Source organism: Globicephala melas, chromosome 5, assembly GCF_963455315.2.
Source record: "Globicephala melas chromosome 5, mGloMel1.2, whole genome shotgun sequence".
In the NCBI taxonomy this organism is placed as follows: domain Eukaryota; kingdom Metazoa; phylum Chordata; class Mammalia; order Artiodactyla; family Delphinidae; genus Globicephala; species Globicephala melas.
Genome location: NC_083318.1, coordinates 9,973,581 through 10,044,568, shown reverse-complemented (window position 1 = coordinate 10,044,568; position 70,988 = coordinate 9,973,581). Strand labels below are relative to the sequence as shown.

At 35.3% G+C, this 70,988-nt stretch overlaps 1 pseudogene; it reads right to left on the bottom strand.

Annotated features, from left to right (window-relative positions):
• Positions 1-14,916: 14,916 nt before the first annotated feature.
• LOC115863753 (large ribosomal subunit protein bL9m-like) lies at positions 14,917-51,292 on the bottom strand (annotated as a pseudogene).
• Between the last annotated feature and the right edge of the window lie 19,696 nt (positions 51,293-70,988).

Sequence of the window (70,988 nt, the reverse complement as noted above, 5' to 3'; positions counted from 1 at the left end):
GATAGATCATATCTTGGGTCACAAATCAAGCCTTGGTAAATTTAAGAAAATTGAAATTGTATCAAGTATCTTTTCTGACCACAACGCTATGAGACTAGATATCAATTACAGGAAAAAAAACTATAAAATATACAAATACATGGCAGCTAAACAATACGCTACTAAATACCAAGAGATCACTGAAGAAATCAAAAAATACCTAGAAAAAATTGACAATGAAAACGCGACAACCCAAAACCTATGGGATGCAGCAAAAGCAGTTGTAAGAGGGAAGTTTATAGCAATACAATCCTACCTCAAGAAACAAGAAAAATCTAAAATAAACAACCTAACGTTACACCTAAAGCAATTAGAGAAAGTAGAACAAAACAACCCCCAAAGTTAGCAGAAGGAAAGAAATCATAAAGATCAGATCAGAAATAAATGAAAAAAAATGAAGGGGGCTTCCCTGGTGGCACAGTGGTTGAGAGTCCGCCTGCCGATGCGGGGGACATGGGTTCGTGCCCCGGTCTGGGAGGATCCCGCATGCTGCGGAGCGACTGGGCCCGTGAGCCATGACCGCTGAGCCTGTGTATCCGGAGACTGTGCTCCACAACGGGAGAGGCCACAGCAGTGAGAAGCCCGCGTACCGCAAAAAAAAAAAAAAAATGAAGGAAATGATAGCAAAGATCAATAAAACTAAAAGCTATTTCTTTGAGAAGATAAACAAAATTGATAAACCATTAACCAGACTCATCAAGAAAAAAAGGGAGAAGACTCAAATCAACAGAAATAGAAATGAAAAAGGAGAAGTAACAACTCATACTGCGGAAACACAAAGGATCATGAGAGATTACTACAAGCAACTATATGCCAATAAAATGGACAACCTGGAAGAAGTGGACAAATTATTAGAAAAGCAGAACCTTCCAAGACTGAACCAGGAAGAAATAGAAAATATAAACAGACCAATCACAGGCACTGAAATTGAAACTGTGATTAAAAATCTTCCAACGAAATAATGTTGAGGACCAGATGGCTTCATACGCGAAATCTATCACACATTTAGAGAAGCACTAACACTTATCCTTCTCAAACTCTTCTAAAATATAGCAGAGGGAGGAACACTCCCAAACTCATTCTATGAGGCCACCATCACCCTGATACCAAAACCAGGCAAAAAAAGAAAACTACAGGCCAATATCACTGATGAACATAGATGCAAAAGTCGTCAACAAAATACTAGCAAACAGAATCCAATAGCACATTAATGGGATCGTACACTATAAGTGGGGTTTATCCCAGGAATGCAAGGATTCTTCAATATATGCAAATCAATCAATGTGATACACCATATTAACAAATTGAAGGATAAAAACCATATAATCAACTCCATAGATTCAGATAAAGCTTTCAACAAAATTCAACACCAATTTATGATAAAAACTCTCCAGAAAGTAGGCATAGAGGGAACTTACCTTAACATAATAAAGGCCATATGTGACAAACCCACAGCCAACATCGTTCTCCATGGTGAAAAACTGAAACCATTTCCTCTAAGATAAGGTACAAGACAAGGTTGCCCACTGCCACCATTATTATTCAACATAGCTTTGGAAGTTTTAGCCACAACAATCAGAGAAGAAAAAGAAATAAAAGGAATCCAAATCGGAAAAGAAGAAGTAAAACTGTCACTGTTTGCAGATGACATGATACTATATATAGAGAATCCTAAAGATGTTACCAGAAAACTACTAGATCTAATCAATGAATTTGGTAGGATTGCAGATACAAAATTAATGCACAGAAATCTCTTGCATTCCTACACACTAATGTTGAAAATTCTGAAAGTGAAATTAAGGAAACACTCCCATTTACCACTGCAAGAAAAGGAATAAAATACCTAGGAATAAACCTACCTAAGGAGACAAAAGCCCTGTATGCAAGAAACTATAAGACACTGATGAAAGAAATTAAAGATGATACAAACAGATGGAGAGATATACCATGTTCTTGAATTGGAAGAATCAACATTGTGAAAATGACTATACCACCCAATGCAGTCTACAGATTCAATGCAATCCGTATCAAACTACCAATGGCATTTTTCACAGAACTAGAACAAAAAATTTCACAATTTGTATGGAAACACAAAAGACCTCAAACAGCCAAAGCAATCTTGAGAAAGAAAAATGGAGCTGGAGGAATCAGGCTCCTTGACTTCAGACTATACTACAAAGCTATAGTAATCAAGACATCATCATTTTCAACCACATTGCAGGTACTTAGTAGCTTGATCTTTAAACTGAAGACTTTCAGTTTTGGGGAATTTTTCTGAATTATTCCTTTCATTTCCTATTTTCTGCATCTCTTTCAATTCCTTATTTGTAAGTTGAAACTCCTCCACTGACCTACAAATTTTCGTCACTTTTTCTTCCATATTTTCTGTATTTTTAAAATCTACTTTCTGGGAGATTTTCTCAGGTTTCTCTTCCAACATTCTATTAAGCTTGTTATTTAATTATTTTATTATTATTTTAAATCTAAGAGTTCCTTTTGTTTTCTGAATATTTCTCTTTTAAGCTATTTTGAACTTTTTCAGGTATGAAATATTTTCTCTTATTCATCTCAGGGTGTTGATGATGGTTCATATTACATTTTATTTTCCCTGAATAGTGTTTCCAGGAATATGGTAGAGATTTTTTGCAGATGTCCTGTGATACTTGTCTGTCTTCTCAGAATTGAGAACAGTATTCAGAAAATGCTGACAGCTCTGTGCTTCTTTGGAGGGCTTGTGGCATATCTTTTTTTGTAGGGTGATCTGGCTGGACCATATAATTAAGGAATCGCCAATATCAATATGTTAGGTATATTTTTTCTTGGTTTAAGCACCAAGATAAATGTCTTGGTGGCTTCTGCATGGAGGTATAAGCTTGGGCATTTGCATTCTGAAAGCTAATTGAGAAAAGATGCAAGATCCAAAGTTTTCTTGGTATGATGATCTCACATTAAACAGTGCCTGCTGCCTTCCAATCTAGGAATCTCTCTTTTAACCTCCTTAAAGAATAAATCTCCTGTCTTCTAACCAGAGGGGATAATTGATCACCTATATGTGCACTGTCCATGAGGGCAACTTGGAGGTCTAATTGTTTCTTAATGACATTTTTTATCGTTCTTTTTATTTTTATATTCACTCTCACTTCATAAATAATTTGTTCTCTCAATTCCTGAGCCTTTGGAATTTTCTGTGGGATAAATCAGATTTCTTCTTCATACTCTAAACTTCCAGCTAAAGATTAAATATTTTCAAAACCACAGAGTCAATTATAATTTATTGATCTACTTCTGAACTTCCAAAATATTGTCACAGTTGTTTTCTTCACTTTTTTATTTGTCTTTTATTTGTTTTTGTAGGTTTTACCTTTAAATTTTTCTTTTGATTTAGTGAAGTTTTGGGAAGAGTGAAGGTTAGTGCATGGATTCACTTTCTTTCTATCTTTAACTGGAAGCTTGAAAATGAGCTTTGGGCTCATGAGCAAAGTATGACAGAGAATGTCACGAAGATTCATTAGATCCGTGGGAGTTTGTATAGTATATATAATATACTATACTATAATATATAATATTGCTAGCATATTTTTGTTGTTGTTAAGGCTATATCACTTATATGTTTCATGTTGGATCATATTTGGAAATTGATAATCTAAATACAAATATAAATAATTCATTTCTCTCATTACAAATCAATAAATGAGATCACAAAATATCATATGTAATTCCATTTTCCCCAAATGCAACTATTATAGTAATTTATTTTTCACTTTGATGGGTAACAAATTTATCGTTATCTTGAGATTGAGTGGCGTTTTAGTTCAATAAGGTTAATATCAAATATGTGATATGCATTGTTATATTTGACATAGATTAGAATGGTGATTATTTATACAATTGTCTAAAAGATTAATTACATATGAAAATACACTTTAAACCCCAATAGAGCTTTTCTTTCATTACATTGGTTTATTCACCATATTATTCTACTTTGAATAGTGCCTGAAATTAGTGTCCAAATAGTATCAGGCAACTTGCAAGCTTCAGTACTTGAGGTCAATTTAATTACACTGTGCATGACAGAAACTAGGCCATTTGGGTATTGCCTTTGCCACCAGCAATTGACACCTGAGTGTTAAGGAGCTGGTAATTAAGAGCTGGCACATACAGACACATTTTACTGTTTGGGACTAGGATAACCATATGCTACATAACTTCGGTGCTAAGTATCTTGTTAGCTCCAGAATTTACACAATTATGTTTGTGAGGTTTTTTTTATTTTTGCAGTTTTTAAATTAATTTTATTTTTTAGTTTTGGCTGTGTTGGGTCTTCGTTTCTGTGCAAGGGTTTTCTCTAGTTGTGGCAAGCGGCGGCCACTCTTCATCGCAGTGCGCAGGCCTCTCACTATCGTGGCCTCTCTTGTTGCGGAGCACAGGCTCCAGACGCGCAGGCTCAGTAGTTGTGGCTCACGGGCCTAGTTGCTCCGCGGCATGTGGGATCTTCCCAGACCAGGGCCCGAACCCGTGTTCCCTGCATTAGCAGGCAGATTCTCAACCACTGCGCCACCAGGGAAGCCCTGTGAGGTTTTTTTAATCTCAATTTTTTCATGGTAAAAAAAGATAAAAACAATTATTTTAAAGATTTAAGTAACTGTACTCATCATTTTCAAGTTATGAAACTTTCTATAACTAGCAAGATTATAATTGGAGAGCAAATAATTGGAACAAAATAAAACTGCAAAAGTTGTGTAACAGCAATTACTTTCAGTTTTATTTACAGGGCTTGAATTTTGAAAAGTCTTTTGTAGTGTCAAAAAGTACCCGAAGCAACTTAACATGAGTATACCTACGTGGGGTAGGCAGCCTCTGGGATGGTCCATAATGATTTTTACCTCCTGGTATTCACATGCTTGAGTAGCCCTCTTCCCTTGAAGGTGGGTGGGATAGAGTAACCCACTTCTAAGAAATAGAATGTGGTGGAGTGAGGAGATGTCACTTCTGACATTAGTTATAAAAAGGCGATGGTTTCCATCTTGGGGACCTTCTTGTTTCCTTTCTCATTCTCTTTTGGATTGCTTGTGGAGATGTCATAGAGGCAGCTCTGAGGTAAGACACAGGTGGCAAGAGAATGAGGTCTATCAACCATCATGTGAATGAGCTTGGAAGCAGACCCTCTGCCTAAGTTGCATCTTCAAAGGCAACCGACCATGTCTCCTGCCAAGAGTTTGACTGTGAATCTCAAGAGAGACCACAGCCAGAGCCATCCAGGTAAGCTGCAGCAAGGATTTTGAACCACACCAATTATGATATCATATGTTTTGGGGTATATTGTTATGCAGCAATAGATAACTAATACAATATATAAGTGAGAATCCTATTGTCTGCTACAAGATTGTAAGTACTGATTTTTCTTGTGCGATGTGACCATTTTCACAAATGATTTGTATAATGTACTTGTACCATTCCTTTGCTTTCCTCCTCAATTTTCAGGTCTCCATTCCTCTTCTCCTCCCTACCGCACAAAAAAGTCCCCATCATTTTCTGGATTAATCTTCTATTGGCTTAAAAAAAAAAAAAAAAAAAACTTCTTATCAGATAAAAAATGTATTAACTGTAGTGAATTTTAGTTGTGGGAAATACTTCTAATTTTCTTCTTTGAAAGAGTTTACTGTTCCATCCAACCCTCTGTAGGACATATAGCCTTTTATATGCAGATTGGTATAATTATGCTTTGAAATAGCTTTGAATTCCCTGTAGCTGAAACTGAGAACATGAAAGGCCAAATGTTATATCGAACCAAAGGATATAAAACTGCACGTACATCAATCCAAAATGAGATATAGAAATGAACAGCTCTTTACACAGTGATGTCAGTTTTTGACAGATTATTGAAGGATCTTTATAACTGCTGCGACTGCCTTGAGTAGGATGAAAACTCTGCCTGGGGATAGCCTTATCAGTTTGTATTTTTTATTCTTTCAATACCAAAAGGTGAGTCGATGTTAAGTGAAACAAGAGAAATACTCTCTGACAAAAGCTTAACTCTCTTCTCCAAAGATGACACCTGGCTGCAAATGGTAAAACACAGTGTGATCCGATGATGGAATCATCTACCCAATCTGTCACGCTAGAGATGGCAGCCTAGATGAGGAGGTTACATTTTAGGAAGTCGATAGAAAACCCACATGGCAATCTTCACCTCCAGAGGGATCCCAGCGACAGACAAGGGCCTCTTCAGCACAGGAGCAGAGTTTATTGTGTTAGTGACAGACGCGTCAAAAGGATTTAAAGCACCCACATTCTTACTTATCACCAGCAAGAAGATAAAAGAAACACAGTGGATGTTTGAATGTTTAAAATCTTGAAACCAACACTGCCTTTATTTAAAAACAGATTCTAAGAAAAACCTAACTTTATGCTGAAAGAGTATGTCCTGTGAACATTTAATATCCTGACTGCTATGAGTTAAGTAAAAGTAACTCTTAGAATTGTCCCTTTGTATCCACCATGAATAAAGATTTTTTTTTCCTACTTAAAGTGTATATCCTCTCCTAAAATTATAATGCAAACAAAAGAATGGAATATCCACCTCATCTGGGTTTGTCAAGTAGAAAGGAATATGTCTTAAAATTGAAGATAAAAATGCCCTAAAATTCTGGTGTTTTTGAATGTGCAGATATTAAGTATAATTGAAATCAGAACAAGAGGGGGATAAAACTTTTTTTAACAAAATATACACTCTGAAACTAATACTGATTCAAGTCGAACTGAGTAGGTGATGCATGTAATACTTACATATTCAGCCTAGTCTAGGAAATTTTGCCATGTTTGGCACTTTGCAAAGCGAACCACTTATTAATTTGCAAAGTATATATGAAAGGAAACGATGATAAAACAAGTAGTAGTTGAGAAAAACATAATTGTTAATTAGCTCTGACACTGCAATTTAAAAAATCTAAAATGTTTCTTTTCTGAAATAATCAGCATGGATTTGAAAAAAATCAAAGGCTTTAAACAAATAACTCAATGTATTCATTAGGTGAGTACTGCTCTCCGTTAACTTTGATGCTGTAGGAAATATATAGACAACGCATAAAGGACAGCATGACGTCTCTGAAATTATTCCAAAATGGATTTTATTCTAGTTCTACTACTTAAAATGATGTGACCTTGGTAAAGTTTTGCAGTTAATTTGGAGACTCAAATCAGTTCTCATAGCTAAAGAGGGTCACGAATCGAAGTATAGTTGGAAATGATGTCAGACAAAACAGCCTCCATTTTATAAGGAGAATCTTTTATGATCTGGGGACGGAGACATACTCATCCCGTACATTCACATGAATTTTCCTGTTCAGTGGAAGTTCTGGGTAGAAATAAAAAACAAACAACACCCTGCCAGCAACATTCTGAACAGTCTACTAAAATGTTTCTAGCTACTAGGGATGGGGAATAGTAGCTTCTAAGTTAAACTGGCAGGTGTTGCAAGAAAACTTTTCTTGACAAAGATGATAAAAAATGTCTCTCCCATGAATTTTTATACAATTCCCAACTGTAGCACAAACCAATATAAACATAGAGGACTCTCCTTAAAATCAAAACTAAGGTAGTTCTGAGGTTACAGTCAAAGCTAATGCTTACTGAGTGTTCCATCCGTGACAAGTACTGTGCTTGTTATCACAACACTTACATGAAAAAGATGACATTTTTAACCCATTTACAGATGATGAAACTATGAAAAGCTTATGTACTTGACTATTTCTTAATTATAAGGCTACGGAGTGTTGGACCTGGGAGATAACGGCTGCCTGAAGGACCCCTGCTGTTAACTACCTTAAATAGTATGGGGAAAAGATAAAATAAAATGAAGCAATTAAGCAAATAATGTTTCATTAGAAATGTACAAAATAGATCTATTACATACTGAATTTTAAAGAGAAACTATAAATTCCTCTCACATTTAAACCACAAAGCCTTGTGGTTTAAACAAAGCTTATGGTCCGAGCATCAGAAATGATAAAAAGACTTTAAGATTTAACTTGTAGGTTGTATGCTTTTTCTTACATCTTCAAGCTGTAATAGTATATCTCACACTACATTAAATATGTGTGGGTGTATATGTGTGCGTGTGTAAAATGAGATAGGGACTGGATGGTCACAATATTGAAAATAAATAAAATAATATAGAATAGCGTACAGTAGAGTACATTGGAGTAAAATAGGATTTGAGATCCCCTTATCTAAAATTACTAAATTACGTTCCATGAACCCTCACTTAGATTGAGGGTGGGGGAAAAGGGAGAAGTATAGGAATCTTCATTTTCAGATGGACATTCAGCCTAGTATTCCTAACCATTGACTATGAATATCTTTTTTTTCCACAAAATTAGTATTTCAAAAGGAGAGTTTAGAGGCACGTACTTTGGGAAATGTTGATTTACCATGTTACATATTTTGCAGATGAGGAAAATTAAGCCCTGAGGAGTGTGAATTAAAGTCGTATAGCAAACTAGTAGCAGAAATCCACAGGCAGTGCCTTTTATACACATGTCAAATCAGGTTATGAAATTAGATGGTCTGGGGTAAAATCCATTTTATAATACTTTAAATCTGTGTGATTTTTTGAAAAATCACTTAACTAATCTGTACTATGACTTTCTTCTTTGCAATATGCAGCTAATGATTTAACTTTCCACACTGGATTGTTGGCACATTCCATGCTTCAATTCATATGAAATTTATATTATTAAACATAACATACAATAAGTATAAGATCCATATTACTTTTTATTGTAGTATGTTATATATGTTTAGATGGATTATAGAAGAAGTGAGAAGAACCATTACAAGGCAACTTGTGCTACTTCTTGTTCCGGATTCTATATACTTCTTGTTCTGGAAGTTTGCCAACAGAGCTCTAAGATCTCATTTGTATACTGCTAGGAATAAAGAGACTGTCCTATTGAATCTTCACCTTAAGAAAAGCAAACCCTTGGGCAATACCTTAAAAGAATTGCATGCCTGACAGATGAGTAATAATTAAAATGGTGACATGGGCTTTGAAATCCATGTACGTGGGTTCTAATTTTGGCCAAATCACTCACTAGGTCATTGGTGATGGGGCAAACACTGACTGTTGGAGCATTAAATAAGTCCCTCTAAATAGTAACTTTCAATAACATTTGAAAAACATATTTCTTGGTTCTCATTGCCATACTTGTAGCAATGATTTAACTTCTAGAAGTTAAAGTTAATCAGACCACTTATCATGGACTTAATGATGTCAGTGATTTTTTCTATTGGAAGACTTTTTAGAGAAGACTATTGAAAGAAGGAGATGGATTGTTAAGTCTACACGAAGAAAATACAAATGGTTTATCAGTTTAAGAGTATTTAACGGTAGAAGAGAATCCAAAATGACGATAATTATGACAATGGTGAAGCACATTTAAAAACCCATTTTTCACACATGTTTTACTTTTTCAGAAAAATACTGCTTACCGTCACTGGTGTACCCATCTCCTCCTCACATCAAATGATAGTGCAGATTTGTATTAGTTATGTCAATGGATGAATGCCATATTTGAAGTTTGTCCAACTATGCCTTGAATATTCACATGGAGAAGCTTTAGCTGAGTGTTCTATTTGTAACAATACTGACTTTCATAAAATTATTTTCTATTATCAACATACACCATTTCAACCACTTGTAGAATAAACTGTCTTTATGTGGTATACAGGGAAACTGGGAATGCATTTATGACATTATATCTATAAAAAAAGTGCCATGTTTTAAAAGTTCATCTTAAGTAAAGGAATTATTTGTAAGTTGGTGGCTGTTGAACAGTAAGTTTCTTCAGCCATATCTTTTGAATAGCACCAATGAAAATAAAACTAAGTGCTTTTTATTTCTCTTTCTTCATATATGGATAAAACACTTTTAATTGATATGACTGTTGATATGACTGTTCTAGAAAATTGTTTAGGGGTATACTTTCTTTTACACAGAAGTACAATGAATACAGGTATAGAATTTATTTTTGTTTCACACATTAACATGTTTGAACTTTCCTGATTTATGAGATCAGAAAGTAAAATTTAAAAAAAAACATGTTTTTACAAAGTTGTGTTTAGAATATAGACATCCACATACCATATTTACACAGAAAATATGTTGAGTGGATGTGTGTGCATATACATACACAGATATATAAATATGGATACACCTATATTTATGTATCTTTACATGGTATATATATATATATATATACACACACACATATATATATATACACACACACACATACACATATAATCTATAGACATTTCACCAAATGATCTAAAAGTATATCTATTATCCTTCAGAAATGATGTGAAAAACAATGCTCTTTGTTTAAAAACAGATTATTAGTAATTGATTTGCATTCAATCAAGGCCAATAGGGTCTCTTTAAGATACAGATAAATTATATTCATTATTTATTCTTAATTAAAAAGGGACTGAAAACACACCTTGAGGGAGAGAGGGGAATTAATGTAAGCATTAGAGGGAATGATTTTTTTTCCCTTTCTAATACGAAGCGTTTCTAACATGATTTACATGATTAATATTTGATGTATACAACTATCAGTAATAACAGATCATGTAACTATTTTTTCAAGTTCGAATAGTTCATGCAGATTAAGTATGCATACATTCCCAATTCAAGAGACAAGGGATAAAAAAGTGAACATAAAACTAGATTTAAGAAAAGATGTTTTTTCTGAGAAATGTTTTTCAGTAAATTCAAAAAATCTGACTGACATTGTCTTCCATAGTTCGTTAAATTTCATCAAATCATTTATCACATAGACTAAATATTGCTCTGCAATCTTATTACATTCTATTTTCCATTCCTTTCCTTTTCAAATGTTAAATTATAACTACTGTCCTCAAGCCTGAGATCCAGGCCTGCCCCACTCACACCTTTTAGTGTATGATCTTGCTTCCAAGTTCAGAGAAATAGTTTAGGCATCAGAAAAGACCTTATAACTTCTCTAAGAGCCTCATAATCTCAACGTTATTGGCACCCATCCTTTCATCTTAAAAGGAAAATTTACGTCACCGTTTGTATTAATCAGGACCGTTGTGATTACAAGCCATAGCATGTCAACCCATGCTGCTTTAAGAGAAAAGGACCACGATGGCGGTAACAGAGAGGTCTATGCATTGGTCTGGTCAAAGATCCAAATGAGAAAACAAATTCTTTAATTCCAAGACTGATCTAGTCACCAATGTTTTTAATCCTGTTTCTTTCTGTCTGCTTCCTTGGACATCTTGCTCCATCAATCATCTCTTTGCCTTCCTCTCCAGTGTTTTTTCCCTCAGTATATATACATGTTCAAACTTTCCTAACTTAAAACTATATCCTTCCACATCTAGATTCATTTACATGTATAGTCTCTCACTTTGTCTCAGTATACCTCAACTCAACCACCAAGGTGTACCTTTACCTCAAATCCTCACGGTTCTAAGGACAAACCCTAAAACTCAATATATCTGAAAATTAAAGTCTCACCTCGGACCCTACAGAACTTGTCCTGGGTGCTACAGGTGCTTTCTGCCACAGGTATTTTCTAAAGCTAGCACCATGCATAATTCAATCTCTGAGTATCCTTGGCTTCTAGCTCTTCTGCTCGCTCTTTAAGAGGCTTTCAGGCTTCACTTCCAACTCATTATGAGCCAAGGCCTCCTCTTACTGAAGGCCTTATTTCCATGAACATAAAGCCACTATCTCAACACCATTTCCTTAAACTTAGAGGATAGAGCCACGTGCACTGGGCGAGGGGGTTGTGATAGAAGGATAGACAACAAGCTTTTTGGATATTTGGCTCACCATTGCAACCACTGGTGTTCCACGTGTATCTGTTTTATAGCTAAGATGCCAAATGATATTTTAAAATACTTTCACAGCTGAAGAATATTTAAACACCACTGTTTTACTGGATAAAATACAAACAACTTCCGTTCATACTCTGACCAATGAATGTAACCTTCCTTCTTCCCAAGTCTGCCTCATATTTTTCAGTCTAGGAACCCTGAATTGTATTTCCCCTTGAACAACCCTCTCTCAACCCCTTTGCACCTTGTACTTGGTATTCATTTTGTGTGGAACCTCCTCAGTCACTTTTTTGTTTGGAGAACACCTGTTCATCCTTTACTCCTCAATGACACAAACTGCTGATTTTTCTCTGACATCTTTGACTTCTATACATGGATGTCTACACTTCTTTCTTTCTTTCTTTTTTTTGGCAGTGCCACGTGTGCCACGCGGGATCTTACTTGACCCTCCATTTCTTCTAGAAGCGATTTGAAAATGAATCACAGAATGACTTTTGCCTCCCTGGCGTTTATAACCCAGAGATATCTGAGAATCGTATACAAAATGCTTAGCAATGAGGACAGGATTGCAAGCATTGTCTAAGATATGCGTACGAGGTAAGAGCTTATGCAGTGAAGTCTGTGTAGTTTATTCGAGAAGACTTATTCATAGAGATGAGTTTAAGTAGAGATTAGAGAAGACAAATGAAACTAAGTTATGTATAAGTAGATTATCTCTATTATAATTTGTCAGTAATAATCTGTAGGCTCTTTATAAATGTTTTGGTGGAGACCACTTCACTTTATTTTGTTGATGTAATAATGCCTACATATTAAACCAATAGGTTGACAAATGAACAATTTAATATAACAACCATAGAGGAATTTTAAATTGCTATAGGATAGTTTCTTTTTTTTTTTTTTTTTTTTGCTGAATATACCAGTTCCCATCTTATCTATATATTGTCATCAAATTAAAGCCTAAACTTTTCAGAATATTGAAATAGAAGGCATTTTGAGTTCTTCGTCCAAGTTCAGCTAAATTACTTGGGAAGGATTTTTCTATTTTCAGGGTTTAGTTTGACAGCAGTGTTATCAATATCAGAAACTATAAATAACTCACTTTTTTCATCCCAGGAGTTTAGCAACATGCCCAGCATTTAGTATACTTAGTTTAATAAATTAGTGTACTTAGTATAAATATAAATCGAAAGGTTTTATGAATGAAGCTACTCAATTTAGATTGATGTTCTGTATTAATCAGAGAAGTAATGTAGTATTTCTCCTGGAATTCTATAGAAGCAGAGACAAATTGATTTGAGAACAGAAGGGATATCTGGATAACTTTTCAAGTTAAGTCTTCATAGTGTGACTTAATTGCCCTTAATGAAATGTTGTGAATTCTTTGAATAATTCACATATCCTATAGAGAAAATTGTACATACATGTAATAGCTATCAAAAAAGTTCACTATTTTTGTTATATATTAAAATAAAAATGTATTAAATATTTGTGTGGGTTTTTTTCCTGGCATTCCTCCACTTCTTACTACAGTGTCTTTTTTTTTTCTAAATACAATTATTTAATTATTTAATTTAAATCACAGAGAGAAAATTGGCTTCAAGTAGGAAACTCCTACGGGATGTCTTCTTTCCGTAAAACAGAGGAGAAACTTGAACAGACACAATAGCTTTAGTTGTAGAAGCATAAGGATCAGTAAATCCCCATTGTGTTGTTGATTAAAATGATAGTTGGGAAAGGCAAATAGTAGCAACATCTCTAGAATGCCATAGTAAAAACAATATTTCACACTAAAGGGGCTTCCTGTTATTCATAACTTGAGATTTCTTAAACAAACCTGTGTTTAATGTTTGGCTTTGTCACTTTCTAACTTTGTAACCTTGGATAATCTCTCAGCCTCAGAGCCCCCATGGGTAAATTTGGGTTTTTTATACCTTCCTCCAAGCCTTGTTAAATACACAAACTATAAAGTGACAATAACTGGTAGAGTTTTTATTGTTTCTAGGATGTTGATGACAGGATGGTGATTTTTAAGCAAGTCACCATACCAGGCCCTAAGCTAAGATCATTGGACGCAATGGTGAGTAAGTTCTGACGGCTCAGAACCTCATATTCTATGTTTCTATTGCACACAAGTTTTCCATAATTTTGAAAAATACTATGATGTAAACCGACAAAGACTGAATTGTCTTCATCTGGTCTGAAGATTTTACTCTCTCTTTATACCAGATGGAGCAGAATAACATCCTTTGCCTTGAAATCAATACTTAGATAAGTAAGCTTGGAGTACATCCAAAGAGAAGTTTTATCCTTTATTCAATTATCAAGTATATCATATGTTCAATACTCTGTTTAAAAGCCAGTGATCATAAATAAACTTTTTTTTTTTTTTAAAGAACACACCTCTTCATTTTTTTTTTTTTTTTTTTGCGGTACGCGGGCCTCTCACTGTTGTGGCCTCTCCCGCTGCAGAGCACAGGCTCCGGACGCGCAGGCTCAGCGGCCATGGCTCACGGGCCTAGCCTCTCCACGGCATGTGGGATCTTCCCGGACCAGGGCACGAACCCGTGTCCCCTGCATCGGCAGGCGGACTCTCAACCACTGTGCCATTAGGGAAGCCCCGCACCTCTTCCTTTTTTCTTGAGGTACAAACATTCAGTTTGGATGATGAGAATGAGCTAGCTCTACCATTTACTCCAATGAATTCTAATGGAGGAAGAGGCTAAATAGGATGTAGACTCTTTTGGTCTATTAATACTCAATTTATCAAAATTACAGCCGGGTATTTCTGGAGCAGGACTGCCCCAACAAGGCCAGATGTGATAACTGTTGAAGATGAAGATGGCAAATAGGGACAATTCAATATGTATATACAGTCTACTCTGCTGTCTTCCAATGGTCTCTAAAATTCCATACTGGGTCAGAGCTGGGAGTGATACTATGGTGCTGGACCACCTTTGCTCCACTGCTCCTCGAATTCTGCTTTGCTATTTTTAAGGGAGAATAGGTTCAGATAGTCTGCGAGTTGGTGGGGGCCATTCCCTTGGCTAACCAGTACTTATATATTTTGGTCTTAGGCCTCTCAAAGTTCACCACAGACACAGGTACCCTCACAGTGCCAAGCCCATTTACAGTGTGAAATAAAATTCATATTTTATGGTGACAAGAAAGTTATAAATATAAAATTTCTTCTCTGCCCTTTGACCTCCCTTCACCCTCCACTGTGCATCGTGTATCTGTATTATGAATTGACCAAACCTCCCCCATGGTCAGGAATACCTGCTCAACCAAAGACAGCAACATTCTTCTAGCACCAACAAGACAACTCCTTAAAAGATAACATTCCTTCTTGATCTTATAAAGGGTCACATGACCCACCAAGATGCCACTTAGATCTGGATTATGTAAATTGTCAATACATCATTTGATGTTCAGCCCTCTGTCTCAAAAAACTTATGTAACTGTGCCTTGATTTCTAACTGGCAGAATAGTTAGTTCTCATAACTTTCTGAGATGCTCTTCCCAGGTTATAATCCTCAAATTTGGCTTGAATGAAATTTTCCAATTCTTTCTTTGATTAACTTTTTGTCCACAACCGTCACCTCACACCAGTATTCGCCCCTCTGTGCGATGGGCTTTCCTGGTAACTTTAACGCATGTGGGGTGACCACAACACCAAGATTTCTGAGGAAGTGGCCAGCAACCATTTCAGGGTTTAGCTCCCTTTTTTTTTTTTTTTTTTTTTGCGATACGCGGGCCTCTCACTGCCGTGGCCTCTCCCGTCGCGGAGCACAGGCTCCGGATGCGCAGACTCAGCGGCCATGGCTCACGGGCCCAGCCGCTCCGCGGCATGTGGGATCCTCCCAGACCGGGGCACGAACCCGTGTCCCCCGCATCGGCAGGCGGACTCCCAACCACTGCGCCACCTGGGAATCCCTAGCTCCCATTTTGACACTGTTCTTCATTCCCTCGTCCAGGTGACATCGTTTCAGAAATCTCACTGTCGCCTCACCTGCCTTGGTCTGGATCTTCTCTGGTCTTCCTTCTTGTCTCAGCAAGTTCTCCTCTTGAAACGGCTTCTCGTTTTCAGGAGATGCATATACAGCCAGTCCTTGAGGAAGTAGTCAATTACCGCCCACAGATTCTTTTCACTGAGACCAGGTCACCTCCTCCACTGGCTGCGTGAGGATGAGCTGCAAGTTATCTCTGGGCTGGTGTTTCGTGTCCTCTACCAGCTTGTGGACGTGGTGTTGCCGGTGCAGGCACGGGCTTCCGGCCCTCTTGAGCTAGCAGTGCTTTCCCCCAGAGCAACCCGATGACCGAGCTCCGATTGTGAGAGAGGCTGAGGTCAAGCTCCAAGCCGGGTTCGCCCCTTTCAAGTTGCGCCTGCAGGCTCTCGGGACTTCCTGGTCGCAGCAGCTTCTAAGCGCCCGCCCGCAGCAGAGCTCCGCCCCCCCAGGCCGCGCATGCGCAGCCACCATGTTGTTCTACACGGGAAGCGATACCGCACAGAGGAGTTTGATACAGTCCCTGAACTGTAACTGAGGCAGAAGGGCGTCAGAATCTTCAGCTAGGAAGGTAAGGATGAGGTCCCCATCCCCAGATTAAAGTAAATTGCAATATATCATAAGGAGAAATTGTGAAAGATAGGCAGAGGTAATCTAATAAAATTCCTAGGAATTTACTTGCCGTTTAACTTTGCTCAGAAGTGTTTCATCTATAGTTGCCTTTCTTTTTTTTTAACATCTTTATTGGAGTATAATTGCTTTACAAGGTGTGTTAGTTTCTGCTTTACAACAAAGTGAATCAGCTATACATATACATATATCCCCATATCTCTTCCCTCTTGCGTCTCCCTCCCACCCCTCTAGGTGGTCACAAAGTACTGAGCTGATCTCCCTGTGCTATGTGGCTGTTTCCCAGTAGCTATCCGTTTTACATTTGGTAGTGTATGTACGTCCATGCCACTCTCTCACTTCGTCCCAGCTTATCCTTCCTTCCCTCTCCCCGTGTCCTCAAGTCCGTTCTCTAGGTCTGCATCTTTATTCCTGTCCTGCCCCTAGGTTCTTCATATAATTGCTTAGTTTATACCTGTTGACTGAAAAAAAAAAAAAAAAAAAAGCACAGCCTAAAAGTTGAGAGTTGTGTTTTAGTCGACAGACATTCTTAGGACTTCAAGCCTTGGAGACAGTATCTTAACTCTGAGAGACTGCTACAAACAGGAAAGGAGGAGGCCAGGATATAGAGGAGTATTTGCAACAGAATCAGGTAGTCAGAACATTAAAAGATTACTATTAATAAAAGAAAACCAGATACCTCAAGTTAAGGAAGTTAGCACTTTTCTAGGTATGGGAAGATGCAAGAGTCTGGGCTCACTGAAATCATTCTTTTGATGTGTACCTCAGCTCTCTGGGGCCAGTATCCTGTGTTTTCTCATCCTGAGTTTCCTCAGGCTGCACCACCAGGGGTGACTGTAGTCTGATGACTGGTAGACGGTGGGCATTCCTTGTTTCCTTCCTGAGTTCCCTCAGGGCTCACTGTCAGGGCATCTGCAATGTGATGGCTGATGGCTCTGACATCCTTTGTTTACTGATATGACAGGCAGTAATTTAGTTCTCATACCTCATACATGTTTGAGGAATTCTCAATAACTGTGATACTCACTAACATTTGTTGAACACTGATTATCTCCCAATTACTGTATTAAACAATTTCCATTATATTTCTTTCTTACAACACATACTATTGGTCAAATTACAAAGAAAAAAATTCCCTCCAGCTATGTTAAGCAGAAAGGAATTTATTACAGATTATTAAATCTCTCACACAATCCTGGACAGGGTTAAGAAAAGAGAGATCTCTCGGAACCCTTTTCAAAGCTATGCGGCAGGACCAACTTTCTAAGGGAACTATTGTCTTGTCTATGTTCAGTAGGTGTATCAACACAACACTGCCGTAGTCAGGAAATGGCCATGATGAGGAAGCCACTGTTATTTTGGATAGGAAAAACTTTAGTAAGCAGAAACCTCTGTAAACTATTGACTTCTGTATCAACAAGCAAACACATCTTTTTGTGTTTACAAGATACCTGTTAGCATAAGGCCACTAAAAAAGAACCTCTCCTCTGTATAGAGAGGGATAGTGTGCTTATTACCTATTATTTCCTAAAAGCTGGGAATATATGTTTCTTGAGCATATTCTCTGGTTTGAGTTTTGCTGTGAGCTCCATAGTAGACAAACCATCCTTTGAGTTTGAAATCAAGTCTAAAATGGATCAAAATATGAGTAGCATAATGAAGTTTATTATTAAATTATATAGGTAACGAATGCTGACCTCATTTTCCCATCAAAGCAAGTTAAGCATCAGTGGTAATTGATCTACATACTTAAAATCTAAAAGAAACCTCTAATAATGATAAATTTGTTGATTCCTTTAATAGTTAACTGTGGTTGTTCAGAGACTTTTTTTTTTTTTGAGAATGTAGTTCTCTTTCATGTGTTTGTGTATTACAAATAATTTAAACCATCAACATTATTTCACTCATACACATGAAACAGTACAACTTGATATCTTTTATTATTTACTATAAAAATATCCTGGGGCATCTAATGAGTTGTAGTCCAAATTATGTGTTCAACAAGAGAGCCTGCTAAAATTCTCTTATGCAAATCTGCTCCTCATATTATATTTGTCATTTCATATTCACCAAATTTCTTTAAGTTTTCAGACATTGTATCAGACTACACATCCTTGGCAAACAACCTGATGAGATATATATTACAAGGCCACCTTAAGTGACATCACTTCTAATATGTACAAGGATTTGAAAGAGAAACAGAGCTGCCACATTGATTAATAACTTGATGTATTTTCAAATTAATATTCTTTATTTAGTGGACATTGTTAGAAATTTACTAAAGATTTTTAGGTGGGGAAACAGAGCAGAATGTTTAATATTACATAGTGTGACTGATTTCTTTTGAAAACCTCCACTAAATACATCTCTTTTATAAATCTTTCTACTCTGCCTTCCAGCCTGTGTGTCTCTGTTCACTCCTTTCCTTCAGAGCTCAGTGTTTTCTGTGTAAGTATCCCTTTCCTAGATCTTTACAATGAGGGTGCAGATTTAATTTGTGATCTTCTGTGTTCTATTGTAATTAACTCTCTGTAGTAGGTTTCAGTATGGCAGGGATCTTCTTTTATAGCAACATTATTTTGCTTGTTAAAATTGTAAGAAAGTTCCAAGGATTTAAGATTGGTACTTTAAAGTAATGAGTTGTATAATACACAGCTTTAAAAATCTATCCATTTATGTTGCATAAGGAAAAACTGAAACAAGTAGAGTCAACTGGATACACTCCTGCCTCACATCACACACAAAACTCAATTGTAGATTGCATAATTTAGAAGAAAATATCATGCAGTATCTTTGTGACTTTGGAGTAGATAGGATTTCTTAGACATAGCTAATGATAAGTGAAAATAATAATTTGTGCTGCATTAAAAATAATAACTTCTGGGCTTCCCTCGTGGCGCAGTGGTTGAGAGTCCGCCTGCCGATGCAGGGGACGCGGTTTCGTGCCCCGGTCCGGGAAGATCCCACATGCCGCGGAGCGGCTGGGCCCGTGAGCCATGGCCGCTGAGCCTGCGCGTCCGGAGCCTGTGCTCCGCAACGGGAGAGGCCACAACAGTGAGAGGCCCACGTACCGCAAAAAAAAAAAAAAATAATAATAATAATAATAACTTCTGCCTTCACAAGACACTAGGCATGGGGTGAAAAAGCAACCTACAGAAGGAAGATGATTTCACAGTACATGGATCCAAATAAAGGATTTTTATCCAAAATAAATAAAGAACTCTTACAAACTAATAGTAAAAAGACATAAATCCACTGGAAATATGGGCAAGAGGTTTCAGCAGACACTTAATAGAAGAAGAAATCCAAATAACCAATCAGTAAACATATGAAAAAGTGCCAAGTACATTGGTCATCAATTTATAGAGTAACGAAAGAGGCCAAGTAATATATTGTGTTAGAGTTCAGGTTCATGGTTATCTTTTGTTCTGTAATACCTGAAAGGGGACCAGGAGGGATTCTGGAGTGCTAGGGGTAATTCCATTTCTTGATCTGGGTGCTGGTTATTCAGGTGTGCTTTATTTGTCAGCAACTCTATGATTATGACAGGTGCAATTTTCTATATGCAGTTTAAATTATAGCCAAAAGTTAAAGAAACTGGAAAGAACACAATTATTCAATAGATACACACAATAAGAAGGCTCTTCTCAGAATGTTGGAGAATTTTGTTGTGGAGATGAACTGCATCTGATGCCCAAATAGGTAGTAGTCAAGAGAAGTCAGAAATGCCCATGACAGAGTCAAATCATTTGTGCACAAAAGAGCGTAGAATATGGAGATACAAAAACAGCTGTTATCATGTTACTCTAAATTAGAAATACCCCTCATTAAATAGAGGGATGTTTTCTCTCATATTAAAATAATGATGCATGCCACTGCTCCCAGCTCAGTAACATTCACCATTAGTTGTCATTTTTGATTTTTTAAATGACTGAAAATGTAAAGAATAGGGGGATTGTTCCTGATGGAGCTATATGACTGACAAGTTGTCTTCTATTTATTTTGCACTAGGTAGTCCTATTCAGTTCTGCTGTTGATTTAAGTTTGTGTTGTAGGCGTTGATATAATATACTCCGGAAGCTGTGTGTGTGCCGGAAACAGTACATTTTCTGATCTCCTAAATTAAATTGCATTTGGCTCTACTCTCACATTTACCAGAGTGGATAGATGTCCAACTAATGTGTGGACCCTTCCTCTTTTCCTGCTGTTCTTCTAAAAAGCAGTCAATTGTTTATGGGTACTCAGATCAGTAGAAAAAAATTTATACTTAACAGAAATTTTTCTGTTGCTCTAAGAATACGTACATCTTAATTACTAATTCCAGCATGCACTTTGATTTTGTTTTCTAACTCAATATTTTGGTGGCATTTAAAATATTTTCTCACCAGATGCTTACACGTTCTTTTAATTGTATTCTGAAGAATTTTTCTTTTCTGATTTTCTTAGGTCTTTATAACTTCTACATCTCATGTTTTTTTAATCCTGTTTTATTCAGTATTGGGTTTTCCCTAAGTTCCCTCCTAGATCTTCTTTTTATCTTCCTCTGCATTCTCTGTCTGAAAGGTATCTATCCACCTTCATATAACTATGAAGTTATATGACGGTGGATAGATTTTTTTAACTAATAACTAATAAATTTTTAACTAATAACTATATTTTTGTATCTTCAATTTTTGTATCTTCTTCTGACACTTTATCTTAGTTCCTAATCCAGGATTAACTATTGCCTCGTAATCATTATTACCTGTGATACCTTACTCTTTTGTAGGTCCTTTAATCAAGATGAATAAAATCAATTTTACTGTTATACCAAAAGTTTTCCTTGTTCTGAAATACCTGTATAAAATTAACTTTTTCTTATAACTTATGACTAAAACAGATTCTAGACCCAAATCTCTTTAATATGTCTATCCTCTTCCATCCCAATCAATTTAACCTGATGGAAGTTTCCTTCACTTTTTTGCATAACTCACTGCAATAATTTTTTTTTTTTTTACTGGTTACCAAACTCATCTCTTTGCCTTCTAATATACCAGGCCTGAAACTTATCTTTCAGAAGTACATAACCATCACATTATTTGCTTTATTAGTTTAATCAGAGGTTCCGCATGGTATAGAAGGTGAAGTATAAACTCCTTCCAATGTGAAAACACTCCTTTCAGCCTCATCTTATACTACTTCCCACCGGATACTGTGCTCTACTCAGGGAGGATTTTTTGCCATGTCTTCATGTCTCCTTGTCTTATTCCATATTCATTTTTCTTGCCTGGAATACTTTTCCTCCATACACACTTTGAAAATTTCTCCTCTGTCGCCTGTATTGAGGCAGTTATCACTTGCTCTGTGTTCTCCCTGATAGGTTTAAGTGTACAAAAGGTGCAAGGTATACAAAAGGACAAACTCTCTGTCCTCGTGGAGATGGCATTCCACCCAGAATTGGAGCCAGACAATAAACAAGTGAACAAATAAATAAATAAGAAAATCACATGTTAATATACATGCTTGGAAATAAACAAAAAAGGTTTAGGCACTCTAACATAACTGGTTGCAGAAGGAATTTTAAAGAATAAGTCTTATGTTTGAGCATAGAACTTTAGCTGGGGCTTTGCACCAGTCAGTAATGGCGTTTAAATATAGTTTTTTTTTCTTATTCAAGAATTCTAGAAGTAGGCTGTTGCTACCATGACTTAGTTATCCTTAGCTTCTTAGCTTTCTCCTTTAAGCTTGTTGCCTCATGGTCACCCGATGCCTCTCCATTCATCCTACCTCTGTACAAAGCAGAAAGAGGTAAGGAGTAGTTACATCTGTTGTTTATTTTGGGGGAAGCAGTGTGTTTCCCAGAAAAGTGTACAACAAATTTTTGCTTATATTGTATTGCCAACAACTGGGAAATATGTATGCACTAATAGTAAAGGAGTTTAAGAAACTGTAGACTGTTACTGTTATACTTAGCTTGAAATAAACATGATCTCTTCCTCTATACAAAATATTGAGCAAAAAGATAGGAAACGGGCATGCTGAGTAGGCAACTATTAGTGAATGCCGCAGACCTTAAGGTTGAGAAATAGTTGGTCATGTCAGGCATCCCAGGCACAGGGAAACTCCAGTGGGAAAGCCTTTTGTGTATTTGTATCTGAGGAATAAAAGTAGGTTACTGAAGCCTGATAGGAGTGAGAAAGATGGAGTATGGTAGATGATGGATTCAGACATACAAAGTCTAAGATTATAACATCTATCTCCTGCATGGGATCCTCAATTACTCAAGTTGAGGACCTACTTTTTATGCATTTCTTTATTCTAAGCACCTTGAAGAGTTCTAGGCTAATAGTAAGTTTTTTTTTTCATGAGTGAATTTAGGGTAAAGCTTTATATAAATATACTGAGGAGCTCAGTGATTTCCTTTTTTATAAATAGCATAAACTGTATTCACAGGAACATATGGTAATAGGTCAAAATCTTATGACTGGTAGTCTTCATTTTTAGCGTAGATTTCTCTAAGGTTAATCATCTTATTTGAAAACACAAAGGCCTATTTTAATTGTCAACTGCCTCAATTTCATAATTCCTCCTTACATATGTTGTTTTGTTTTTGCAAAAGAAGTCATAAGAAAAATATATTGGTATGTTGGTCTCAATTATCAAAATAATTTCATAAATTCTGTTTATTTTTAACTGTGGAGCTGCGATCATATTTGATATTTCACAGCTGTGAAAAATTCACAAATAACTTTGTTTAGTAGTATTTGATTAAGAAATTATAGATTCTGATTTTTTAAATTGGGTGCTGAGATTTGAGTAAATGGTCTATTTAACCAAATGTTACATTGAGTATATGATATATTAGCCCTATTTTAGGTGGTGTGCAGTTTTTATCATATGACCCGAAAAGAAATGATTGACTCTATTATTTTCTAAAGCGATATGCTAAATTGCAACTAGTGTTACACTTCACATCAAGTAAGGCAAAGTTTTTCTTTGTAATTGTTCTTTTGAATTCTTTTTAAATACAAAGCACAAGGCCCAGTGAGGAAAATACTAGCAGTAATTTTTCTTATAGTCATAATAAAAAGCTATTTGTGGAAAAGTTGATAATATGCTACAGTTGATTTATATTCAGTTACATACTATGTGTTATAACATTCAGAAAGTTTTTTGTGATTTATTTATCTTTACAAGATCTACAAAACCACTCAATGGTTTCTATTTTCTGTTTTACTTCTTTAAGACCAAAATATTTTTTTTAAAAAGTATATATATATATATATATATATGGTTTTAGGTTTAATTTTTTTCCATCTAACACTAATGAAAAATGGTAAATTTTTGTGTAATTAATAAATGTTTATAAAGCACAGAGTTATTTCCGAGGTTCCCATGTACCTTATACTGAATTATTTTGAAAGTTTAATTTTTCCTTGTTGTGTTTCCCATCTGGTCTTACATTATCATTCTATGATCTATTTCCAAAATAATGCTGGGAAATGGAGTGTTGATTTCTTCTTTACTAAAATATATTTTTATTATTTTTGAAGTAATGAAAACATTTCTATTTTTGTTTCATTAGCTGGCAACACCTTTTTCCATTATTTTATTTTAGCTGGCTAAGTTTAAATTTGACTCTGTGCCTTTTAAAATTCAAAGTGAAATAATCAGAACATTTGACTTCCATTTGCCATCAGCTGAAAGATTAGTTACTTCGACTAGAGGACAATATAATCAATAATGGCTAAATTTATGCCTAAGATGACCATCCTTGAAGATATCCTTTTCCTCCTTGGAAGCATAGTAAAGTCCATCATAAATCTGGCCAGGAAAAAGACCCTCAATTCCTTTTAACTATCTGTCACTCTCCTAAATTCCATTTTTATGGAAGGGAGGTAAAATAATAAATCACAAACCATTAGTCATGGAAGATCAATCATATTCCTAAAATATTCTATTCTACCACTTAAGGTCTAGATAGTTTTTATACACAGCCAAGCAGACTGTTTTTTGCCATTTTCATACTAATGGGCTCCCCCAAAAAATTGCATAATAAAGCTTGGAATTATCAGGATAATTTAGATTTATGTTATTTTCCTGGATTAAAAAAGTAATTCAGCAGGCTTATACTTCCTTTTGTTACTCAGCTATAGTTTCAATCTTCATATGTTCCCAGAGTATATAAGTCAAAGTACCTAATAAATATTAAATAATTATTCTAATGCTTACTTCCAGGTTCAGAAGCAATGGAAGATGAAAAGCAAGGTTTTACTGTGCTTACCATCTCATTCTAGAAGCACAAAACTGCATCAACAATTGAAATTTAGAGGAAATATAACAGTAACATAGTATTACTCTCTTTTAACTAGAAGCAAGACCTGTTTAGTCTCCATAAAAAGATATAGTCAGGTAGTCTGCAAACAAAATCATGCATATTTATTTTTCTGACTATGAAACCTCCAGAGTACTTCAGTAAGGCATTATTTTCCTCAATTAGACATTGCCATTCCCTTCAGTACCATAATGTGTATCTTTATAACTTCTCCCTACCCCTTCCCATTTCAAATAAATTCAAATATGTGTTTCTGTTCATTAGTCACAGACTTGTTCTATTCTTCCAAATTAGAATACAGCATTTCCCAGTGAAATATTATTCTGGTCTTACCTCCCAGTGGTGTGTTCCAGAGGAGACATTCCATGTAAGCGTCCTTCATATAAGTAAGGATGGCTTGGAGAACTATATTAAATCATCTTTCCTATAGACTGAAGATCTCTAATTTCTCTAATCTTCTGTAGCTGTGTCAATTATTTTGACTATCGTTAAAACCTTCCCCAAAGAGCTTTCTCTTGAATTACATTGTTCAAAAGTCTGCACACTCTCCTGGCAAAATCCTGACCAATGTTCATGATGGCAGAAGAATTGCTGGATTCTTTTCCTTCATCTTGCATCACTATATCAAAATGTATTTAAATGTTATGCTTTTTAACTTACAGTTGTGTCATCTGGCATTATTGAGCTGCCTCTCCTCAAAATACTCTCCTCTCTTGGCTTTCATGACACTGCATCCCGTTACTTCCATATGTGTATCTCTGTCTATGACCACTCAGTTTCTTATATATACTCTTCCTCTTCTATCTGTATACTTTCTTTTCTTGGGTTCTGCCTCTGCTGTTAGTCTCTCTTTACTCTTGCTGGCTTTTCATAGCTACATTCATATCTTAAACTATCATTGATATAGCTATGCTCTATGGGTTAAATTTCAACCTTTCTCCAGATCTGCCCATCCTACTAGACATCCCGTGTGGATGTCCCAATCTCTCTTCCATTTTTCCCTCAGCACATCCAGGTGAATGGTGTTATCTGTCCCCAAATGTCAAAGTCTGAAATTTGGAAGCCCCTCTTTATTCAAAGTGTCACTGCCTTAGATCAGGGAGTTCACTCAGATTATTCAAATGGCTTCTTTATCCTTTTCTCTGTCTTTAATTTCTTACCCTCTTCTCTTATCCTTGCTGCTGACCTCTTCAGTATATCTTTAAGTATTGCCACAGTTTTTTTCTATAATATGCCAATTAGATAGTACACTGTTTCTTTTGCCTGGACTATCCTTTTTCAGTCTCTGTTACTACTTTCCTGTAAAATATAACAAACCAGGAAGTCTCTAGAACATCCTACCTCATGTTTCCATTAAACTTTGTATGATTGCGACTTTATTGAATGTAAAGCGCTGGTTGTGACTTCTATAGTATGGCTAGACCCCAGCACAGGCAGAGGCATTATCCTCCCATGGAATCCCTTGAATGCCTAGTAAGTGCATGCAACAGGGTAAAGATGCAATAAATATTTTTCAAAAATCAATGAATGAATGAACACAAAAAGAATACATATGTTCTTCATAGGCAGAGCCTATCATGATAAATAGCTCTCAAAGACGTATCAGGTGTAGTATTAGGAACTTAAATTTTCTTAGTCATTCTAGAGATTTTCATATTGTAGGTAAGAATTAGTGCTATTTCAATTTATATGAAATATTTCAATTTAAGAATCTATTTAAGGAGTTTTCTTTTCAGTATGCGAAATGTTCAGATTTCCTGTTTACGTCATCATTCCTCCTCATGTGGAATAAGCTTGGGAGATACTGAAAAAATGATGAACTAATTAGAAGACTACATGAAGAGTAAAAAGTAAGAGTAAGGGCAGTAGATTCTTCATTCATTTATTTACTCAGCAAATATTCATTGAGTATATACAACAGGTCGGGCACTGTTAGGTTGTAGATACACAGCAGAGATAATACACCCCTCCAAGTTTCCCTACAGATTTGTCTATCAAGCTTCCTACTCAGAATTTTCGCTCAGTTGTTTAATATGCAGGTCAAATTTATATGTCCAAAACCAAGGTCTTGAAAATTTTTCCCAACTCCTATTGCTATCTTAGTCTTTCTCATCTCAGTTAATGAAACGATTGTCCACACAGTTTCCCAGGTTAAATACCTGCAAGTCATTCCTTATTAATTTTTCTTCATATCTCAAATCCAGTACAACAGTCAATCTATCAGCTCTATATTCAAAGTATATTCTTTTGGTTCACTTCTTTGCCACCCTAACTCACTCCTAGACTTCTACAGTAGTCTACTAACTTTTCTCTTACTTCCATTGTTGTTCACTAAATATAACCCTCATACAGCCACTAGACTAGCCTTCTAGAAATTTAATTAGAACCATATCACTACCTTCCAAACCTCCTTTTTTCTAGCCCCACTTAAAACTTCCATTGGTTTCCCCTTGCATCCAAATTAAAATCAGTTTGTTAAATAGTATAAAGGGTCTATATAATATAGCCTTTGTTTACCTCCTATCTGACTGCATTTTCTAACACTCTCCTCTCATTCACAGAGCACCAACTACAGTGGCTTTTAAAACCTCAAGCTTTCCCTTGCTGCCCCCTCTGCTCTTTCCACGAGTCCTTCCACGACTGACTTCTTTTTGTCAGTCAAGTCTTAGTTAAAAATTCACCTCTGGGAGGCCTTTCTTTACTTCACTAAAATTCTAACATACTATTCACAAGTTCCTTTCTAGATCATTTCTTTAAAAATTTTTGTTCATAATGCATCACAGTCAAAACCCATCTTATTTATTTTGTTTACCTGCTTGGTCTCTGTATCCAACCAACAGTATAGATAAGCACTATGTGAGCAGAAATTCTCAGTCTCATTCATGCTGTTTTTAGTGTGCAGAACACTCTCTTGTGAAATTTAAATTTTGGAAAAGGTTTCCTTAATTCCTAGAGAAGACACTTTGATGTTCATACTCTAAAATATATGGTATCCTTTTGATATTCTTGATTTCCGGATCTGGAGTGCCTCTCCTATTGAAAGTGCTCAGCTCATGCTGACAACAATTTTGCTTCAAAACCACTGCTATATGCAAACAAATACACAAATATAAATGATGTATCTAACCAAATGCAACTCTACATAGAAAACTGAACTAATTTTACGGAGTGGCAAAATTGTTGTTTCTTTTGAAGGGTGAATATAAACTGTCATTTGATTCAATATTTGATTTATAGCACTCTTCAAATGTATTTTATGTAAATTTAAAAAATTTCAGAATAATTAATGGCAGTAGTGAGGAACGAATTTCTATTTGAGCGTTTATAAAAGGTCACTTCTGAGTACATAAAAGTATTTAATAGTTTGTCTCTGTTAAGATTTGGTCCCAAGGCTGACATTTCTTTTAAAAGAATTGATTGTGCTGATAATGAGCAGTTAACTTTGTTATTTATTTGTTTGTTTGTTTTTTCTGCTTAGCATGTTTTTCCATACCTTTTCTTCTAAAAAACACTACCGCATCTCCTTTAGAGAACTTCTCTCCCACTACCTGTGGTTCTGGTCAGATTATCATTCATTGAACCTAAACCTGGGATACAGGCTTTTGGTCCAAAAGTAGGAAAAGTGTCCCATTGCTCAGAATTTTCTGAACTGTTAGTAGGTAATATTTTTCTCTTCTTTTTGGATTTCATATCATAAGGGTGTTAAGACTGGAGCTGCTGAAAGTCTTCCAGAAAATCGAAGCAGCCTATTTGCAGAAGAAAAAAATTAAACCAAGAGTTGAAGAAAACCAAAGACGAGCAAAGGTAAACAAATGAGAGAGAAAGAAATTTGATTTTATTTATTTGAATTTTAGAGTCCAGGTGAGGTAAATAATCTTTTCATAATGATTAATTTGTGATGATGTTCTATTATTTTCAACCAAATAAATCCTGATTAATAAAGAGATACTTAATAACTTTCCTTCAAATGAATATTGAATATACTAAATAAATCCATTTTTTAAATTACCTCTGGGAAATTGTTACTTCTACTGTATTGAAGTTGAGTATTCAAGAAATATTATATGATGGAGATAATGGAAGATGATTCCATGTTCCAATTCAATCCTTGACTTGGAAAAAAAAAAAGACTATCTAATGTCCTTCATAATAGGTCATTACCTGTGCCTTTTCTTTTGAAAAGTGAATATAAATGCTGTCATTTAATTCAATATTTGATTTATAGCACTCTTCAAATGTATTTTATGTAATTTTTTTAAATTTTGGAGTAATTAATGGCAGTAGTGAGGAATGAATTCTATTTGAGGGTCTATAGGTTACTGCTGAGCATGTAAAAATATTTAATAGTTTGTTAAGATTTGGTCCCAAAGCTGACAATTAGTTCATTTCTTTTAAAATATTGATTGTGCTGATAATGAGGACTTATCTTAAGTTGGGCAACTTTAGGTCAGTACTGAAAATGAAATTTTCTGTGTCCTATTCCTGAGTGCTAAAAGAGATTAGAAGCTCTTCTAAAATAAGCTTCTACATAATGAGACATTCATGGGTGCCATTTAGCATATTACCGTTACAGTTGAGCTTCATTACATGTGGTAGTAACTTGCATAAGTAAACGTGCCTTCTGAAGTAACTAATTTTACTAGGCAGTGATCTAAGTTTCCGAATGAACAGACTACTTTATGAAACTAATTTACTAGCATATCTTAGGTTTTCTAATATAACATGGTGTTAAGATAATTTCATTTTGATAATCTTCTATTTACTTAGAAAGTACTTCAGTGGGAAAATAAATTTTCAGGTACTGCTTCACTCATACTGCAGGAAAAATGTGCTTCCTTTCTTGTATAACATTTTATGTAATCAACATTTTTATGTATTATACAACGGGGAAAATCTTATCTCTTAATATTAATACTTTGATTATTATTACTATCAATCCAAATTATACCGATTGACACAAATTGTTCATAATTGCTATATACCAACAAAATGCTTTATGCTTTGTTTTACCTTACACGAAGTTAGAGATTTTTAAAGATCTTTCATTTGCAAACTGATTTTAATTTTCTTTAAGTCTGTACCTCCTTTTTGGATGTGACTGATATTTTCTTACTTATTTATAGGAAATGTTCTCCATTTCTATAGTTTTGTCATTTCAAGAGTGTTATGCAAACAGATTCAAATAGTATGTAGCCTTTGGGGCCTGGCTTTTTTTCACCCAGAATCATTCTCTGGAGATGTATCAATAGTTGTATGTATCAATAGTTCCTTTTTTGATTATTTCTGAGTGCTGTTCTATGGTATGGAAGTACCACAGTTTGTTTAGCTATTCACCCATTGGAGAGCATCTGGGTTGTCTGTTTTCTGACAATGTGAATACAGTTGCTATAAACATTCATGTACAGGTTTTTATGTGAGCACAAATTTTTATATTTTTCTAGGCTAAAATTCCCAAGAGTATAATTTCTGGGCTGTATGGTAGTTGTATTTTAAGGTTTTTTTAAGAAACCGGCAAACTCTTTTTCAGAATGTCTATGTCATTTTATATTCCAAGCAGCAAAGTATGATTGACACAGTTTCATTGTATCCATGCTGGCAGTCGTTATTATCATATATTAAAAATTTTAGCCATTCTAATAGATGTGTAGTGATACATCCTTGTGGTTGTAATTTCCATTTTCTTAACACCTAATGAAAGCGAGTATTTTTTTCATGCACTTTTTGGCATCCGTATATCCTCTTCAGTGAAATTTCTCCTCATGTCTTCTGCCCATTTTCTAATTGACTTTTTTTTGTTTGCTTTTACTGTTGAGTTTTAAGAGTCCTTTCTACGGTCTAGATACAAGTCTTTTGTCAAATATGTGGTTTGCAAATATTTTCTCCCAATCTTTAACTCACTTTTTTTCCTAGTTTTCTTGAGGTCAAATTTTGCAATTTTTGCTGTTATGGCTAGTGCTTTTTGTGTTAAGTTAAAGAACTCTTTGTTTATAGCCCTAAATCCTGAACATATATATAACATACTATATTAATATATATGTGTATATGTATATATACACATGTATATATGTATATATAAATACTATTTATATATAGAGAGAGATATACATATATATGTTCTTGGTTATTAGCTAATTCTATTTTTGGCCAAGAGAACCAAAGCATATCTGGATTGCTTTATTTTCACAAGAAATTGCAAATTTCTTACGTGTGTGTATCAGAAGTTGGTGAAACAGGTCTAGCTGAAAGGGTTACCACTGGCACTGAAAGTAGGGGCAGAAGAACAGCACAATAAACAGAGACGAGTTTGTGATTGGCCTTAGGGCCATAATGATGCTGAAGCAGTACAAGTACTATGAGGATGGCTACAATAAACCCACACCAACCTGTGTGAGTCAGTTGACTGTAGGAAAAAGGAGAGAGATAGATCCTTCCATTCCCAAAGAAATGTGGAATATTTAGATTTGTTTAATTAAATATAATACCTGCCCCTTCCTGAGCAGCACACATAATTTATCCTAGTAGAAGAGATAGGTGTACAAAATATAAGTAACATTTTAGAAAGATAAACAATGATGAAACTGGCAAGGTGGTACTGTAAAAATATTGACTCAAAGGTGATGGTGACGTGGATTGCAGGAAAGAACTTCAAGCATGCCTGAAGCTTATTTCTTCTCCTCCAGTTAAATTGCCTTCATTTCCAAGTGAGTGAAGGTAAACACTCATAGAACGTGCTGGAGTTTAAGGGCTTAGGAAGGTTATCTAGATGGAATGTACTGATCTGTTCTCTGCTCTGTCTGAATAGCTTCTTTTGTACAAAAAGTTTTTAAAAAGTCTTTATATTAAGGTAACTTCTTTCATTGTTTTTTTGGTTTTCTACAATCAAGTGCTGTCATTCCTATGACAAAATTGCTATCATGAAAATAATACAGAATGACATTCTGAATAGTGACTGGATGGCAAAAGGGGATAGTACTTTAGATTGGAGTGTAAAAGAAAAGCTTCTTATAGGGGGTGTCATTGGAGCTAAAACCCAGTTTAATTCATTCAGTACACAAAAAATGGAGTGGAAAATTCCAAAGAGATTAAAGCATAAGGAGAACGAGTCTAGAGTGGACAGAGAAGAAAGGTGGTCAGTATGGGTGAAGTGTAATGTAGAAAAGGGGGGAAGTAGGAGAGGAGGGAAGAATGGGACCAGATCATGAAGCAAATTTTAAACCACAATAAGAATTTTGGGTTTTAATTTGCAAGCAATGGTAAGGCTTTGGGTATTATTTGGTGGAATGATATCACTCAGGTGGCTGGGTAGAAAGAGTATTGTAGGGGCATTATAGTAGGAATTGGAAAGGACTCTCTCAAAACTGTGCTATATCTGCTGTCTATGTGCCAGGGTTGGAAAGCTAAGTTTATTTTTTACAGACTCTTTTTTAAGTAAGGTTCTGGATATAAAGAAGGTTCTGTCAATTAAACACTTTATGTGGAAGGAGGAAGTGTTGTGGACACCAACTCCTATGGTTACTGGATTTGGTAGATCCAACAAAGTTGTGGGATTTTTGAAAAGAGCTCTAATCCTGAGGTCCTCTGGGTTTAAAGAAAAATAGCAGGAGAGAAAACTTCTTGATCTGACACCAAATCCCTGAATCCAAGCTTCAATTCCTGTTCCCCAGTTTGCTGGTGTCAGAGATTTCCACAAGGCAGTAATAATTTAAGACCTTGAAAAGCATAGCTACACTCATGACCTCAACGATAGTAGCTCCAGTCACGGGAAGGTTTTGTACCATTTTGTGAGTGTATATGAGAGGCATAACCTGCCCCTTCTGCCCTTCCAATAATAATATGTAACCAAACAGTTCATCATATTCAATTCTTTCCTCCTTAAAATGATTACAGTAGTTTTGTTTTCTGAACTTACTCTTACCGGATTTGGGGGACGAGTAGAATCAGTGACACCAGCATTAGGATTCTGTTATAGGAATCTAGGCTTGTGAACATGGCTGGATCACGATATTATTAGTGGAAATATTGACAGATGATCATATATGGGATGTATTTAGAAGGCAGGGGTTTATCACTGTGGCCAGGGTGGGAGATGCTCTGTTTATGGACCTCCAATTGGTCATTTCCACTACAATAGCTCTTACTCTACAGGTCAAGGAACCAATGAGAATGTTTGGTCAACTGCTAAGCATACACATTCTCATTATATATTAAGGAACTAAAAAATGACCAATGCATGTGTATAATCATCAAGAACTGTGAAGAGTCTGATTTTGCCCTATTTTCAAGCTAAGATGTTAGCCTGCCACAGTTTCAGGGTTGCTGACAGAGTCTTGGGTCAGAGACAGAAGACAGTTGATTACTAAGAGCAATAGCTGTTTGTATGAGTTCCTCAGGCCCTAATTCCTACAGGCTAATGTGAAGAGGGCCATCCAAAAACTGAGTTGCATTATAGCAGAAGGAATCCTGAACTTAGGGTACATGAATCATTTACAATAGGCAGTAAGCATGCCTTCCCTTTGCTCCAGAGGGATCCAGTTTTTATTATATTGGGCAGCAAACATGCCTGTCATTTGCTCCAGAGGGAGACATCATCTTTATCTTCTAGGGTTTCACTCAAAAAATACGAACTCTATCTTCCAAAGTTGTTCACTATATAATATCTTTGAAAAGATGATTAAGGACACTGGGCAGACAGTGCCAGCACCTCATTCACAGGAGGGACAGAAGTGTGAGAAATCCATGGTCTGATTTATCTTCTACCCAGAGGACTTCTATTAACATTTCTTGAAGAAGTTATGGTGGTCTTTGCCGATATATTCTTTCAGCCTTTGAATGTTTGATAAATACTTTTTGCCCTTTTGTCTTTTAAACTTACAACTCCCTATCTTCTAGCATGCCTTATTTCTGACAAAAAATATACTATCATTCTTATAGTTTTCTTTGAGAGAAATGTAGCTTTTTTTCCCTTTGGTTGATTTGAAGATTTGCTCTTTATAACCGTTTTTAAGCAGTTTGATTTTGATGTGCCTTGGTGTAGGTTCCTTTGTGTTTCATTTTGGAGTGTCCTGAGTTCCTTGGATCTGTAGCTTTCTAGTTTTAGTCTAATTTGGAAAATTTTGGCCATCACTTCTTCAAACATTTTTCTCTCCCACCTCTTTCTCCTCCCCACTGGGGAATGCCATTATATGGATATTAGGTCACTTGAAGATATCCTGGCCCTTATTGATTATCTGTTCATTTGTTTCTTTGTTTTTCCTTTGTTTTTCATTTTTGGTAATTTCTGTTTCTATGTCTTCAAGAGGCTGGTAAGAATAGGAACTATTCTCAGCCCTATGTAATACACAGGTAATGTTTCCATTAATCTTTGACCCCACCTTGGGGATTTTCCTCAAAGGCATGTGCTAAAGAGGACTCATCTGTAGACTTAAGAGCTTCTCTCTGCAGATATGAAAGCTCCTCATTCTCTCTTCTCTGATATTCTTTCTTCCTGTGGACTTTAGCCTCCTTGGTCTGTCTGGATTCCCAGCTTCATCCCCTTTTCTCAGGGAGACTACGGGGCTTCACCTGGATACCTCTCCTACCATGGCCTTCAAAATACAATTGCAAGGACAATTGTAGAGTTCGTCTTGTTTCTCATCTCTCAGGGATTAATGTCATTCATTGCCTAATGTCTAATGTCTTGAACACGGATGTTTCATACATTTTGTCAAGTTTTTAGCCATTTCAGGTAGGAGAGTAGATCTATTTCTTGTTACTCCATCTTGGCTGGAGGACAAGTCTCCTGGGATCTTTCTGATCCCAACTGCTTTTGGTTAGGTTCCCATGAAGTGGAATGTGAGACACGGATTTGAGTAAAAGTGACTTTTTCATGAACCATGTATCTGGGAAAAAAATCGACTTTAAGGGAATAAATGTAGCAGTGAAATGTTGAACAAAGTTGTAGTCTCAGATGAGGCATAATCTTGGCCTGATCCACAGGATTAGGGCTCTGGAGCATAAATCACATTGCAGTGTTTCCTCCTATTTACATAAGTGGGCCAGCTTTGTGTCCTTTCTGTCGATCATAATCTGTGGTCACTGCAAAGGGAGGGGAGCGTGTCCTTCCAGTCACTGATTTTGTTATCACGACAAGAAAGATTCTTTAGAGAAGTGGGAAAGGATGGGAGGGACTGTTGACTGTTAGTAGTCAAAACTAATAGCAGGGCTTCCCTGGTGGCGCAGTGGTTGAGAGTCCGCCTGCCGATGCAGGGGACATGGGTTTGTGCCCCGGTCTGGGAAGATCCCACATGCCTCGGAGCGGCTGGGCCCGTGAGCCATGGCCGCTGAGCCTGCGCTTCCGGAGCCTGTGCTCCGCAACGGGAGAGGCCACAACAGTGAGAGGCCCGCGTACCACCAAAAAAAAAAAAAAAACTAATAGCAACAGAGAAATAAATGTGCCATCAAAGTAGAATATTTGGGGGCTTCCCTGGTGGTGCAGTGGTTAAGAATCCATGTGCCAATGCAGGGGACACAGATTCGATCCCTGGTCTGGGAAGATCCCACATGCTGCGGAGCAGCTAAGTCCGTGTGCCACAACTCCTGAGCCCATGTTCCACAACTACTGAAGCCTGCACGCTCAGAGTCCGTGCTCCACAACAAGAGAAGCCACTGCAATGAGAAGCCCGCGCACGGCAACGAAGAGTAGCCCCCGCTCGCCGCAACTAGAGAAAGCCCGTGCGCAGCAACAAAGACCCAATGCAGCCAAAAATAAATAAATAAATTTAATTAATTAATAAGAAACAGAAAAACAGGGCTTCCCTGGTGGCGCAGTGGTTGAGAGTCCGCCTGCCGATGCAGGGGACACGGGTTCGTGCCCTGGTCTGGGAAGATCCCACATGCCGCGGAGCGGCTGGGCCCGTCAGCCATGGGCGCTGAGCCTGCGCGTCCAGAGCCTGTGCTCCGCAATGGGAGAGGCCACAACAGTGAGAGGCCCGCGTACCGCAAAACAAAAAAAGAAAAAAAACCCAGAAAAACAAAGTAGATATTTGGACAGGAAATCGTATCATCTACCATATACACAATAATGTATGTATATGTGTGTATATATATATATATATATATAGTGATTGACAATACTAGACTTTACGCCGAATGTTTCCATTTATATAAAGCTAAACATAATCATAATGGAACCTCATCTGGATCGGAGAGCATATGTGACTCATTTTTCTGTAAAGGGAGAAGCTAATTAACCCAACATTCACATTAGTTATTACCTCTTGTTTGTTGCTGGTGAGGGAGGACAATTCTGAAAAAATCTTCACTTTCTTAACCTCTATGGGGGAAACAAAGATATTTATTTTATCACGGTCCTTTAAACTGTCTGAATACTTTATATACACAAGTACATCCTTGCTCTCTTGGACTGCAATTCAGCGTGTGGCAGGTGACGGGAGAAACGAATCGACTCTGGCTTTTCAACAAATGCGCACTAAGATACGAGTAGAGTAGAACCCGTTTAACTTTCAATAGAGACACAAGGGTACACTCAGCAAGAATGAGGATTCAAATTTAAGGAATTAAGTAAACATCACAGGATTTCATTTAGATTGTTAAAAGGCAATAATAGCAAACACCATCGTCAAAGACTATTGCCTCAATTTCCCGCACTGAATTGGAAGTCCAAGTGCATATAATATTTTAAAAGCATAGATTTGATATGTAAAATTTCATTTAAAACAATATTGTTAGATAGCTAACATAGCTGTAATTGTAAATGATATTCTGAGTATACTGTTTACTTAAGTTAATCTCATAGTAATGTATCTAAATTGTGTGTTGGAATGAATGAACTTTTCCGTTTTGAATGCCCGTACAGGGAAGTGACTTTAAATAACTTTCATTTGTTTTTCTCTTATTCCTACAACTTCAATCACAACTCTGAGTTCTCTTTTCAAATCAGCATGAACTTTTATATATCCAATTTAGTGAATGCTAAAGCTTTCAGCTTATTTTCAGGAAAAGGAAGAGACGTGAAATTAAAATACATTTTTGAAAATCAGCCATTATTTCTTATTGATACTTTCAGACTGTTTCACATAATGTTCTAATTTAGTGTCTTTCGAAACAAAAACTTTGTAAGAAATGCAATTTACATTGCAGCCTAGTGCCTATGACTACATAGAGACACATAAAGAAACATAATCAAAGCACAAGTTTCATATAGCACTTCTTGGCTTCACTACATGTGATTTATACATCTGGTATTTATTGATGCATTTTCTGTTTTATAACCTTTTATGCTTAGGGAAAACTAGGTAATATATGTCAAATCCACAGTTTGAAAAACATGAATTTAATAAATGCCAGAAACCAGAATATTGTTAAGCAAGATGGGTTTTAAATTGCTTTTGCACTTTTATTATCAACTACAATTGTTCATCCAAAGGATGGACTAATTGCTGTTTCTTTGGAAGAAAAATCTTTCTTCGTAAAGCGTATCATTGCCCTTCTGAGTAGAATGACATTTGGGGCCTTAATTAATGAGTGGGTAATACATATTAGTGGGATTTAGTGAGATTCATTTTTAAACAATAAACAAAGATTCTACAAAAACTATTTCTTTTTCTCTTCAGAATATCAACAACAACAAAATAGCTTTTGGATCAATTTGCAGAATATAGAAGCAAATTCTGTGTCATTACTTTGGAATCCTATCCTTGTCTGCAAATAGGAACCCTTTTTATCCATCATAGGTACCTTATACAACCTATTATACTTTTAATGCCTTTTGATCACATTAAAATACCCAATTGTACCTCCAAGGGCAAAATTTTGCATAAATTGATATTTAACATTAAGGGTAGACTCCCAAATGAGTTAGAAAAAATAGTTTTGCAAATATTTACATCTGTTTTATCAGTGTTAAAGTAAGTATATTATCTTTCAAAGGGTTTATGAGCCACCATATTGGCTTAAATACCACATGCTGATATAACCATACTTACTATACATAAACACACATTATAACAAACACTTCTTTTGATTTATGACTTTTCTTTCCTTAGCACCTAGATCTCTGCCTGGTATATACTAGGTACTCAATAAATAGTTTTAATTAATTGAACACCATAATAGTCTTATATAATCATATTTTCATAAATTATGACATACATTAAATGTTATATTGACCAAGAGGAAATAGCCTTGCAAGAAAGTAAAAACTTCAAGAAAGAAGCAGTGCTATTTTAATGAGTTATTGATGAATTGCTCCAGGATAGCAGAAAAGCATTTATATACTGTAGCTAGTTTAAAGACAGGTGACCTTTTAAGAGATTAGTTAACCTTTCAGAAATTTTGGAGAGTTACTGTTTTGAAAGATAAAGGTCAGAGTAGAACTCAGAATGCAGTTGTTGCCTCCTGTGTTTGTTGCTATGCCTCTTAATTTCCAATAAATTAATTCAAAATGTAGAGTCTGTTCAGAAGTAGATCTAGTTTTAAGATGAAAGAATGGTATTGGTTCACATATTTGTCAGGTACTAGAAATGAATAATCACAATATGAAAACTCAAAATCCTAACTTATTTATGAATTTCACCTTTAATCTCATTTAGTGCTAAAAAGTTACTAAGACAAAATGTGTTTGATTAAAAAAAAAAGCACGATGCTTCTGGTTATTGTTTCTCTTTAAGAAAAATTCATTTCATCTTTCATTTCACCCCAAAAATCTTTTTTTTTTCTGGACTTAGTGTTCATAATTCTTTTCCTATAAGTCTTAAACCCAATGTTTACATATTTCCTTAGATGTGTTAACACCAAAAGGAAAATAGAGCAGAGTGTTTAGAAAAAAGTAGTATAAAATAGCATTTCTGTGCCAAGCTTTCAAATACTTGAAATACTTTAGGAAATAACATAAAAATATTTTAACATTTATAGATTTTGGTCAGGTTGTGATAAGTAAAGGATCATTAACCTGACCTACATGCTCTCTTTCTTCTTTGTAGTTTCCTATGTTCATATTTTAAAATGCATACAATTTGCTTCTTGACCTATTCATTTCAAAAGAAACCACCTTCTAGTTTGAAAATGAAGAAAATGTATTTTTCTGCTAGATTTGATGATATGTACAAAGATGTCAAGCCAATTTTATATTACCTAAACGTATAACTTAGTTTCTGATGTTTTATTCATACTCAACTGTGAAACAAATATAGATCATACAGTGCCCAGACTTAAGAAAACATAAAAAAATCAAAGGGTAAACATCATATTGTAACAACAATAGTCCTATTTGAATAAGCTAGCACTATTTTGGAGATGGCAATGAACATACTGATAGAAATTTCACCTATTCAAAAATCCGTCCATATTTTTACAATAAATTGTGCTTTATATGATAATTATTATTCACCAGTTCTCATCATTTCAACATCAGTGTAGCCTTAAAAATGAACAAAACCTTGATTGGTGTTTGAATCGTCTGGATTCATTAAACAAGCACAGGGAGGAAAAGAGAAGAAAATTGAACTTGGGTGAAGGATATTTTTAATAAATAAGAGGTTTCTTTCAGTCTAATTCAGGATTGACTTTATTATTGTGCTATGCGAAAGTCTCTTTGAGTGGTGGGATATTATTAAAAACACAGGTATAATCCTATTGGTACACAATGCTGTGAGAAGGCCATATTGAGGGCAACTGCCAAATACATCTCTCATGTTAAAAAGTCAGGAGGTAGCTCCTGGTTTAGTAACCAGATTCTTTCATCTAACAATTGTGATATTTCTGAGTGTGAGTACTTTGTGCTTCTGGGCCAAGATGACTGCTGTATTGTCTGAAATTACATCACATTCTAGGAAGCTGAATAGAGGGATGGACGAAGACAAAGTGGCAAGTTGGTCCACCATATGTCTCTAACCCTCAGTATACTATTAATGTGCAATGTACTCAATTTTAGTTTTTGTTTCTATTTTTGAACATGTCTAATTATTTTTCATGTTTAATATGTTATGATTTTCTCAGGAGTCCGCTGAAGACCAGAGGAAAATATCTTAAAATTTTCTTTTCTTTTTAGTATTAAAATAAAATTCATTGGGGCTTCCCTGGTGGCGCAGTGGTTGAGAGTCCGCCTGCCGATGCAGGGGACTCAGGTTCGTGCCCCGGTCCGGGAGGATCCCACATGCTGCGGAGCGGCTGGGCCCGTGAGCCATGGCCGCTGAGCCTGCGCGTCTGGAGCCTGTGCTCCGCAACGAGAGAGGCCACAACAGTGAGAGGCCCACGTACCGCAAAAAAAAATAAAATAAAATAAAATAAAATAAAATTCATTGTATGTTACAATTACTTGTATGGGTTGACTGGATCCTCTTATAAATCTCAAATACATTATGTGTTCTTAAATTATTTTTTGATGTCTTGAAACCTTTTGCTGTTATCATCTTAGAAATTATTTCATCACTCATCAGTTATTCTAAACCATGCTAAAAAAATACTCATATGAAGAGATGCTAATGTCACCAGGTTATTCAGTTGCTCCAGATATTGCATTATTATTTCAAGACGGTGCAAAGGAAACTAATTGATAGTCTGCTTTTAGCTTTCATTGAGCACAACTGAGAATTTGGAGTTTCTCATTTTCCGCCCATAATGGCAAAGAGAAGAAAACTGGTGAGGTTAGATGTTTTGTAACTATTAGAATATAAATACAAGAAGACATATAATTGTCTAGAACTACACTGTCCAATATGGTAGCCACTAATAGCCACATGTGGCTTGTGAGCCCCTGAAATGTGCTCAAATTAGAATGTTTATTAAGCATAAACTACACACCATGTTTTGAAAACTTTGTATGAGAAAACAAAGCAAAATATCTCATACTTTATATTTATTTCATTTTGGAATGATAATGTTAATATTTTGATGTATTAAAAATATATTATTAAAAATAGCTTTGGGGGGAGGGATAAATTGGAAAATTGGGATTGACGTATACACACTACTATGTATAAAATAGGTAACTAATAAGCACAGGGAACTCTATTCAATACTCTATAATGACCTGTATGGGAAAAGAATCTAAAAAGGGTGGATATATGTATATGTATAACTGATTCACTTTGCTGTACAGCAGAAACTAGCACAACATTGGAAACCAACTATACTCCAATAAAAATTAAAAAATTAGTTGCACCCATTTCTTTTTACATTTTCAATGTGACTCTTAAGAAATTTTAAAATCACACATTTGGCTCACATGATTTTATTAGACAGCACTGTCCTAGACACTAACAATGACAGTGAAATTGACCCTATAAATGCAGTCTCAGACTATGAGTTTTCAGACTACAATGTCCTAGTTAAATTTCCTCAAACTCAAGAATCAATTTGTAAAGTATATATTTCTTAGTAAATAAAATATATATGATATCCTCATCCAGGTAGTCATTCAGCAGAAAGGACTTCATCATACATTTCTAAAAGAATTGGACCATCCTCTTGCTGCAAGGAATAATGACAGTGTCCTTTCAGCCTTTATGACATTTGTGCTCCAAAATATACCTGATACAAAGAGGTTTACTATACTTATTTTTTTTAAGTTTTAAAAAATTTATTTTATTCAAGTATAGTTGATTTATAGTGTTGTGTATTATATTTATTTTTTATTAAAATTTCTAATAAAATTTTTTTTTACTATCCCTTCATTATTAATCTACATTGATGATAAAATGATTTTTTAAAAATTCAAAAGGACCTTTGGAGTCAGGTGGTAACTGGTGATGCGTTTCCTGGTATACTGAAGGTTAGGGGTTTTCACTGAGGGTAAAGGATTTTTTTCCAGAAGATGTCACTCAAAAATTCACATATTTCACTGTCCAGAATTTAATCATATCTCCTGGTAAGGTGGTTACCAGGAATTACAGTGTTCATTTTGAATGACTATGTGCTTAGCTAAAATACTTACAGGTTTTTATTTCTGAAGAAGTAGGAGAGAGTAGATACTGGGGTAGAATACACCAGTCTCTGCCAAAGACTCTATTCACATTTTTTCCTCCAATTGTGGCTTAGAAAATTTGACAAAAATGCTTAAATACTTATAGGCATGATTTAAACTGTATCAAGATCCAAAATTTGATACTCTTTACTTAAATGGGAAGGAAAAAATTACTTATTATTTGTTATTTTCTAAACCTTCTCTCAAGGGATTCTTGAGAGAATCCCTTCATTGTTGGAGTGAAGGGATTCTTAAACTTTCTGGTTAAGGTATCCTGATCTGTTATTATTTGAAGCAGTTTTTCTCTATCTTAAGCAGTCTCTTTATAGCCACCTCCTTCTCCCTATTCCAGAAGGCGTTTGAGTGTGAAAGTTTCTGCAACCCCTGGATGGAGGAGAAGACTCCGTAACATAATATAGAACTTTTTTCTTTGACCTTTAGTTGGACTCAGCCGCAAGATTGTTGGCTTCAGTGGTCTCCAAATTGCTTGTACTTGTATCTGTCAAGATGACCACTGATGAAATTTTCCATTCTCTTGTTGGGTGAGTGCCCAGTGCTTTTCCCTGCCAAACCCAGTTTTAATCACACAGATTTGGCAGACTCTTCTTGAGTTTCAGCCAGGTCCTCCACCTGGGACCTGTGTTAGGATGTCCATTGATTATCACCCTTTAGGGTAAGGACGTCTCTTCCTTTCATGACACACCTATGGATCTCAACTCAGCCTTGAGGTATGCTGGAAATTTGTGGTTCATTTTCCTGATGAATAGAACTTGTAAAAACTTCTGGAGTACTACTCTGGTTCTCTCTTAGCCTGCCATGTCATGCCATCATTTTTAGTTTGTTTTAGACCTTCTGGCTTAATTTGGGAATGCTTGCTTAGTGGACAACCCATACAAAATTCCAGAAGTTAATAAGGGTACAGTCTCTTAGCTTTCTATTCCAAATTATGTAACATCTCACTTTCTAGGATTTTGTCATGGAGGATAGGAACAGGAACATATTTGCCTGATAATATGATTTCCCTACAACTATCCCCCCATTCTCTTTCTGTCCTTCTAGGGACAGGCATGCTCTATTTTACTTTTCCTTTACATCTGGTGGAGACCAGCTCTGTGTCATCATAGCCTTCTCCTTCCCCAAGTTGAATTCATCTCTCACATTCCTTGCAATTAAAAAAAAATCACTGAGCAGGTAGGTGGTAAAACCTTAGCTAGAAAACGAAAGTGATTACTTGAGAATATTTTAATCCCACTATGACATTACCTATAATTAATTAAATAAGATCACAAGCAACTAAGAGAAAGTAAGTTTTTTGTTTTTGACAATCTATAGCCAAGGCAATTGTTAGATGTTCTTTGGTATACAAAAAGTTGAAGACAGTACCTAACCTCAAGTCTCAAGTACATGGCCAAACAGTCATAGAAAGGATAAATATAAAACTCTTAGATGGCACCTGGAGTGTCAAGTGAGTTGATAGGAGATGAAAAGTACAGCCAATGATTTCTGACTGACACAGATCAGGCAGCACAAAGATGTTGATTGATATTCAACGGGGGCCATAAATAAGTGCCCATTTAGTTAAAGATAGAGTAGAATTGGGGGTTATTTGGATTAGATTGTGTTGCAGTTGATAACCAGTATTCATTCTATTAAAGATTACATTGGATACTTAGCTTTCATCAGGAATGTGTAAGAAATGGTATGTAAGTTATATCATTTGGTCCTGAAGGTTTTTGAGGATGAGTGCCATTTTGCAATGATGTGGAAGAACACTGATATGGCAGGGATCTGAAGGAAAGACTGAAGTAAGGAGAGACCTGGGGAAGACTACTGGGAATATCTAAGCATCAGGTAATAAAACTGGAATTAGTACAGTGGACAATAGCAATGTATTTGAGAAGTATTTGAATGCTGTAGTAGATGACGATAAGTGGTGCTGGGAAAACTGGACAGTTACATGTAAAAGAATGAAATTAGAACACTACCTAACACCATACACAAAAATAAACTCCAAATGGATTAAAGACCTAAATGTAAGATCAGACACTATAAAACTCTTAGAGGAAAACATAGGAAAAACACTCTTTGACATAAACCGCAGCAAGATCTTTTTTGACCCACCTCCTAGAATAATGGAAATAAAAACAAAAGTAAACAAATGCAACTTAATTAAACTTCAAAGCTTTTGCCCAGCAAAGGAAACCATAAACAGGACAAAAAGACAACCCTCAGAATGGGAGAAAATATTTGCAAATGAAACAACTGACAAAGGATTAATCTCCAAAATATACAAACACCTCATGGAGCTCAATATCCAAAAAAGTAATTCAATCAAAAAATGGGTGGAAGACCTAAATAGACATTTCACCAAGGAAGACATACAGATGGCCAAGAGGCACATGAAAAGATGCTCAGCATCACTAATTATTAGAGAAATGCAGATCATATCTATAATGAGGTATCACTTCACACTGGTCAGAATGGCCATCATCAAAAAATCTAGGAACAATAAATGCTGGAAAGGGTGTGAATGCTCCTGCACTGTTGGTGGGAATGTAAACTGATACAACCACTATGGAGAGCAGTATGGAGGTTCCTTAAAAAACTAAGAATAGAACTACTATATGACCCAGCAATCCCACTACTGTGCATATACCCTGAGAAAACCATAATTCAGAAAGAGTCAATACCACAATGTTCATTGCAGCTCTATTTACAATAGCCAGGACATGGAAGCAACCTAAGTGTCCATCGACAGATGAATGGATAAAGAAGATGTGGCACATATATGCAATGGAATATTACTCAGCCATAAAAAGAAATGAAACTAAGTTATTTGTAGTGAGGTGGATGCACCTAGAGACCGTCATACAGAATGAAGTCAGAAAGAGAAAAACAAATACCATATGCTAACACATACATATGGAATCTAAAAAATATAAAATAAATAATGGTACTGATGAACCTAGTGGCAAGGCAGGAATAAAGACGTAGACATAGAGAATGGACTTGAGGACACGGCGGGGGAGGGGGAAGCTGGGGCGAAGTGAGAGTAGCATGGACATATATACACTACTGAATGTAAAATAGATAGCTAGTGGGAAGCAGCTGCATAGCACAGGGAGATCAGCTCGGTGCTTTGTGACCACCTAAAGGAGTGGGATAGGGAGGGTGGGAGGGAGGCTCAAGGGGGAGGAGATATGGGGATACATGTATGCATATGACTGATTCACCTTGTACAACAGAAACTAACACAGTATTGTGAAGCAATTATACTCCAATAAAGATCTATTAAAAAAAAATAAAAAGGAATGATGGACAGCAGTGTTAGTCATAGCTGTGACTGAAACTCACACACGTTTCCTGGTTATGTGACCCTGGAGAATTTCTTCAACCTGTCTTCCTTGTTTTCTTACTTCAAAAATGAGAATAAAAAGAGCTGACTAACAGATCCATTGTCATGATTAAGAAAACTTTAATGAGAAAATTTAAGCATAATATCTAGAAAATTATAGAAGCTCAGAATGTTTTCAGTATTGATAATACTAGATAATTCAATGGAAATAAAAAAAGGAAGTGAGTCTTTGGATCTAAAATTAAGGCACCATGAGAATATTGATATCATGAATCATGAAGAGTAAGCAAACTTTTGAGATGGAAGTGGACAAAACGGCAGCCCAGCTATCCATTCCTCTACTCTGGGCTTACTCCCAGACCAGAAATGGGTTGTGAGGCATTATGCCCTGGACAGCCTGTTTATTTGCTTTCACTCTCCCCTAGAACAGGGATGAACATGGCCTTCTGCTCTTCGATTGTGTGTAACTCCCCTATGAATGCCAGAAAGTAAATTTGCCAAAGTATAATAGTTTGCTGTTGGGACAGTACAAAGAGGACAAGAAGGAAGTAGCTTTTATAAAAAGCTTTAAATGGATGTATTGACTAATTCTAGTTGATTTTAGATCCCTTCACAGAGAAATAGCCTTGGTTCTTCCCTTGATATATTGACATTGTTATATACCTTTAGAAAATATCCCTCAGAAAAAATGTCATCAGTCTATCTTCACCTCCTTCAGTTCCCATATAATCCAGAACAGCTTGTAAAAGCTCATCTGTAGTTTTTGTGACAAAAACATCACCCTCTGAATCTGGAAAATTCTCTCAAACATGTCGTTTAGATGGCAGATTTTACCTTAGAATTCTCTGCTGTCTTGGACTTAAGTAGAGGAAAGCTTGGAAGCTAAGGTAGTCATTATTCCCACCCCCAAGCACAGTTGCTTAGCCCAGGCCTGGACATCTGACTCAAACTGGGCAAATCAACACCGTTTCCCAGGATAGTGACCTGTACTCCCTTCCTGGTAGCAGTGATATGAGGAGCTTGTTTTTGATAGTCCTGGTTTGTGCCATGTTGATGAAGCTAGTCTGCATAAAAAGAAGGAACGTCTAGACAAAGGAGAGTAGTAAGAGTAAAAGGGGATGGGGAAGGGGGCAAGGGATGAAGGAGAGAAAGATGAACAGAATGATGGAAGAAGGGGGGAAGAGAAGGAGAGAAGAAGGGGGAGACGTTTTGTGAAATTCCCTTTTTGCTTAAGAACATATCAAATTAGTGTTATCCCACTTGTAGTTCAATAAAAAAGTTTTCACAATTACATCTCATCTTTCTGGAATTTATATTCCTACAGTGCCCATGATGACTTTTAAATGACCGTTTAGCTAACATCTTTATTGCTGAGAGATTGATATACTATTTTTTTTTCAAATTAAATTCACAGTTTTGTTACAAAGAATTACTAAGCTCTGATATCAAATACTGATTCAATATTTATCATGTGAATAAATGATTATTCACCTCAAATACTGACCTGGGATCTGCATTTGAAAACAAGTTGAAATAAGGATATTGCAGGAATTTTTCTCTCTCTCCTTTTGTAAATCAGCCTTTCTGAATATTTTCTAACTAGCTTTTCCATACTTTGTGTCTTATGTTCTGAGTCTAACTTCTGAATTTCATATTAGCAAGATAATTTAACTTATGTGTTTATACAGACTATCAACACCTTATCTCTGATTTTCAAATTAAATAGTGTTCTGAAATAATCATGCAGTAAATTTGTAGCCTGCATATGAATCTCTTTGAGTTAGTAAAAAAATGTTAAAAGTTGTAGTGTTACTAAGAAAAAAATATCAAGTAGCTTGTTTTCTATTTTTTATTACAATTGTAATTTTGTCACCTGGGGTATTTTTTTTCTCCCAATTAGTAGCACATCATGATTTTAAGAACTAAAAATAGAAAAGAAGAAAAAGTAAAAACCTGACTATAGCTTTCACGTATTGAAAAATGTCACTGGTGGTCATTCCTAGCATGTAATATTAAGGAAGATGAAAATATGTTTTTTTATTAAATGTAATACTATTGTTACTAGAAGTGAACTAATTCTTACAAATAAAGCATAGGTTGATAACTCAGCTAAGCACTTCTTATTTGATTAAAATGTTACTTTCTTATTTTCTTTTTACTTTAGTCATTCTTTTTTCCCCCTTACTCCTTCCCTCGCTTCCTACTGCCCTTCATCCCTCCTTAATTCCATCCAAAACTGGTTCTTGACTATAAGCAACTTGTAAAGCAAGAAATTTGGAGTTAAATCAGAATAATTAAAGGGTTTAAGTAAGAGATTGGTAAAACAAGTTTGGCGACTGGGTGAAGGATGGATTGAATGGTGGGTTTAACATAACTACCAAGTCTAGGGAGACCAATTTGAGGTTGTTTCTGTAAGATAGGTGAGATGGTGGCCAGAGTAAGACAGCAACAACAGACACTGAGAAAATTAAATAACATTGGGAGAAATTTGGGAGGTAAAATTGATAGAAATTAATAACTGTGTTAGGAGTTAAGAGCATGGAGCCAACGATCCCAAAGTTGATACCTTAATGAACAGTGACTTTTGCTGTCATAAGGAACATAAGTTTTGAAGGTAGAGTGACCCATAAATGTACATGGGAACATGACAATAGATGTTTAATAAGATTTAGACAGAAGATAAATATTTTATAGACCGTGGAAATAATTGAATACCCTATGTATGTTTGGAGAAGACAGTATACAGAATACTGAGGACCAAGGGCAAGACAGGATAGGAAGGGTCAGCTGTGCTCCCAGTAAAGATTTTATCACATATTTTGTTTCTCTCTATATATGACAAGTTTATGTTGGCTTGATTCTAGAGTTAAGCTCAAAGTTTAGTGCATATTATTAATCTGTGTCAAGTAAACAAGTGGGATACAAAACCATATTAGGACATTAGTGGAAAAACAGAGCTATAGTGCTAGGCACTTAAGTTGAAGTCATATCACTGAACAAGTGACACAGCCACTGCAGCTCTTGTCCTAGAACCGAATAATACTAGTGTATAGAGCTGAAAAAATGTGATCAGATATTATGAGTTGAAAGAGGCCACACAGAGGAATCAATCAACTTTTCTATCTACTCCCAGAATCCCTACAGAATTCTGACAAATAGCTAACCAGTTTGTATTTTATTTCTAGAAAACAAGATCTACTATAGAAAAGACTTCCTTCTGATTATAAACTAGAAACCCCATCTGAAAACAAAGTGAATGCAATTTGCTGAAACTTGTTTTTGATAAGCTCATGTTGACTACTGAATCAACTATGGAAGGACTAAAATTACTATGAAACAGGGAAGAGAGAGAATATATTATAAATTCCCAACACTTAAAATGGACTTTTCTTGAGAATGCAAACATGGTTCCAGTATAGTTTTCAAGATACATAATGCAATGCTGAATTTCATATTTACTTTTAGCCTAGTCTATGTAAAATACTGAACATAATTATGTTATATTTAATATAAAATATTGACTATTTGATCTTTATATAACGCCACATAATAATTTAGAAGCCCATCATATGCCTAAATCTGTGTTAATATATGCACATTTAAATGTATTTACAAATCAGAAACTTTCAATAAACTATTTTGACATGTAAAGAAATTTAATATAAAATAATATCATTGGGCAATAGTCAAGGAAATTTGCTTACTAAATTGCTAAAGAAATTCATAATAAAATATGCCTTCCTTAAAAGGAAATTTCCTTGGAAATTAGATCATTAGATTGTATCATAATGAGTCTCCATAAATATATATCTTTTAGTGTAGAGTATTTTAAAAACAAATGCTTTCAACCTGTTTCCTGCTGTTATGTTTCATATACATCTAGATCTTTGGGGCTGCGAATATATGACTGAAGTATTGAAATCCATAACTTTATATATATTTTAATATCTTGGTCATGAACATGAATGAAAGTTTACAAGTCTTGTATATTAACATTAAAGTCATAAACTGTGTGAAGAACAAAAGTAATTCTTCATCACAAACATGTATATTTTAATTTGTTCATAGTTTGCAGTTTAATTAGATATACATATAATTTATTGGTCACTATACACAAAACTATACAAGAAAAACATGTTTTAAAAATTTTCACTAGTTTTACATTGGGCTTCTTAGCTCACTGGAATCAATATTTCAGCTTCTCTTCACTTCTCATATCTAGATTATACAGACAATAGAATGCACTGGTTGGGGTGAAAAACAAAGAAATATCTGGGTTTAATTAAGGACTCTAGTGCATCATTTAAGTGATATAGTGAATGATTATGAAATTTTGCTCAGTCAGTCCTAGAAATGTTCAGATATTTACCAATTTAAACCAAAATACTTTTTCCCATTTTGATAGAGAACTGTACTTAATGGCCACTGTGGTAATGACTGTGGTCATGTCCTCAACTAGATTTAAAGGTTGAATCAGCTATAATATAATAATTAATTTATGGCATATGTAGATTGATTGAGTAAATAAAATGATTATATTTCTATGTTATGTATACTTCATATTAATTCAGTAGGAATTAGAGTAATATATCTAACAGCAGACCATCCTGCTTTTATCTTTTATATGTGTGGAATCTTGTTAATCCAATGGTTTTTACGTTTTTCAGTTTTAATATATTCAGAGTTTACAGAATTCTCACTTAACAAATATCTATTTCCTGGTCTAAGTAAATCTACCTAAATTAACCTTATGAAATATATGTTATTTTCTTATCCCCATTTTACATGTGAAGAAACTAAAGATCAGAGAGCTTAAGTATCTTGCCCAACGCCACAGACCTGTAAAATGGAAGAAAAGACTCTAAGAATAGTTCTTTTAAATTCGTATCTAGTACTACTTCCACAATTCTGCTGCCTTGGTAAAGTAATTTTTGTGAAAGTCATATTAAAATTAGAATGCTAAATTATTAATTTATTATAAATAATAATATCACATGAAAAAAAATTACTAGTTAATAAATTCTTTCTTTCCCTAGTAAAGACCCAGTTTTTCTTTTCTTTTTTTTAAATTAATTAATTAATTTATTGATTTTTGGCTGTGTTGGGTCTTTGTTGCTGCGGGCTTTCTTTAGTTGCAGCAAGCAGGGGCTACTCTTTGTTGCGGTGCGCAGGCTTCTCATTGTGGTTTTGTTGCGGAGCATGGGCTGTAGGTGCGCAGGCTTCAGTAGTTGTGGCTCACAGGCTCTAGAGCACAGCCTCAGTAGTTGTGGCGCACGGGCTTAGTTGCTCCACGGCATGTGGGATCTTCCCGGACCAAAGCTCAAACCTGTGTTCCCTACATTGGCAGGCAGATTCTTAACCACTGCACCACCAGGGAAACCCCCAGTTTTTCTTTTAATGACCCTGGAGTATTAAGTTTCAAGAGCTGTTTTCATGAGACTCTCAGTAATTTAAATTTTCATTTTTGCATTATAGAGATGCAAGTCAGGCCCATGTATTGTGTACTATGGCAAATAAATTGGTATAATGTTTTAGGTGTCTTGAATTTCTCCTCAAATTATATTTTTTAAAGTAATACTTACATATTGGTCAAAAGTCATTCTTCTCTCAGCCTCTGTGAATTCTAAAACACACAGTTTAAGGGTTGAGATTATGCACTGGGTGTGATGGTTAATTTCATGTTAATTTGACTGGGCTAAGGGATGCCCAGGTAGTGGGTAAAACATGATTTCTGAAAAAAAAAAAAGAGAGAGAGAAATCAATATGTAGAATACTACCCAGACAATGAAAAAAAAAAAAAAAAAGAAAAACATTATTTCTGGGTATGTCTGTAAAGGTGTTTCCAGAAGAGATTAGCATTTAAGTTGGTAGCCTGAGTAAACAATAACACCCTTACCAATGCAGGTTAACATCATCCAGTTTTTCTAGGGCCTGAAGAGAACAAAAAGATGGAATAAGGGCTGATTTTCTCTCTGGTTGAACTGGGCATCCATCTTGTCCTGACCTTGAACATTGGCACTCCTGATTTTCAGGCCTTCTGACTCGGGCTGAATTACAACACTGGCTTTCCTGGTTCTACAGTTTGCAGGTGGTAAATCATGGAAGGTCTCAGCCTCCATAATTGCATGAGTCAATTTCTATAATAAATTCCTCTCTGTCTCTCTGTATATACGTATCTCCTTTGTGTTCTGTGGAGAACCCTGGCTAATATACCAGCTCCTACAATTGTATTTTGCTGTGATTTAAAACTTTTTCATTGTTCTTAGAATTATTTATTGATGTTTATTAATATTTGATGGGGTTGTTAATCTCTAGTGAATTAGATTTTTAAAAAATACCACCTTCACCCATTTCTCCCACCTCCTCTTCTTTTTTTTTGGATCTAAGACACTTAAAATCTTTCAATTGGTTAAAAGATCTATTAGAAGCTTTTTAATAAAAAAAAAGTACAAAAAGCTTTTAAAAATATTTCATATCCCCCTTGTGGAAAATACAAACTTTTATCATAATATTTATTAAAATAAAGCTCAAGAAAATTGAGATTCTCTTATTTTCTCTAATTGTGAAATATTTTATACATTTTAATAGTTCGTAGTTAAATGTTGCAGAGCAAAAATGCTTCAAATGAAATGTTTTTAAATAGTTTTTTATTTCAGATGTTTTAAATATTTTGTATAGTTTCATTATTGGAATTAGTGACTTTTTAAATTATGAAATTCATAGGGAAATTTTATGGAAATTGCTATTTCATATATATATATATTACCTTGACATAATTCTTTGAATATCCCAAATTTATATTATAAGAAATTATGTAAAATATCTAATTTATCAGAAGTTAAATTCATTACCTTTTTAAAATTCCATCTTGTACTCACTGAAATTTATTCTAAACCACACGCATAGGTCAAACACATTCCCTAGAAATCCAGATAAGGAAAAGATTAAGTAAGTAACAGTTAAAAGCCTAATTAGTGTATTTCACCTTCATCATCAAACCTAAGGAGAGAAGTGATCAAAACCTTTTAATGGTCAGAAATGAGTGAGTTTGTAGGCATTATCTTTTGTTTAAAATAACTGTTTTCTACATTATTTCTGAAGGTCAGTTTTTGGCCTCATTTGGAAGAGGTTCAAAAATTTTAGATTTAAAAGAAAATTATAGAATGATATTTTTAAAACCTTATTTCACACATTTTTCATAATTGAAGTATATTAAAGTGGTAGAAACTAATTCCACAAAATTATTAAAAATAAGTAATCTAAACTTAATTGCAAAATTAGTCATGATTACATTTATATAGTATTAATTATTTTATTTTTTATGTTAACACATTGTTTTTAACATTTTTTAAAGCAGAATAATTTAAATTATATTTTCACATGGGAAATTAAAGCATATACTTGAAACCTGTAAAGACTCAAATTAAAATGAAAGAAATTATGAACAAATTCAAACATATTGATTTTTTTTTATGGGTAAAGCCCTAGAGCAATTTATTTTATTTATTTATTTATTTTTACATCTTTATTGGAGTATAATTGCTTTACAATGTTGTGTTAGTTTCTGCTGTATACTAAAGTGAATGTATATATATATCCCTATATCCCCTCCCTCTTGAGCCTCCCTCCCACCCTCCTTATCCCACCCCTCTAGGTGGTCACAAAGCACCGAGCTGATCTCCCTGTGCTATGCAGCTGCTTCCCACTAGCTAACTGTTTTACATTTGGTAGTGTATATATGTCCATGCCACCCTCTCACTTCATCCCAGCTTCCCCTTCCCCCTACTCCCATGTCCTCAAGTCCATTCTCTACATCTGCATCTTTATTCCTGTCCTGCAACTAGGTTCATCAGAACCATTTTTTTTAGATTCCATGTACATGTGCTAGCATACGGTATTTGTTTTTCTCTTTCTGACTTACTTCACTCTGTATGACAGACTCTAAGTGCATCCATATCACTACAAATAACTCAATTTTGTCTCTTTTTATGGCTGATTAATATTCCATTGTATATGTGTGCCACATCTTCTTTATCCATTTATCTGTCGATGGACATTTAGGTTGCTTCCATGTCCTGGCTATTGTAAACAGTACTGCAATGAACATTGTGGTACATGACTCTTTTTGAATTATGGTTTTCTCTGGGTATATGCCCAGTAGTGGGATTGCTGGATCATATGGTAATTCTATTTTTAGTTTTTTAAGGAACCTCCATACTGTTCTCCATAGTGGCTGTATCAATTTACATTCCCAGAAACATAGTGATATTTGAAAGACTAGATGATTTAAAATCAAAGAATCTTTTATATTAATCACTAACAGTTTTTGATTATTGGTAAAAGGCATTTTCATTTATGTAAATTAATTCATATAATTATCATAGTATTAATACTTCCCACATTTATAAAAGAGAAAATTAAGGCAAAATATAGTTATGGTCCAAGATAACTGTCATAGCCAGGATTTAAACATATGCTCTTTGTGCTGGTGTAAAAGTTTAAATCACTATGTTATGAGGTGGCTACCTCATATTTAACTTGATTGCCTAGAAAAGAGAAACACTATACCAGTTACAAAGAGTGAATTGATTCATAAGATTTACTTGCAATTTGTGACTGGCTAAACAAGTCTATTTCACTGGAGAGACAGATTCGAACAACTGCATGAAGTCATTACTCTTGCATTGATACATGTATATAAACACATACATATATACATTTTGTCCATTTGTTTCTATCAGGTTTCTGTTTATATGTGTGTACACAGTTGGTCCTCACTATCTGTGGGTTCCACGTCCTGGTATTCAACCAACCATGGGCCAGAAATATTCAGGAAAAAGATTCCAGAAATTTCCCAAAAGTGAAATTAATTCACCATGCACCAGCAACTGTTAACATAGAATTTACATTGTATTTGCAACTATTTTTTATAACATTTATATTGTATTAGGTATTATAAGTAACCAAGAGATGATTTAAAGTATATGGGAGAATATGTGTAGATTATATGCAAATACTATGCCATTTTATATAAGGGACTTAAGCATCTGTGGATTTTGGTATCTCTGGAAGGTCCTGGAACCAATCCCCCATGGATACTGAGGGATGGCTGTATATATATTTTATATGTGTGTGTATATATGTATATTTTTAATTAATTAATTATTGTTATTATTTTTGGGGTCTGGGGAATTTCTAGAGATATTGTTTGTCAACTAAAATGAGAAAAATTCTTGGCCAGAAATAAAACAATTAAATTAAATGCACCATCTAACAAGCAATTTTAAGCTCAATTCCAGAATCTCTTTCAGAGTTGAAAGACCCCTGTGCTCCAGACCAGGAAGTTAAAAGAAAAACAAACAAAAAAGATGTGCTTTAAGAAATTTACAACCTAATTAAAGAGAAGAAATGAGCACTTGGGAGTATAAGTGATGTTTTTAGTAGCTGACAACTTGGATAGAAACCCTATTATTTCCTTGAGCTTAGAATTTAAATCTGGAATTTTTCTAATCCTAATCAATCTTATCTTTGACTACATTTTGCAATGCAGGAGATGGTTTTTAAAAACCCGTATATCCTGGCACTGCTCAGGTATACTGATTCAGAATTTCTGGGAACTAGTTATTTGCATGTTTCAAAAATTTCTGCATAGTGGAGAAACTTTGTTTTAGAAATTTCTATTGTGAATAAATTCCTCCATTTTGTTTTCTGTAAAGTATTTTATTTCACCCACATTTTTGATTAATTTATTTGAGCATAAAATTCCGATTGACACCTATTTTCTTTTAATTCTTTAAAGATATTGTTTAACTGTATTATGACTTCCTTCTGCTGTTTTGATTCCTTTGTAGAAAACCTACGTCATGTCACCAATTGCTTTTATTAAAAAAACTTTTATTGAAATATATTAAATATTCTTTGAATATTTAAGTATATTATTAATTTATTGGAGTATGTTACATATACAGAAAGATATTACAAGTTTACAGCTTAATGAATTCCACAAATCGACAGTGCAACCAATTCCCATCCATGAGTCAGCAACGCATCACCAACACCCCAGCTCCCCTGCTCAGGTTCCTTCAAAATTATTAACGTTTTTCCTCTAACTGGTACATATTATTCATTCTTCTACTAAGCTTCATTATTTTTTCTTGCTTTTAGATTTACCTAAATGGGATTATACAGTACGTACTAATTTATATTTGACTTCTTTTGCTCAATGTTGTGTTTATGACATTTATACATATTGATTCATGTGTATAGTTTGTTCATTCTCACTGCTATACAGTATTGCATTGTGTGACTATATTAAAATATCTCTCCTTTATGCTTTTGATGACATTTGAATTCAGAAGAGCAGTTATGAATATTAAAATACATGTTTTGGTTTTGTTTATTTGGTGAACATGCGTACATAATTCTGTTAGGATTATACCTAGGAGCTGAACTTCCTGGGCTACAGGTTAGGCATATTCTGCCTGAGTAGATACCTTAAAAACATTTCCTAAAAGACTTGTACAAATTTACAGTCTCACCAACAGTTTATGTGGGTTCTAATTGCTTTGATTGTCACCAACATTTGGTATTTTTCACTTTTTTCATTTTAGCCATTTTGGTATGGTGAGTTGTATCATATATGGTTTTCATTTGATTCCCCAGTGACTAATGTGATTGAGTATCTTATGCTTATTGGACATCTAGTTACCTTCTGTCATTGTCTTTTCAAGGCTTTCGTCCATTTTGTCCATTTATTTCTATCAGGTTTGTGCCTTTTTCTTGTTTTCTGCCTATTCTTGAGACAAGACATTTTTTTTGTTTTGTTTTGTTTTGTTTTTTGCGGTACGTGGGCCTCTCACTGTTGTGGCCTCTCCCGCTGCGGAGCACAGGTTCCGGACGCACAAGCCTCAGCGGCCACGGCTCATGGGCCTAGCCGCTCCGCGGCATGTGGGATCTTCCCGGACCGGGCATGAACCCGTGTCCCCTGCATCGGCAGGCGGACTCTCAACCACTGCGCCACCAGGGAAGCCTGAGACAAGACATTTAATAGATATATGACTAGCAAATTATCAGACTGATTTTTAAGATGTAATTTAATTGAGATGCCACTATCTCTAATTTTATTTTTTATTCTAGAAACTGCCATGTGTCTAGTAAACACTCCAGTTAGCATCTTAAATTTAGTGGCATAAAACAACTGTTTTATGAAGCTTACAGGGATTATGTAGATCAGGAATCCAGGGAGAGCACAGCAGGGTTAGCTTCTCTCTGCTCCAAAATGGATGGGGCCTCAGCAGGAAAGACTTGAACAGCTGGGGCATGGAATCTTCAGGGGGTCTCTCCACTTAAACGTCTGATACCTCGGCTGTGGTGATGCTAAGGCTGGGTGGGGCTTGAGCAGTGGAATGCAGCCCGTACATGTGGCCTCCCCGTGTGGCTTGAACCGAAGCTTCTCACAGCATTGGGCTGAGTTCCAAGAGGGAAATTCATGAGAGGAAATTTGCAAGAGTAAGCATCTGAAAAGAGGAAGGAGCCCCATGACCTCTTCTGACCAAGCTGTAGCAGTTAAGCAGCATCTCCTCCACCACATTTGTTGGTTTACAAATTCCAAGGCCATCCCAGATTCAAAGGGAAAGGAATTCAATTTCTCCTCTTGGTAAGAGGGTGATATAGTTGCATTATAGAAAAGCGTTTGGAGTACAAGACTGTTGCAGTCATCTTTGTAAAAGTACAATCTCTCATAGTATGGAGTTTTTTAATGTGTTCTGTTTGGGGTGTGTTGTGCTTCCTAAATAAGAAAATTCATGTTTTATTGTTTTGTCTTCTTTTTATCAATTCTGGGTCATTCTCAGTTATTATATATATTTTTTAAATACAGCCTGCCCCTCATTTTCTATTTTTTCTTCTTTTTGAAATCCAGTAAGGCAAATTTAGGACCCTCTCATTTATCCATTATTTTCATCACCTCTTATTTCTGCTTCTCGTAAAAGTATCCTGCAAATCTGCGTAATTTCTTCACGTCTGCATCCAGCAGCATCAATTATCTTGTCATCCATATCTAGTTAACTGACTTAGCTCTGGATTCTTACTGCCAATGATTCAATTTGTCAAGTCTAGAAAGTGCATTTGATTCATTATCAGATATACTTGGACCTGTTTGATTATAACTTATTCCTAAATCTTGGGCGTGACTCTTTTAAACATTTATAGGTACCTATTTGTATTTTATATCTGGTTACTTAATACCTTAAATCTTTGAGCAGATTAATTGTACTATATGTTGTTTCTATGGATTTTCACTTGTAGCTGCTTCCTTCTATGTTTAAAGATTTAGGATTATGAACCTTAACAAACAAGATGCTATCTATCTGTAGAAATTCTGTGAAGCTTGCTTTGATGTTGTGTCTTCAGAGAAAAGTTGCATTTTCAGGTGAATTGAGATGCTACTATCTCGATGCCATTTTAGGTTAATTTCTTAGTTCGGGGTTTCCTGTAATATACTCATACTTTAAACTCAAACTCCAAAGCTACATGGGAAGTTAGGGCAGTTAGAGTTTTCAAGTTTTCATGGGCTATATTTTTTCCCATCCAGTGCTAGTACAAACAGAAGAGTTACTAGTCATAGCCCTTTATAAGTGGACATATTTTTCTTATTATCCTTGTGGCTAACATGTTCGTTTTGCGTGGATCTCAGTTTTAGCCCTCCAGTTTTGGTACACCTAAGCTGTTGTTTCCGGTTCTTGGACAAGTACTTAAACTGCAAGCCTCTTGGTTCTGATATCAGAAAATCCTCCCAAGGTAGCTGTAGTTCAGCTATACTTGCCACTATGTTCTCTACTACTCTCCACTTGGGGGCCCAAAGAAGCTTTTTTTTTTTTTTTTTTTTAAACTTATGAACTTATGAGTTCAGCTGCGTATGTTTTTTTTTTTTTTAAAGTTTATTTTTCAATCCAGGTTTTTGAGTTAGGATACTTTTCAAGTTGTCAGTTTATCTGCATTATCTATGTGGGATATCAAGGCTGCATGACTTTATAAATGTTATTCAAGTCTCAGTATAGCAAGGTTTTCTTTGAAAATTAATTCTGTATATGACATTTAATCATGAATGTAAGCATTTTGAGATTTAAAAAGTCTTAAAAATATGAGCATGTTTTGAATTTTTCTGAGGACTATTTGAATATACTCCAATAAGAGTCATTATGTAGTTAATTACAGGTTATTTATTAAGAAAGATGGAATTCAACTATAATAATCCTCATGGCTCTTAAGTAACTACTATAGGTGATTCTGCTTTGTTACCATGTGTGCTGGATCTACCCGGGTAGCCTTCAGCAGGACCTATTATGTTATTTCTAGTGATGAGAGCTTGTATTGCAGTACCCTAACCTTGACCCTTTCATAAAAGATTTACAAATACTGCCTTGTGAGCAGCCTGCAGATTTGGGTTTCTGGAAACCAGCAAGGGCATTTTCGATGGTGGAGACCTGCTTCACCCTCCCTCTTTAACAAACCCATTGATCTTTAGAACCCTGGGCAGTACTAATCCTTTTGGTCTGATATTTCTTAGCAGGAATTTCTTCTTTCTGGAAAGTTTTAGTAGATAAAATTAGCAGAAATGCTGAACTTGTATTTTGTATGTTTATGCAGAAGTCATAGAGGTATAAATACCTGAAATAAATCTTAAGAGTTTGCTTCTCACATGTGTGAGGGGTTGTCCCATTAGGAGAGAGTTACCTTTTCCTGTATACTGCTAACATGCAGAATTAGAAGAAATAAGTGAAAATTATGGAGTCTACTTTTCAACAGAAGCATAATATTTTGTTCAGAAATGGAATAAACAGACATGTGAGAGAATAAGATCCCTGGCATTCAGTATAGTAAACATTTTATAACAGTTGCTCTTTGTAAAAGGGGTCTTTGCACTTTTTCAGGGAGAGACCTAAAAACAGTTCCATTCTGAGTCACGGCTTAACAGCATAATATGTAGTGGATCAGTTATCTATTATCGTGTAATAAATTACCATAATAATTGCAGCTTAAAACAATAAACTTGTATTATTTCACACAGAAATGGTTTGCCCTCTCTCAATCCCACACTTCAAAAAGTAAATACAGCTCTGACTTTTAGATTTATCCTATTTTTAAATATTATTTAAATGGAGTTATATATTATATACTGTCTTCTGTATGTCTTAGACCATCTAAATTATTTGTTCCCAGATTTTTCCATGTTTTATATGCAACACTAGTTCATTCATTTTAAATTTATAAATAATAATGAATGTGGGAATATACCACAATTTATCAATTCTAGTGCTGATGGACATTTGGACTTATGCATATAACATGTATATGCATAGTTTTTGAGTATGTTCAGCTTAATATATACTACTAGTCTTCCAAAGAGGTTCTACCAATTACACTCCCACTGGTGATGTATGAGTTCCCTTTGCTCTACATCTTCAGCAAAACTTGCAGCCTTTTGTTTTTGTTTTCTTATGTTGCTCTTTTTATGATGTTTTTATTTTTGCTTTGCTATTCTTTTATGTGTGTACAAGTGTGTGGTTGTGTACTCATTATGGTTTTAATTTTCATTTCTCTGACATAGTTTGAGCATCTTCTCAAAGGCTTACTGACCATTTAGATATGTTGTTTTGTGAAGTGCCTGTTTAATTCTTTTGTCTATTTATCTACTAATTTACACATTTACCCAATATTTATATGTTTTGCTTATTAATTTGTAGGATTTCGATAAATATTTTGTGGATACAAGTTCTTTTTGTTTTTTATGTGTTGAAATATCTTCTTTCATTCTATAGCTTCTCTTTTATGACCTGAATGTTTCCTTTTTTGGTGCAGAAATTCTTATTAGAGCCCAATTTTTTAATATTTTATTTTATAGGTAGTGTTTTATGTATCATGATTAAGAAACATTGTTAAAGCTTGAGTAATGAATATATTCACCTATGTTTTCCTCTAAAAGATTTATTTATTTATTTTATTATTTATTTATTTATTTATTTTTTTGCGGTACGCGGGCTTCTCACTGCCGTGGCCTCTCCCGTTGCGGAGCACAGGCTCTGGACGCGCAGGCTCAGCGGCCATGGCTCACGGGCCCAGCCGCTCCGCGGCATGTGGGATCTTCCCGGACCGGGGCACGAACCCGTGTCCCCTGCATCGGCAGGCGGACTCTCAACCGCTGTGCCACCAGGGAAGCCCCTAAAAGCTTTATTTTTTAACTCTGATTTTAGATCTATAAACTACCTATCTGGCTTTCACTATATACTTTTCTTTATAGGTTAAGCCAATTTTTTTTTTCATAAAGATATCAACCAATTATTGAAAATAATTTCTAGTTTGCCTTTATTCCTGGAGGATATTATTATCAGGGGTCTCAAGTGAACACTTGAAGTCTTTACCAGACTATCCTTCTGTAGGGATGGGAGGAAGGAGCTGGTTGGGTGTATTAATACAGTCACATGCAAAAGCAGAACAATGTACTAAAACAATTAGTACTAGACCATTGGCACTTTCTCAATAATACTGAGAAATATTATGGAGACACAAATCATCAGAGCAGTATGAATAAGGGCCGTGTTACTAAAAATGTTAATTACTGTGCAGACAGTATTAATTTCATTATTTAGCATTGCATATAACATATACTATTTAAGTTTAAATGCTTTTACTTCTAATTTTATCTTTTCTGCAAAGTTTAACTTTCTTAAAAAACATGTTGAGGAATGTTCTTTTGAATAATCTAACTAGATGTAAATTTTTTTAAATATAAGTAAATAGTAGTTGATATTTCAGAGCAAATAGTGTTTTGGTAATTTTGCTATAATAAAAATATAAATTAATTACTGCTCATTTTTAACGGAGGTGAAAACTAAATTCTTAGAGAGATGAAAACTAAATTCCTAGAGAGATGAAATGATTGAGAGAGGCCATATTTCTGGTTAGAAAGAGGGTCTGGATGATTGTACCTGACATATGTGTGTGACATGCTTTCTATTGAAAGCAAAATGGCATTTTGAGCATGACTCTGTGTGCGTGTGTGTGTATATACAGAGAAACATATATTCATCTATACTTGTACATTTGGGAAATACATTTGTGGGAATTAATAAATAAATATGGTGTCTTTTTACTGTGTTAATGTCAATATTCCTTTCTTTTTATACAATATCACATTTAGGAAATAGAAACAAAAATTTAAACAATGATTTTAAATTATTAAGTAAAAATATTAAATAGGCGAATGTAGATGTACATGAATTTTAAATTAAGGGTTTTAGAGCAGATCTCTCTCTCTCTCTCTCTCGCTCTCTCGCTCTCTTTCTCTTTCTCTCTCTCTCTCTCTTTAAAGCTCCTCATTTGAAAATTGAGGAAAATTTCCAAGTGAGATATAATAGATGGCTTATCTGGTATATGATTTATCATTGGTAGACACAGTCCTAGATTTCAGCCTATTTATATAAATAGTTGCTTATTTGTAGTGTACAAAAAGTCAAAATTTACCCTAACTTGTTTTTGTGCCTCAGTTGGACCCTAGATTTCTCTATAGTAAAGTAGGGGATGATATTGTTACGTATCCCATTGTTTTGTTGTAAGCTAACAAATATAAAGGCACTAAAAAATGTACTAAAAAATGTCTAGTTTACAATATTATTATAAATATTACCATTGACATGTATATACCCATATTTATAGAAATTCAAATATAGCTATAATTTTATATAAATATATATAGAAATACAACTTTATGGAAATATAATAAGAATTTTACTTCAATAGTTTATGTAATGTAAATTCCTCAAAAGTTATCTAGAAACTTCTGAAGACTCTCTTTTAATTTTTTTATTTGTGATCAAAGTGAAGCACTCTTTTAACCTAATATACTGCTTCCAAATTGCCAGTCTAATAGTTGTTTTAGGAAGGCATGGCTATAAATCTCTTTTGGAAGGACAATGAAATATGCTACAACAACAACAAAAATCTGGTACAAACCCCAAATTATATTTGGCAGACACCACAGCCAAATCCGGAAATAGAGCTCTCTGGAAGATCAAAGGTAACAATTGGTGTCTGTTCTGTTGCCTGGGTCATATACAAAGATTTTGCAGTTAATTTGAGGTGGTGCATACTGATTTCTAAAGGGAAGAATAAGAGCTTAGTTATTTTCTTTTTGGCAGTTTGGCTTTCTTGTGTATTCTGTTGTATTGGAGGGGGGAAATCTCTTTAAATGATGTTATAATTTATGCTCATTTCCATTACAGATTCAAAAGTAATATTTTTCATGACTAAGGTCAAGAAAAAAAATCTAAGCTGTGTGATGTATTTTAGTATAATAGTTTATCTTGTGAATATTCTTAATGTTTATAAAGGGTAATTTACCTGTCAATCCAGTACTACACTGGCATACAAATTAGTGCCTGTAAAGAAAATATTTAAGTGTAGAAACAGCAGGAGAATTGAAGAAAAGTAGGCAGTCTCCAGGAGCGGTGCCACTGCATTTTCTCCTTAAATGGAAACACTTATTCAGAGTCAAAACATGCTATAGTGCATAATATTCCTGTTTCTTGAAATACTTGGTAATATATTTGTAGTCCATCAGTGTTGATTTCACTGTGTGGTACAGAAGTATATCCAAATGATTACATTTAAAATAATAATTTTTTACTTCATGAAATGACTGAATTTTATAACTGTCAATGACTTCCCATCAATTTGGCGAAGTAACTAGCTCCAAAAAATAAACACCAACAATTTTCAGTACGTTATTTTTTCCAGTTCTTTAACAAGGTGCTACTCTTTTATATGCTGATATTATAAACCTATTCCAACTTTATTCTGAAACCAATATTAGTGTAGCCTAGCAATCACACAAGTAGAAAATCGATAATTAGAAGATCATCATTAGAAGTTTTATGCCCCATCTCATAAAGTGTTGTGTTTTCCCTCAGCCATAATTATATATAACTCTAAAAACATCTGGTAAAGTTTAAGTAAGATTTGATTAATTAAGAGGAAAATTCTAATTTGAATATGTTTGTTTATTTCTCTTACTGTTGTTGAGAATTCAAATAAAGATATTTCAAACTCAAACATACATATATTTTTAGGAGGAAGAATTCACCCCTGATATTTTCTGCCATTGACACCTGGAGGTAGCTTTACTTATGCATATTATCTATAAGAAATAATGAAAATATAAATAAAACACTGACATCTAAATATCCAACAGCCAAAATGTCAAAGTAATGCTTATTTTTATCTATTCAGACCAAAATGCATTTATGGCATATGCAGTTACTCCTTTACAATATACAGTCCAAATCACCGAAGAGAGATTTTCTTTGCTATGTAGTCCCTATGAATTCTTCAGTAGCTACCATTTGACTTGTTATTTTTGGCAACATCTGTGTTTTCTCAGGTCAGCGCATAAAGAACACATTGCAACCTTAACGCCTCTAAAGAGACCTCCTTTTCCCATTGGATAATCACTAACATTTTGGAAGGTTGAACAGACATTCAGCCAGTGTGCAATGCTAAGCATTTCAGGAATTTACTTGCAGCTGAAACAATTATATGATACCATGGAGAGATGTGACAGTAGAGATAATCAGTCTCTCAAGACTACAATGCATTCTTTGTATGCATGGTTACAAGTCAGGGCCCCAGAGAAGAACACTAGGGCTAACACACAGGGTACCTGCCATTACAAACACATAAAAGGATGAGGAAATGTTTCAACATGATCTAGTAAATGGAAGGTACAGCTATTTCATCAAGTTTAAATCTAATTGCTTTAGCCCTTGTCACACTAATGGCAACACTGGTCCTGTTACTGCTGATTCAGAAACATGCTGCAGTGTCCATTATGGCAGTCCTTCAATCTAAAATGAAACACTATCTGTGTGCTTTTATAAGATGGGTATGCAAAGTGTAGCCAGTTAGAAAACACATGGGAATCTTTCTCTTCATTGTTAGGCATATTTGAAGCACTAATAAACCTTGAAGCTCAATGAAACACACACAACACATATTGAATCAGGAAGGTAACAAACATGTCAAAGGAAATGCCACTCAACATGCAGCATCCTTTTGGAAAATATTTATGACTTAATTTTTTGTTTGCTAATGGATGCAGCTTTGTCTCTGTGGTCCATTTTATCCAGCCATAAAAGGCACTTGGCAAAAGTACTGACTTAAGGAAACTAGTCAATAAATTTCTGTTTTAACAATAGGCAACTTCGTATCTAAAGGAACATAGGATTGTAGTTCTTCCCCTACTCATTTTATTCAATTACTTAGTAATCAAAGTAAGCACGTATGCATTCAACACACACTTTTTGAGTATCTAGTCTGTGCTAGGCAATATGATGGGCACTCTATTTTTAGTCAGGGTTCACACAGCCATCATTATTCCTGCCTTCTTAGGGGTTGTAATTAGTTAGAAATTATTGTCAACTAATATTTTCTTGCAAAACATGGAGCAGAGCTTGACACAAAGACATCCTTTCTTTTGCAGGTGTGTGTAGAAATGCAAGGAACAACTTTTGTTCTGAAAATAAGAGAGATAATATGTTACTGGTGACCAGAAGTGTTTAACACAATAGATGAATCTGTTACTATTGCCACTGGGAAAAATGTAACCCGGGATGGGAATGGGATGGAGAGATATATTCCTAACATTCACACGTGTCCACTCTACGGTCCTCTGCTCTACCAGCTGAACTATCAAAGGGTGCCTACCATTCAAATGGAATCATCAAATTTCCCTCCCCCTGCATGCTCATGGAGATAATTTTACAAATTTGTTCACGTATAGTTGAATTTATACTATTAGTGTTTATTGGACATTTAATTAATAGTAAAACAGGTAATAAGTTTTATAGAAAACCAATAAAATGGTCATAAAGAACCATATTGCAATGTATTAAATTAAAAATTGGGTTTCCCTGGTGGCGCAGTGGTTGAGAGTCCGCCTGCCGATGCAGGGGACACAGGTTCGTGCCCCGGTCCGGGAAGATCACACATGCTGCGGAGCAGCTGGGTCCGTGAGCCATGGCCGCTGAGCCTGTGCGTCCGGAGCCTGTGCTCTGCAACGGGAGAGGCCACAACAGTGAGAGGCCCACGTACAGCAAAAAAAAACAAAAACAACAACAACAAAAAAACAAAAATTAATTCAAGTGTTCTGAAATGAAAGGATCTCAATATCCATATACATATAAATGTATATATATCTTTATACAGAATTATATATTCAGTAGTCATAAGATATTTTCTGCAAAAAACTTTTTATATTTGTATTCTGAATATGGCATTATAAGGAGTAGTATATGAGTCTTTGATTCATTGTCTCTGGCTCAGTTTCAGTATAACTGAGAGAATTTTGAAGAGCTTAATTTCATAAAACATTGTTTTTCAATTATTAATTTAAAATATAGTTGAGTCCTTTCTAAAATGCAGAGCAGTAATAACCTTGGAAATAGTCTAAAGGAGGTTCAATCATAATTAAATAGTCATTTTAAGAGTTAGACTTACATTATAGTAAATGAGAGGAGACAAAAAGTGTTAAGTCCTTACCTCTCAACAAATTCTAGAGAGTAAATTGTCTTGTCTGAAGTCTCTTGAGTTTTGGTCTTAAAACACTGAAATCTAGCTTTGAGGTATTCTCAATTAGAAAGAATTACTTAGAAAGAAACTACTAACGCCATGTTTCTCAAGTCAAGAATGTGAACATGTTATAGAACTTAATAGCCCAAAAGTTGTAATCTTGATAAACTGACTCACCATGGCTTATTTCTCGGGAGCTTCTCCCTTGCATCTCTGGCTTATGGAAATTTTGGTCCTATATCCAGTAATGAATGGTAAAGAGAGACAAGTTATTATTACTTGTCTGTCTTCACCATTCAACACGCTTGAGATAAGTTTATTTTAACGTTCTTCTAGTTTTGGCCCATCCTTTCCCAGACTGGGGCAGAACTGGCATGAACTCTGGTTGTACACCATCCTCTCCAATTTGTCTCCTCTAGGTCCTTGATTAGAAGCTGAAACCTCTCACTCAGGTAGTTATGTCTGCCTAACCTTTGGTTATTTCACTCCTGCTAGGCTAATATAACCTGTCAACAATGACCAGAAAAGGAGTTCCATGTCTGTCCAAACCTTTGTCCAGCTTCCTTATATTGCTTTTTTTCGGTTGGGTCCTGCTTATTTTCAGAATGTATTTTGATGGATCAATTCTGGAACAGCTGATGAAATCACATGAAAGGTCTAGGTAATACGATGTTGGAGTTCAGAAGGTGGAAAACTAGTTGGCAGCTTCATGGAGGAGTTGACATTAGGTTGCATCTTGAGAGATAGGATCTAAATCTGTATAAAACATATATAGATAGATAGATAGATATAGCTATATATTGCATTGGCCAGAAAGTTTGTTTCTGTAACATCTTATGGAAAAACCTGAGCAAACTTTTTGGCCAACCCAATATAAACATTTAGTTACAACACCTCTCACTGCAAACAAGTTTAAATAGTGCTTTAAATGGCAGCTCTGTGCGGCAGTGGAGAAAACGTTCTTGATAATAAATGAATATGAACTGTATAGATTTCCTCCATACAGTTGAGCATATAGAGTGTCAACTTTTTTTTTTTTTTTTTTTTTGCAGTACGCGGGCCTCTCACTGTCGTGGCCTCTCCCGTTGCGGAGCACAGGCTCCGGACGCACAGGCTCAGCAGCCATGGCTCATGGGCCCAGCCGCTCCGCAGCCTGTGGGATCCTCCCAGACTGGGGCACGAACCCGTGTCCCCTGCATCGGCAGGCGGACTCTCAACCACTGTACCACCAGGGAAGCCCTAGAGTGTCAACTTTCATTTTCCAAGCAATAGATGTGTGTCTACCCATTAATCTTAATTGCAGGGAGTACAGTGTGCTTTCTCTTAAGGCTGCTTTCTTTCTATTTGCCTAAACCCTTCTGGCTCAAGTATAAAGGGAGCAGGGAAACCTAATTCAATGGTTTGAAACCCCAGTATGCAGAAGATTTATTTGGAGTTGTTAAAACTTCTCAGGCCTTTCCTCCAGGGTTCTGATTCTGGTGATGCAGATGGTTCATACCTCACACCCTACTGGATATTCTGGACTCTTTGGTCTTCTGTGATTGTCGTTGAAGCTCAGTTCTGCACTATCCCCACGTGTTTTTCACCTTGCATTGATGCCTTTGCTTTCCCAGGTTCAGGCATTACCACTGTGGGCTCTGGGGGTTTCCTCTTGGCGTCTAAAGCATTCTTAACATGCATGTGTTAATATACACGTTCACCATGTTCACAACCATTCCTCAAAACACCGCATAGCTGGGCCATGAGGGACATCCAACTATGTCCTTTCACAGAACGGGACCCTCCTGTGTATCCTGAGATATTTCTCTGAGCTCCTGCTGCCTCAAATGTAAAAACTTCTCACCTCCTAGTGAATGACTCTTTCAGGGATCTGTCTTACTCATGCAATTTTTTTTTTTCCTTTTACCCAGTGGTTTGTTCTTTATCTGAAAGTAAAGAGGAGAAATTGGTTAAATCACTGAAAATGCTAATTTAATATTAAAACTACTGTTAACCATAACCACAACCAGAAATTTGTCTTATTACCTTCTTTCAGGACAATGAATACCTACTGTGTTTTATTAGCCTAATTAATAAGACCATTTAAGTGATTGTAGGACTAATAACATCTAGACTTTAAAAAAAACTTGTGCTACATGTTGTGTCTGTTTGTGTGTGTGTGTGTATGTGAGAGAGAGCCGGGGCGGGGGGAGAGAGAGAGAGAGAGTTCTAGTAAATCTTTTCTCATCAGACTCATTTTATTCTGGGAAGGAGACAACAGTAGAGAAATAAATAATAATAGATCCATCTTCCCTTTTTCTCATCCCAACGTTTGCTTTTCACTGACAGAATTTTGTGATATTTATTTTGTGTATTTATGATGATTTAGGAAAATTATAAGCATTGACATATAATTCCTAGATTTAAGGTTTTATTTTGTTTCTGATTACTATGAATTTTTCACAATTAGGAATTATGATAGAGTAAGGATGATACAACCAGGACCTACTAACCCTTTATAGAATTTATCAGGAGGAAACTGGGATCCAAATGGCATAAAAGAGAATTTTCCTAAAACCACTGTGTAAAACTGTGTCCCTGAATAATGTCTATATTATATAAAATGTAATTTTACAACCATAATATTATCTCATTCTGAGGGGAAAAAGAAAATAATTTTATTCGAGTTACAGTGGCTGCTATATTGTAGTTTAGCTTTACAGTTTTTAGTTCAACTGAAAACTTTTATATGAAATTTCCAAAATATTTTGGGAGCATTATAGTCCTCAAGGGAAGAGCCACAGGATTATGGAAATTTGGGGGGAAATGTATTTGTGGTTCCCTTCTAAAGTACAGTTCTTTATATTCCGTGTTCTTTAGTAAGTAAACAAGGGACCATGTTTCTCAAAAAGCTTTTAAGGCAGTTTCATGACAGTTTCATGATTGTCAATGAGTAAAACACCAAGTTGGGCTTTTACATGCTATAGATGATGTGTTCATTTGTGTGTCCCATGGCTACCTTTTACTGAAAGGTAAGTTATTTAAGGATTCAGTTACCTTCCCAGGAAAAAACGTTCTAAAGCCCTAGTGCACTTGTTTCTTTTAAGGACCACACTTTTATTAGTGTCTAAAATAGCGTCTTAGGATTTATACAGAACTTATAAAAAATATATGACTCTTGAATAGCAATTGAATCAGGCTCTTCTCTTTTGTCCTTGAGGAGTTTTTCCTACCTTAACATAGTAGTTGTGATCTTAAAAAATGTGGTAAAAATAAATAGAGTTCTTTCCTCACTGCAAGTCGTGTATTTCATTATTTTGACTTTTCATCCCTTGATCACATTCCAGAATTGAAATCTTCCTAGACCACAAGATTTTTCATTTCTCTGAGAAATGATTACAGCTCAAAGGAAGCAAGAAAAATCTACATTTCAAAACTTATTTTGGAAGTTTGCAAAATGAAAAAGTGAGCAAATCTTAAAAAAAGAAACGTTTTGTTTTCCTAGGAAGTTAAAAGTTAAACAAAATAAATGATATTTTTTATGAAACATCTTTACCACTTTCATATATGATTGGCATGATTAAGTAATTCATTTGAGGTGGGGGAAAACACCTCCATTGCCAGAAATATTTCAAAATAAGATAATTACTGAGGGAAGACAGTTGTGTGAGTCCACCAACTGAGCTCATAGCTAGAGAACTCTGAAGTATTTCTGACAGGCAGATAAACCAACATATGACAGAACTTATTCAGTTTCCCATTGAATTATCTATGAATAAAAATAAAAAGAATATAACCCTGCAAGGTCTAACAATAAAACTAATGATAAGTCTGTTGCTAAAATAAGAGAGAAATGGCCATATAATACAAAACCTATTGTATTGTATTGAGAACTCTGTTCAGTGGTTTAAACTTATTGTGCTATATGAAACAGAACAAAAACCCTGCCAACCTTAGGAAAGCTGAAAGATTCTTGTAACTTCACTCAGTGTCTCAGAGATCAGAGTTTCTGCCCATCAAAATTCCTAGCTATTATCCCTTTACAGCAAATGTATTGCCTTTTGAAGTAGACAGAAAATTCTTAGACCATTTGAAGAAGACCTCATGACAATTTGATGGAAGGCCCATTGGGTGAAGTCTTCATAATTAAGCTCTAATGACAGTGAAAAGATGGTGGAAAAAAAACGTGTTTTGGCAACTGACATGTTAGATGTTGTAAATTTTTGTTTATCCCTTATTTTACATAATGAAAACTAGTAATGAGGTGTAGGACCAGGTCCTGTACCATCCAAGATAGGTGAAATTCCTCTATGACTTGCAGGCACAGGAAGTAGACTCTAGAAAGTGTGAATCAACTCGTCCTCCAGCTCTAAACATGAGAAGACATTTGCTTTCTTTGGTTTTGTACCTTTATTTTCTCAGCTCTTATAAGGAAATAAAACACCCAAGGAAAAATCCATGCCTGTTGTCTGTTAGCAAACACTGGGTCAGAACATTTTTCTCCTGGTCCAAAGGAGATAGTCATCATGGGGAAGAAACATTTTCTTCCAGCATCTTCAGACAAGGTAAAGAAATATGAAGTCCTTAGAAAGTAAGAAACAAAAGAAAAGAAGTTTAATATACACAGAAACCAAATTATACAAATAACAGTACACTGAGTTGAAAGGGAACCTTGGAGGGGGGCAGGGGGAGAAGGGCTATACTTACATTAAACTGATATCCATGATATAGTTAGAAATGATAAAAATAATTCAGGGAAATTCTCAAAAAATGTAAGTGGAAAAAATTAAAAATCAAAGATGTAGAAATGATAATTGTGAACTTGTATGTACTGAAGTTAAATAACAGAGCTTCAACAAGTCATATCTAAGAGAAATATAAAGAATAGATGATAGAAACAAATGTCATGTGTCCAGCCCTGTTCTAATAACTTTGCACAGACTAATTAATCTCACAAAACTATGTGAGGTAGTTACTGATGTCATTATATTTACTTTATAAATTGAGGCACTAAAAGACTCCAAAGCAGTAAGTTAATGCAAAAACAAATTTGTAGAATCAGGACTTTAACCCAGGTTCAAGTATCACCTTCCTTCAAGAACACTCTGTTGGTGAAGATACATTTTTATACTTAAAAATCTTGTAGGTGAGCAAAGAATAGGATAGTCACAGTAAAGACCTGAAAAGTGCGCTATAAAACCAATGGAATGTTAA